Source organism: Myiozetetes cayanensis, unplaced genomic scaffold (assembly GCF_022539395.1).
Source record: "Myiozetetes cayanensis isolate MyiCay16 unplaced genomic scaffold, myiCay2020 scf18, whole genome shotgun sequence".
Lineage (NCBI taxonomy): Eukaryota > Metazoa > Chordata > Aves > Passeriformes > Tyrannidae > Myiozetetes > Myiozetetes cayanensis.
In genome coordinates, this window is record NW_026087389.1 from 10,212,655 (window position 1) to 10,284,015 (window position 71,361).

Consider the following 71,361-nt stretch of genomic DNA (forward strand, 5'->3'; position numbering starts at 1 on the left):
TGTTCCCTACCCTCCCTGCTCCAGTCCCTGCACAACTACAAGCCCTGGACGTTTCCTACTGCTTTGCTCACACTCCACCCCCAGGCTCCTGTTACTCCCTTCATTCCCACACCCCCAGTTTCCTCCCTCTCCATCAGGGCTGGATCCTGTTTCCTCCATGGGCTCACCAAGTCCGTCAGAGGTCTGGCAATCCTTGTTGAGATGTGTCCTGTGACGCTTTCCTGAGCACCAGTACTCCCATCTATACACGACATGCTCTGGCTTCCAGTGGACCAAGAGTGTATCCCTTAACCCCTTTTTCTTTTGCTGACCTCCCTGAGCGATAACTATTGTCATTTCCCACACCCTACTTGCACTGAATGAGGCACAGAATGAGCCTCAAATTTGGCTCCCAAAGACATTGCCAGAGAGAGATGAATTTAGGCAGGAGATCTGTGGAGGATTATGGGGCTGATTGAGATATTAAAGATTATCCCTGACTCATTTTCTTACAGGTCTGATGCAAGAAGTGAGTCAGAGTCCCTTCGACACAGTTTGACCTGACAGATGCAGCCACTCAGTGGCAGTGTGAGAGCTCATATTGTTTTGTAAATGGAATAAAGTTCATTTAACACAGCAGGCTTGCATTTGCTGTTAACTCAAAGGCCTCTCATCTGAAAAAAACCTGCAGATCACTTACCCCATCATCACTTGCAGGTGGAAATAGCTCCTGAGAGCACCGCCATTGCTGGAGGAGGTGGGTATTTCTGAGGGATGACCCCCTTTCCCAAGGCAGGGTAAAGGTCATTTTCCTGTGATACTGAATTTGTCACATTTGAAATATTCATGGTCCCCAGACCCTTTTTGAGTAGCCAGGACCCTGCCCAAAAAATATTCTCCCTTCCCTGGGCTGTTTCTCTCAGCAGTGCTGCCAATACTGATCTAATATAACTTTGCTTTTTTTGGCTGCTTTCTCTTCCTAGGTAGGAATGCTGTCATTACTAAACGACACCTGATTCCCATGGGTCCCTTTAGCCTGTAGGAAAATCGTTCTTTTCCCCTAGCTCAGCTGCAGGCAGGCATCTCCTGGGAGTGGTGGTTCAGGTAAGTACCTTCTCTGACTCAGTTCTTGTTGTGCTGAACTCTCAGTGCTTGTCTTCTTTCTGGATGTGTCTTGCTGACTACTGACAGCCACAATTGAGTGGCTCATGCACTCACTGATGGCTGATTTCTAGACATTTAGAGGTTAGGAGATGAAGTTAATGGAAACTTGTTTCCTAGTGTTTCCCTCCCATGTTCTGCCAGCATCTCCCTTTCTCAGCACCCACCCCAACTTTGCTGCCCTCCAAGCCTCTGCTGTGCTCTGCTGCCCATCCTGTTTTCCCTCTCAGGCAGGTTCTTGTTCAGACTCTGACCCCTTTCTTCCAACAGGAGACAAACTCCCACTACAGACTCCACAAACTGTGTCCCTGCAGCTCATCCCCACTTCTGCAGGGCTCTCCTCTGTGTTGGGTACAGCTCCCCACTGGAGCAGCCATTCCCTTGCGGTCTCCCAGAGCAGTGTTTGCAGCTGAGCTGTCTGCAGAGAGCATCAGCATTGCTACATTTGGGCTAGGGGCAGGTTTATGATTGCTCCTGGAGTTGTTCTTTGTGGCTGCCAACTCTGCCTTTATGCCCCAGAGATGTAAGGTGTGTCCTGACCCCAGACTTTTCTCTGTGGAAAATGGGTGAAACGGTGCTCAGAGGCTCTGGTAGGAGTTTCTTTTGGGCATGACAGCAGTTTCACCTGGCTGAATGCAGACTTTTTCCAGGTTAGGCACTACCCTTGAATGTTCTCTCTGTTCTTGTTCCACTGCAGATTCTAAATTAGAAACCCTACCACCTGCATATGATATGAGTGTGGATTTTGTAATACTGGGAGGCTGCTGTGAGGCTCAGATGCATTCAGGTGCCCACTGCAATGGTTTTCTCTCCTCATCCCATCTCCCCAGAGGTTGTGCAATATTGGCAAACCTGGTCAGCCCAGTCTTGTAGGAGCAGCTCAGGGGGGCCCTGGGCACTGGCTGACTCAGCAGGGACTCTGCTCCCTGCCTGCTCATGGCTTTTCCCCTGTCAGCAGCAGTGTGTCCAAGGCAAATTACCTGGTTTTGGGACAGCTTTGGTTCCAGCTGAGATTGGCAGTCTCTGTCTTACTATGAACCTTTTAGGTATAGCAGCAGGATACCATCTAGGTAGGGAAAACAGGCTGAAAATGCTTGCCATGCTGTACCCTCTCCAATAGTCTTCTTCATGTGTGTGTTACACGAGCTAAAATTTACTGATCTAAATTTCCCTAGACTGTACCCTGAAGGAAAGCATCTGGTTCCTGTCTTTCAGATCCAGCCCCTTTTGCCAGTTCCCACTTTTAAAGCTTCCCAGATAAAAATCTGATGGAGTTTGTTCAGGCTATTCAGATCAGCGGTGGCTGTGGGAAAGGGTCTTGTAAAATAAGGGTGTTTAAATTTGTTATCCACGTATTTAGTTTCCTGTAGACCTTTCAGTGCTTTCTTAGCCTGGCCTATGGCTAAAACATTCTCAAGGGACTAGTTAAAAGACTCTTGTTTATTTTCTTTTCTGGCATCGTGTAAATAATTTTCTGCCTTTGACACTGTTAAATGGTGAAGCAAGGAGTTCTACCACTACAATACGTCTAAGCTGTTTTAAGCTCCTCTGTTCGAATATACAGCATTGCAATGAACTAAGGCCAATGAAACCTCCAGCAGTTTGCCTGATTTACCTTCCACTCCCCATACACTGTGTTAGACCTGGGACTTAGGGCTGTGCTCATCCTGGGCCACAGCTTGATCTCTTTTCAGGAGGTAAATCCTGCAGCTCCCTTAAGGTGCGGCTGTTCAAGACGGCCCCTCAAAGCAGCTCATGTGGCTCCTCAGCAGGTCTGTGGGCCTGAAGGCAGCCAAAGAAGGCTCCTGGCATGTTTTCCTCTCGAAAGTGGGTGTGAGGGAGGAGGAGGCGGCAGTAATTGAGCTGAAAAATTTTTTTTTGTCTCCTGTCTGGGTCTCAGTGGGCTCCAAAATAGGGTTGAGAAGTGCCAACTCCTTAGGCTGGCCCTGTCCCACATAGAGGCTGCCTTCCAGTGTGGCTCAGGAACCTCTACTCAAGACAATTTTTTTCAACATTTTTATTCCTTTCTGCACCTCTTGTTCTGGGTTGCTGGAGCTTTTCTGTTGGCTTGTATTTTTACGAGGATTCATCTCACCCATTCGGCTCTGATGACTGGGCCACCTTCCCATTGCTGGTTTGCAGCAAAGCCATGGCACAGCTGAGCCTCCCCTGGGATGCCTGGACTTGGTCCGGCTCTGCCTCGACAGGCTGCAGATCCACCAGCAGCTCTGTTCAGCCCTTTATGGGAAAAGCAGAACTCATTCCTTTTCTGAAAAACATCCAACTCGTGATTCTTTGACCCACCTTTGAGCCCAGTGGTCCCTCCGTTGCTCATCTTCTATTGCCTGGACAAAAATGTTGGCCCTTCGTGTTCTCCTTGGAGGTGACATCCCACACATGAGTTTGGTATTGAAACATTTGCCCCAAGCATCCAGTCAAGTGGCCTGGGGTTTTCTGTGTTCCTGCCTGTGTCAAGTTCCTTTGGCTGCCTTGGAGTCTTTTTGTGTGCTCTGATTTCTCTCCCCTCCAACATCTCCAAAAGCATCACCATCTTCTGGCTTTCCCATGAATCTTCATTGATTCTTTTACCCAGAGAAGACCTAAACAACTCCACACACTCATGCTAATTGATATTTGATATCACAATATTTGTATCCTTTATTTCTCTTTCCAAAGCCCATTAGCACTAGGCAGTGCCCCCCCAAAAATTGAAAAAAGTCCAAGAAGCCCTTTCCTTCCTATACCCCATGCAAACAGCTCTGCTTGTGAAGGCAAACAGGGGTTTTTTCCACCATTTTGCTGCTGCACAGTGACATCTTCTCTATTTTAAAATGGTTTTGCCTGAAGGCAAATTATTAAACAGCTCTTTGAGCAGACTTTCATCAATTTGTTTGCCAAACTCTTGCCGTTTCTACCCACTCAAGGCTGATCCTGACGGCGCTGAGCTGCGTTGCTGTCAGGCACGGATGTGCCCAATTCCTCAGTAAAGTCTGTTTTGGCATTGCACAACGTGTCTGTTCTCTGGGGGGCCATGTGCAATCTCTGACTGGGACAGATGTCTGAGCTTGATCCCTCTGGAATGACGTCAAAGGCTGCAATACTGTCCCTCTTCCCTGGGCTGGCAGGGCCTGGGCTGGCCATGTGCCGCTGCTGCAGCTGCGCGGCTGCTGCCACTTCACCCCGCGCAGGGTGATTAATGGGCCACCAACTGACAGCACAGGTGGCCACTGCCACTTTGCCCAGTGGAGATCTGCTTACACAGCTGGTTCTTCTTCCTTGCAAAATCCTGCTGCTCCAGAAACCTCTTACTGAGAGCAAATGGGAGTTGATTTTTAGAAGGAGCATCCTCCGTTGTCGACCTGTAAGCAGATAAAATACCATCAGACTTGCAGCCTTTTTCCTGAGCTTGGAATACTGGCTGGCACAAGCAAATGCCATTTGTCATGGAGCTGCAGCAGGCAGCACAGCAGGTGGTGCCAGTAAATCCCTGATGTGGCTTGTCTTGCATCTCTGTGGCACTGGTTAGGAGGATAGGAGTAGTTACCTGTAAGCAGCTATTTTGGATGCTTGTGAGAAGGCAAAAGCAACAGCAGCCTCAGCTTGTACCCAACAAGCCATGGTGAAATAGGGTGACAACACACTGCTACACCTGACTGTTTGCCTCAGGGGAGGTTTACCAGTGCTGCAGGGAAGGAAGAGATTGGCACATCCTTGGGGCAGGACTTCCCTGAGGCACATCAGCCTCTGCACTCCCCAGGGGCTTCGGCAGGGCAGGCGGGTTGGGAAACACCGTGTGCTGCTCAGCAGGATGTGATTCACTGTGACCTCCTGGCACTGCTGCGAGCATTGCCTGCGCCCCGCCGGACCTACCCGCTGGTGAAGTGGCTGCTGACATTTCACATCTGCCAGACCCAGTCTGCAGTGGGCTGAATCCAGCCCAAGACTGGTGAAATGCTGTCTCTGATTCGCTGCAGAGTGTGCTGGCCCAAGCCACGGTCCATTTTGACAGCTCTGCACGTAGGTCAGGGGGAAGGAAGGAGTGTCTGACATTTTCAATTTTTCTATGAATGCCCTGACAGTTCTTAGGTTCTTCTTAAAAAGCTGATGACAGATTAAGAACAGCTCCCAAGTTTGGATTTTGGAAATACTGGGATTTTCCAAATTGTCAGTCCAGCAGGAGGAGTTTCAGCATGCCTGGGGCTGTGCACAGTGTCTTCTTCTTTAGGCAGCTCAGGGCTGCTGGTGGTAGCTGCTCCCAAAGATCTGCCCTGGGGAAAGTGAAAGAGAGTCTGTTACATTAACAGGAACATTTTTGATGGCTCACATCAAAATGGCTTTTGAAGTGAAAAGCTATAAGATGTAGAAAACTGTATTAAAAAAATGCTAGCCTTACAAAAATGGAAGAGATTGGGTTTTGGCATGTAGGTGAAGAGGTAAGATATTTCTCAAGAATCTGTAATTTTGGGCTGGAAATACGACTGAGACAAGTCTTGAAAGTAAATATTTAATTACCAAATCAATTTTGACAAAAAGATCCAGAGTTTGCAATTGATTTCTTTAGCCTCTACTGAGCCCACCAGTGAAACTCCTGGTTAGTACTGGTCCTGCTGTGTTGGTTTGCTGTGGGTCTCATCAGCAAATAACTTATACTCGTGATTATAGTAGATTTTGCATGCTATAAGTGAAGAATTTGACATCTCAGAACCAACATTCTTTCTGTCTTCTTTGGTAGGGATAACTAGTTTATTTCTAGGTGTAAAAGCAGAAGTAGTTTTCTTGACTGGTTGTCTTAAGAAGGCTGTGAGGAGAAGGGCTGGCATGGCAATGCTTCACACTTTGCAGAGCAGAAATTGGCCAGTATTTACCTCAGGGACTGTAATATTTAGACAAGAATTCAAAAGGAAATTACCACAATGAACTTCAGCTAACTCTGACAAGTTTACATGATCAATGCTTCATTATAATAAGAGAGATGATGCTTGTTGATTGACAAGATCCACAGTGCTTTCTAGAAAAGCCCTGCTGCTTGCATTAGTTCACAGGATGGTCACTGTTAAATGCAAGCCTAAACGAAACCATCTAAAATGTTGCCCAATCAGTGGGGTAAATTGGCTTGAGAGCTGAGGACTATTGCTGCACCAGCCTCTGCAGCAGATGGATCCCAGGTCCACTTGGACAAAGACTGGGTGATGTGCAAATGTTTACAGATAACGTTTCTCTAGGAAAAAATGCATTAGCATGTAATTGAGAAGAGGTTAGGGAGAACAAAATCTCTAAATAAGATGTGCTGTTCTCTTGCATTACAAGTTCTTCTCATAAGAGCTGCCATATTCCCTGTGCTGCTAGCACAACTCTGGTGTCCTGAAAAAACCAGTTTTATCATAATCTTTTTTCTATATATTCTTCACCAGGCAGTTGAAGTCTGTTCTGTGAACATCAGTTTGTTCAGGATTATACATTGTCATGATTTTTATCCTTAGGGAACACGTGGAGAAGCTGCAAAGCAAGGAGATGAGGTGAGTCTCTTCTGGCTGTATAGACATGTAAATAGTAGCACAATCGGGAAAGGACATGGTTTCCTCTCAAGCAGTGTTTGTGAGGAAAAAATATAAGCCAGTAATCTGAATTTAGCTCTCTGTTATTGCTTGTTACATCAGCAAGGGTGAATATTTTGCTCCCAAACACCAAGAGAATTAGAAAATGGATATTATTAGATCACAGAATGTATGACTAATTTTCCCCCCAATTTTTTGACAAGTCCAAGGTGGGTGTGAATGAAAACACTTACTATGATCACATCTGTGTTTTGAAGAAGAATAATCCAGGTCTGAATCAGTGGTTTTAGTTTGTTACTAAGGATGCATTAGATGAGAAAATAGAGGCTTGCATAGCAATGGATAATTTTTTATATGAGCAATCCAGTTGTTTGGGGGAAACCTTGTGTGTTTATTTATTATTAATTATTCTGCAGAAAGTATCTACCCTGTGACAAGCAAAGCAGTCAGCTCTCAACAGCAGCAAAACGAATCTCAGTTCAGAGCAACCCAAATTGGGAAGAAGCTCTGGAGAGTGGTGCTGTTTGAAATAAATTGAGGAATTATTTTAAAAGCTTGCATAGAGGAACAGAGTTTTGCCAGCTATTAAAATTGGACTTCAGAGTAACTGCTGAGTGGGTAATTAGTCCCTCAGGAAAACTGGAGTCTGGACAAATGTAAGAAAGTACAAGAGGGGGGGAAAAAAAGCGCATGAAGAATTAACTTCAGAAAACAAGCTAGAACATTAGTCACAGGAGGGATATAACTCAACTTGCATTTAACATCTATTTCTGTGTTGAACAGAAACATTGTTCTTAACCCCTGTACTGAAGCAGGAAGTACAAACCTTCTCGCTTTTTAAGGCAGCTGGAACTGGACTTTATTGAAGTTCATCTCTTTGATAAGAGGGTGAAGGAGAGGGTAAAGAAATGTGCTGAAAGTACCTCAAACCCAGAAAATGGGACTTATATTTGGGTGGAGCAGGGAAAGAAACCAGTTGTGGAACTGCCTAAGATGTTATGTAGTGCCTGTTTTGCTCTCAGAGACTCCCCCCATCATAAAGGCAGAGTAGTTAGTCAAGGTTTGAAAGATAATGTCCCCACCAGCATTTGCTCACAGCCTGTCTACAATGCACAGTCTCATTTTCCTCTTGGCTGGGGATACCCTAGCTGGACAGGAGTGATTTATCTACCAGATATGTTGGAGGATACCTGTTTACATAACTCTTTGCTGGGTTTAGAAAGACTTGGTGGAACACAAATGCAAAATAACCTGGAAGTATGTGAGACACTTGTGAGGTTATGTAGTGGACATGTTGTTGATCCTGTGCTTCCAGAGGTCCTGATCCATAGTCCTGTGCTGTAACTATTGAACCAAAGAGACTTATTTATAGTTTCTACACTTGGGTCTTGTGGTTCATTGCTCCCATTATTATCTCAACAGCAGCGATTTGCTAATCAGTCCTTTGTAGGACAGGACTAGTATTGCTTTGGCTGTTCAGTGTTTAGAAAAAAAAAGTAGTTCCTGTGACTGTGGAAAAGCAAGAAGCTTTGCAAAAGCTCCTAACATATCTGTGTGTGAATGTAGGTGAATGGGTCATATTCACTGGACTGTGTGTCTGGAGGGTCCACAGTAACATCACAGCAGAAGGTTCAGGACCTGACACCAGATCTGAATCTTCCTGATTTTGTGGACTTCGGTGTTGTCTCTGTTCTAGAACTTCCAAAGATATTGAGTCAACCTCCTTGGGCTCTCACCAATCCCCAGGCAATGGGGTTTGTTCCGCACTGGTGCTCACAGGAGCACGGTCTGTGGGTGCTGTGGCACTGCATTTCTGACCTGGCAATGCTCTGCTGTGACCTGAGCGAAGGTTACTGGAGTTTTCGTGTAGGCTTTGTGTTTCCTGCTCAAGGTGAGAGAGAGGCTCTGAATTCCATTGGTTGGGTCACCCTCTCTGTTTCCCAATCCAACGCAAATGGCCAGACAGGCAGGCAGCTCTTCCTTGAAAACATGGAAATTCACTAGAGGTGTGCCAGTTTCTGGCAGATGTGGTGTTGGCAGTGCATGATGGACACAATATGGTCATAGTTGTTTATTCCTGTAAACACTGTCTTCAAAATCACCATCTCCTCTCACCACCTTGAGTCACTTACCCGGAGTGCTCAGCCCAAATATCCTGTACAAAAGCACCCAGCTCTGGCATGTTCCTTCCAGGAGAGGGCAGGGGAATACAGTTTATTACAGATCCATTCCTGAACTGGAGCCAACATTCATCCTGGCCCAGTTCTTCCTGTACATCTTCCAGTCTATTTTGCTTTCCTAAACTTGGGTGAGCAGAAATAGGAGCTGAATTTCCTTGAGGTGAACCAATGGATTTCGTTACATTTACAGACCTCCTGTCCCTGAGTCATCTTCATGAGGGATAGCTTGGACTAGGCTCTTCCCCGTGCTCTTGAAGCTCTCACAATGAGCCTTGTGTGTCTCATCGAAGGCATCGACTTCTGTGCAGCTTCAGGACTGGGGTTTAAACAGCTGGGTCCCATCTCTTGTGCTTCATCTCTCCAGGGGAGGCAGTGATGGGACAACTTCTCTATCACACACTCAGCCCACCCCTATCCCTGCAGAAAGTGGTCTGATTCCCTCGGAGGTTCATGATGTCAGCAGGCACAGCTCTGCTTGTGGGTGCTTTGCCAGTAGATTAAAATGCAGAGCATGGAAACCCGAGGCTAGAGCTGGACGTGGTTAAAGATGGCCTAGAGAAATGCAGCCAGAAAGTCAGCTGACGTTTTCTCTCTCAGTATATTAATGAAGAGAAAGTTTGAGAGAAAATCAGAAATCCTCCCCAGATCCCCACTGTCTTTAATAGTCAAACGAGTATTAACATAAAAAAATCCTAAAATGAGTTTCTTCCAACTTCTCTCCCCCTAGGCCTATGATTCTGACTTGAAAAGACAACATAATTTCCAAACCCATGAAGGAAAGAAAAAGAAATCAATAAACAGTTGGCCCTGCAGCAGAGATGCCCTTGCAAAGCCAAAGAAATCAAGTCCTGAGATTACTGTTGTTGTTTCCATCTTGTCCTGCAGAGCCACAGCCAGGCATAAACATATTCTTTGTGTCAATATTTCTGTAGTACTGAGAAAACTTACAGTCCTTATCTGTGAGTGTCAAGGACTGCTGAGTTAAAGTGATCATAACATTACTGGAGGGTCTGACAGGCTTTTTTTGTTCCCTCTGTGTCCATGTAACTGTTCTGGTACTGAAGGCTGAAGCCCAGTGGAGCTCAGCCAGATGTGACTGTTGGCTTTGTGGCACATGGAAGGGATCCATCTGCAGGAGACTAATTTAAAAAAACACCCCCCCAAAAAAAAAAAAAAGAATTTGAACTTCCTTATAATATTTTTTCTCTGCTTGATTATTTTTGCTTCTTTCATTGGAAAAGAGCAACCTTGATTTGTAAATCACATGGAAATGTGTGAATAATCAATTCAGCCTGACTAACCCTTGTTTTGCCAGGTGTCTGGTTGCCTCATTGGATTACTAATAGTTTACTGCTGCAGTAAATGGGAAATAGCAAGGGCTGGGGCAGAAATACCACAGGTGACCTTTAAAGACAGCAAAGCACTCACCTGCTGCAACAAAATCCCTCTTTTTGCCCGTCCATGAAGTCCAAACACTTTTCCTTCCAGTGTCCTCAAAAATGAGAAGTAATTTGTAACACAGAACTGTGCAGGCAATGTACAAAGGATGGGAAAACTTGAGGCATGAAAAATTAGCCTCTGTACAGCACATATGGAAAGGCAATGTGTGGGCAGAGCCAGACAATTCTTAGGTGTAAACTGCTGAATGTGGAAAGGACGAGTCCTTTGCTGCCATTCCCACCTTTAATGAGTCTCTGCTACGTGGTACAAAACAACCTGGGAACAGCTTCAGCCTATGGTTCCTTTTTAACTTTATAAAGCAGTGTAATTATTATCTCCAGGGAAATTCTTAAGAGCTTGAATACTGAGGTTTATTTGCCTTTCATGACTAGATCTTTAACATGCAGCCATCAGACAAAAGCCAGTTAAAATGACCTTAACTTTACGTTATTCTCAGTGTTTGACTGGGCTGTGGGAATGCTAGAAAGCTTGTCTGAGTAGGGCAACCAGTTTGACTGAAGTTCTCTCCTGAAAGGTGGCAAAAGAGAGAATGGAAAATCCCCAAGTAATATCAAGGAGTGGAAGTAATAATAGATTTTCAAAGGACTTGTTGAAGAGATGAACAGAGGAAATGAAATCTCTTAGTGATGCACAAAAATGATGGGGCAAGGGAAAAGACAGATGTATTTTGTAGCAGGTAGTGGGGGCTCAGTTGTGCTGCATTACAAAATGAAAGATGCTGATGTGAGACATCAGTCACAGCTGCATAAAAACTCATTCCCAAAAGCCTGTCCCAGCCCAACAATCATTCCTGGTTCTCATGAAAAGTTGGCAGACAAAAGGATCAGAAATCATTATATTTGTCTAGATCTTTGCATTTCTCCTGCTGTTAATAAAGGCTTGTAGTTTTTCCAAAACCTTGAGCAAAACTTAGATGTGTGTCAGTTTGCTTTCACTGTCATGGGACTCTGAAGGATTAATCAGTAAATCAGTCCACAGCTTGAGAAGTGCATTCAGAGATCACAGAGGGATGGAGAAGTGGCTGAGTCAGCCCAGAGGCTGGCATCTGCCACTGTATTTTGTAATTCTCAGTTTTAGGTTTAAGCCCCAAATTGTGCCAGCAGACCCCAAACCAGGGCTGCAGTTCAGGGCCATCCCAGCAGAGTCGTGGGTAGAACAATGTGGTCATTCTAGGAAAGGAAATCTCTCTGATGAAATCTGCTCAGGAAAGATGCTGTACAGGATGAAACTGTGGGCAGGTTTCACCAAGCCCCCAGATCTTGGCTCAAGGTGGCAGTGACTTTTGTGTATTCTCTGTTGTACAGTGCCAGGTTTGTGCTGAAGTGAGGCATCAGAACTTGTGCTGTCATATATCCTGTTTGGTTGGTTGTAATATGTCCTTTTTCTCTGTCTAGAAATTTTGTCTGGGCAGAAAAAGAGGACTTTGAATATTTGTCCAGGGTGTACTGATGTCCAGTATCCTAGTCAGGGCAGCAATTTCCACAAAGTGCTGGACACCCAGGAATGCCTAAGACACAGTCACTGAAACAACATTGAAGAGCTGCTGAAGTTTCCCATGGATTCTGTGTGCATGGCAAAGGGGACCTGGACACATACAAAAAATTCAGTACATCCAGAACTTGTCACAGAGTGTGAGTGAGCTCAGGTCAGGGGTTCATCCTGGATGCTCTGGACTCACTTCCCAAGTGCTGTGTGCTGCCTGCCTGCATCATTAATACTTTTTTTTGTTCCCCCAGGGAAATTTCAGGGAGAAACACAGACTGCTTAGTTACACTTTCCTGATATTTTCCATTGCATTTCACCTCGCAGTGGTCACTGTTGCCTTATATTGAAAGGGTAAGATGCTCTGTAGGGTTTTTCAGATATGAAAAAGCATGAGATCCCTCCTACATCTCAGCGTGCAGCTACACAAGGGCAGATGCCTGAGTGGTGCTTTTAGGGAAGCAAAAAGCTTGTGGGCCCAGTAAAATGGATGAAACTTGAAAAGCAGAACACCCTTTTATTTACACATAAAGTAAATATGGAACCTCAGTACCTCTCCAGCAATTTAGAGGAAGTTGGGAACTACTGTAACTAAAATGTAAAGATATTGTCTACTGCAAGTGGAAAAACATAAGTTAGAGAAATGTCTAATGTGTCCCAATGCCTACATAGGTTGTAATAATGATAAAATCAAGATTGCAACTTTTGGTTGTTTTCATGGTTAGGGATTTCATATCTGTACAGCCAATTCAAATTCCATTTAAACTCAGTCTTGAGGGCTTGGATTTTAGCTGTATCTAAACCTTATGTCCTTTGCATCAAGCTAAACTTTACCAACTCAGGGAACAAGGGGTTTTAACTGAGAGAAAGCAGGAAAGCAAGGTTTGCCAAACATCTATTTTGGGTAAAAATATTTAAGGCCAACATTTTTACCAATGTAATGCATTTTACGTCAGTGGAGTTACACTAATGCAGAATTTGGCCCTGATGTACTTGTATAAATATAGTATCTAGGATTGTGATGAGTGTGTATTCATGCATTATTCATTGAGACAATGTGGAGAGGAAGAGAGAGATGTGCATGAGAGCAGAGCCCTCAGCATTCCCAGGTCCTTTGGCCATTCCCCTGGAGTGAGGCCACACCTGTGGGGTCACCCCTGTGCTGCTGCCAGGCCCTGTTGCAGTGAGTTTTTGAGGCTGAATGCCCTCTTGGAAAGTGACTGGTTTACATTTGGCAGGATGTGCAATGTGTTACTGGCAATTCGGAAGAAATGCAGATGGAGGATATTTTTGCCAATTTAAATTGAGCTGGAGTTGAAGAGAGATGAGACTGCACCTTGGTTTGCTTGTTTTGACCCTCTGTGCCTCAGTTTTACCACAAAATGAAAATAATATTTCATTTTTCTTACAGGACAGTAAGGTCCACAGTGAGAGATAGGAATGGTGTGCTGTCCCATGTGCCTTCAGAAGAGGGTGCACAGACCTGTTGTCACAAGACTGCATTCTGGTATCCTGCACTTCACCTTCCCAAGAATCTGAAAAAAGAAAAAACTGAATTTGAAAAAACACCAATTAAGCAGAAAAACTGACTTCTGCAGCAGCTGGCGCAACTGTGAGCTTCCTCAGGTGGGCTTCACATCTGCAGGGGTTGAATATGATCCTGATCCATGCCAAATATTGCATAACTATAGTGTGTGTGTATATATATATATATAAATTAGTGTATGTATTTATATTAAAAACTAGTAATGACTGTAATAACAATGTAGGGAGGGAGAGAAACATGTCCCATATCCCAATACTTTCTATCATGCTGCAAGTCCCCCATAAAGCTCCAGCAGGCAGGAAAGGGGCAGGTGTGAGGGTGTGGGGCGAGAGCAAGGGCATGCAGCAGGGAAAGGACATGGGACTCCTCGCAATCCTCCAGGGATTTGCACCTCCCCAGGGACTTGCTTGTCTCCTGGAGATGTCCAGAGACTTGTACACTTACAGAATCACGCAATGGTTGGGGATGGAAGGGATCTCTAAAGGCCATCTAGTGCTGTGAGTACTGACATCTTCAACCAGATCAAGTTGCCTCAGAGCCCTGTCCAACCTGACCTGGAATGTTCCCTGGGATGTGGCATCTACCACCTCTCCAAGCAATCTGTTCCAGTGTCCCATCGCCCTCATTATGAAGCATCCTCATTATACCCACTCTAAATCGACCCTCTTTCACTTCGAAAACCACTACCCCTTGTCCTATCGCTACAGGCCCCTCTAAACTCTCCCAGGACCGCGCATCCCCCGTGGGTTTCGCACGTCCCCGTGGTCCCTGTGGGCGGCCCAGCGCCGCCCCGGGGGCCGGTCCGGGCGGTGCCGCGGCTCCCATTGAGGCCGGTGCCGGGCCGGCCCCCGCCGCCGCGGGGCCAATGGTGGCGGCGGACGCGGTCGAGCCTCTCCCCGGCCTCCCCCGCCGCCGCCGGGCGCCCGTCATGTGAGGGGGATATAGTACTACGGGAGCGGGGCCGCGCTCCGCAGCCGCGCACCCGCCTCCCGGGGGAGCTGCGCCCGCCTCCCGCCGCTCCGCGTCCGCTCCTGCCTGCGCGGCATCGCGCTCTGCTCTTGTTTGCTTCTTGGGTTTTTGTTTGTTTGTTTTTAATTCTGCGTTTTTGTTGTGTGGGGGATTTTTTCCCCCCACCCTCCTTGTTTATTTATTTAATTTTTTTAAAAAAATCATTATTATTTCTATTTTTTTTTTTACTTGGTTTTGTTGTTTGGTTTCTGGTTTTCTTTTCCTCCTTTTTCGCTGTTGTTTTTGCAGTCTTCTGGTCGTTCCTGGCCTTTTCCCCCCAGCCCCGGCTCGCAGAGGAGTTCAGGTAAGGGTGAGTGGGGGGCGACCCGCTGGCGATGCCCCCGCACCCGCAGCATCGCACCGGCGGCCGGGGTGTTTGTGCCGCTGCTGCCCTCTCACGGGGTAGGTGGCAGATTAAATTCCACCCCCGGCAGTGCAGCGGGAGGGTGCCGGGCTGCGGCCAGGGCTGGGGGCTGTTCTGGGGTTGGACCGGTGCCGTGCCGTGGAGTGACAGGCGGGGAGAGGGGGTTTACTCCCGGTCATCGCGACCAGGGGACCACGCCGGGTGGGAGGGGGGAGGAGAAGAAAGGGGGAACTCGGGTCCCTAAAGCCTCCTGAAAAGGGATAGAGGGAAAGATAGAGGGAAAACCAATAAAATAAATAATAATTAACATCCCCCCCTCCCACACACACACAAATAAAACAGAATACCACAGTCAAAACCCCAAATAAGCAGATGTTTTGCAGCCGTGGAAACCTGGCTGTGCTTGTGCTGGGGTGGGAATATGTGTTTCCCCTGGCCCTCCCTTCCCTGCCCAGGCAGCTGGTGCCACGCGTTATTTTGGGGCACCCTTCACTGCCGGGGTGCAGGAGGCAGCAGGGTGCGCTCCGTGGGGAGGATGTGGCCAGTGCCTTCTGCAGGTGAAGTGCTTCCTCTTGTGGAAACCAAAGTTTGGGACTGGAGTGGGACAGTTTTCAGAAGAGGAAGTTTTGGGAACGTTTCTGCAGCTTCCCAGAAGTGCTGGGTTTGGAAAAAAACAAACAGGGAGACTCTAAACACCCCCCTGTGTCCAGGGAGCAGCACAGCCACTTAGCAGAAAAGAGGAGAGCAAATGGGTTTACTCATGGCTCGTGGTTCCTTTTTATTATTTTTTTAATTAGTTCCCCCCCCCCCCCTTCAACCCCCTCCATGCATTTCTATTTTAATTTCTTAGAAATGCTGGGCCTGGTTTACTGCCTGGTTTATGGCACGCTCTGTGGAGCAGGAGTCAGCCTGAACAGATTTAAAACCTTCTAGGGAACAAGAGAAAACCCTAAAGAGATTAGTCCTAAACTAGAAAAAGCTGTGGCAGTATACATAGGAAATGACTGTCAGCATCCCATATATGCTGTGTGATCAGTTGTGCTGGGCTGACTGTCCAGAAATGACAGATTAGGAAATAGGTCCCCGTGTTTCAGCAAGTTCCCAGGATTTAACATTTTAATGTTGCTCTGCATCAAAATACTCCTTCTCCATTGTGGGTTTTGTTTTTTAATTGTTTTTTGGTTTTTTTTTAGTCGGCAATTAGATAGACAGGTTTTAAACAGAACAACATGTTTCTGGCAGAAAGGACATCATAACAACCCAGGGAACTCTTAAAAGTTGGAGACGGTTGTGCTGTTGAACAGCTGCTGTGTTTCACTCCAGAACAGGCTGTTTTCAGTGGCTCAGGCACTGCGGTCTCACTATAGGTGCTTACATTTCTAACATGTTTTCAGGGCTCCAAGAGATGAAAGTGCTTTATGGAAACAGCATCATTAGTTTTCATAGCTTTCACAGCCCTGGCTTATTTTGGTTTTGTTTTCTAATCTTCTGGTTTTGGCTGAGTCTTCAGGCAAAGTAGGGATGAAAGCCTTTTGGTTGTTAGCCTGGCCTTTAGGAGAAAAATATAGCCAGGGCCTGATCCTGCATTCCAGGCATTCCCCAAAATCTTCTTGGCTGTTCTGCAAGCTTTGAGAGTGCACAGAAAGCAGAACTGGCCCTTAATGCGCCTGGATCTATTTGCCTCTGACAGTTCCCTCTTAAAAAGACTCTGGTTACACTGAGTAACAATGTTCCTTGTCAAAGGAGATGGGAAACAAGCATGCTGGCTCTTTTCTGCTGAGATAACTGGCCCACAGCAGTTGCTAGGGGTTGGTTCTAATTTTCCCCTCGTTTAAGCCCCTATTCAAATTACAGTTTAGCTCTATTCCCAATGAAAGATATGGATATTTTGATATGCTGCTTTCTAGTTTTTGCAGGCATTTTATGATTTTATTTTGGTTTTTTAAAGAACTTTGCTACTGCTTTTGGTGCATGCAGAGCACGCCAGCTTTTCTTAGAAAAACACACCTTGCAGCCCAGTTTTCTCTCACAGCCCCATTCTTCAGGAGTTTAAGTTAGAACAATGCAGACATAGAAGGAAGAATCAGAAACCATCTGAGGGCAAGTCCTTATTTCTGCCCCAAGTTTCACAAGACAGTCACCAGTTTTTGATGCAAGATAGAAACAATCTGCTTGGGTGAATTCTTACTGGATGCCAATACAAACTTGTCAGAAACAGATTGTATTTTCTGTTTCAAAACTGGAATAACTCAGCTCTGGGACTTCTGCTGGGGAAACTTTCCATCAACGCAGAGAGTTAAAAAAAAAAAAAAAGTGTGTTAGAAATAGTTCAGCTCTTTTGACTCTTCACTTTTACTATAAGCAATGATTATAGGCTAAGGTCACAAAACAGAGCCACTAACCTCTGTTTGAACTTCCTCGTGTCAGGCACATGTGGGTATTTCATTATCTGTTTGAGGCATAGCTGACTGACAGGACACACATACCAGGAAAACGTGCAATCTTACTTTTAAGCCTTTCTTTCAATCCTTCCCTGCTTCCTCCATGTGCGTTCGAATGAGGAAGCCGTATCTTTAAGAAATACGGGGTTTTTCCCCCCTGTTTCCTGTGAAATATTAATAGATGCTGCAAATGGAACAGAGCTTTTTAGGGGTGTTGTGTAAAATATCTCACCTTGTGTTTGCTGCAGCCCTGAGCACACAGGCACCTTTTGACTTTTTTTCTCCAGAGAAGGAAAGATAGGGCAAGTTTTGGAGATCAGGCAGCAAGGATGCTCTGCCACAGCAGTAGCAACCATCCCCTTCCCTGCACAAAACTGAGAGCTATTGACTATTCATGGCAAAGCGTCCAAAGCGCAGCAGCAGAGCCTGTGGAAAATGACAGCGTGTAACAAGATTGACTGGCATTTCCTTCGCGCTGGGTCACATGCCTCCTAATTCACACACACGCAAAACCTCATAGGCTGATCAAATGACTTCTATCTCTGCAGTCCACATACCTTCCACAGAAAGAGTTGTTTTATTATGCACATGTACAGCCCTGTTTTCAATCAGTCACCTTGAGCGAATGACTGAGGGCCAGTGTTCGCTCCACCGGCAGGTCTCTGCGTTTGCTCTCTAGGAGGCATAGTCTCCATCCGTAAGCAATTTTTTTTTTTTTTCTTCCTCGGGGAGGCGGTGGAGGGGGGGGGGGGAAATAAAAAAACACACAGATGTCCCTCCTGCCTTTCCCTCCCCAGAAACCTTTCTAGGAAGTTTTCTTGCCTTAAACGGGAAAGCGCAGGGCAATCGCCGCCGTCAGCAAGCGTTGTGGTGGGCTGCGCTGGGGAGGGTGAGCTTGCTGTTGTTGGCTCCGTGGGGTTGTAGCGGGATTACGGCTCACGTGAGTCGGGATTGCGGGATGCTCCGCTCGTCGCCTCGACACGGGGGAGGGGGAAACTAGCGGCGCAGCTGCCCACCGTGGCTCACAGCAGGTTGAGATGCCGGGGGTCCGTACAGTTCGTACAGCCCTCCCAGTTTAGCAACTGGCACGAGGTTCAGCTCACATCCACCTCCGTACCCGGAGAGAAAGGAGCATGGAGCAGCGAGGTGAAACCAGCCACCAGCTGGCTTGCAGGACATGGTAATTAGCTCAGTGCAGTGCCAGCCTTATTAAGGACAGTGCAGGTGATGATGACGTTGGCGCACTGATTCATTACATCTGGAGGGGAAAATCCGCCTAGTAAATGCTGAAGCACAGTAAATATTTTTGGCTCCTGGTAGATTGATCCTTGCATTATGCTGAACAGCCTATATTTGTAGAACTGAGGAAGTTAAAAATAAAGTGGTGGAAAGCTACAAGATAAGAAAAGGATTTGCATTTTATGGTCACCAGCAATAAACTATTTTTTTTTTTTTGGGGGGTGGTGGTAAAAATTTCAGCACTTTATTATTTTCCTCCCCATTCCCTTCTTTGGCTGTAGTTAGGCGAAAGCACATAATTTATTTTCTCTTGCCAGTAATATTCTGGAACGGAGATGTAAATCTAGAGCACACACAGTTGGGAAATGATTTCTGAAAGAATTCTTTTGCAAATACGTGGTGCAATTCTGCAAAACGCTTTGGCCCTGACAGTCCTTGGGGGTGGTACAGACGTATCAAAGCATGTAGCAGCATGTGTACTCAGTGAGGCTGCATGCTCTGACTTTCCTATGGGCTAGAGGGCTTTCCAAGCTTTAGTTCATGGAGATAAACAATTAAACCAACTTCTGACTGTTGCTGTTTTGTTTTCGTACACTCAGGCTCTCACCTGAACTTTGGCTGCCTGGTATATGCTGTTGGGATATCCTTAAGAGATCGCCCAGGAATGGTGGATCACTTGCTGCCTACTGATGAATCCTTTTCATCTACAAGATCTTCTCTTGGATACTTTGGGGACATGACAGCGGGGGTGAGGTCCTACCAAATGCTGCCCTCTCCCCTGTCAGAAGATGACAGTGACTCGTCCAGCTTTTGTTCTTGTTCCAGCCCTGACTCCCAGGTCCTCAGCTCCAGCTATGGAAGCACGTCCAGTGCAGAAAGTCAGGACAGTATCTTAGACTACTTATTGTCCCAGGCATCTTTGGGGAACACCAATACATCATGGTGGGACAAAAGGAGACTTCAGCCGATAGTGAAAGAGGAGTACTTTAGGTTGCCTGAATTTGCTGTGGATATGGAAGACTCAGGACCATTTCAGCCCACACTTGAGGAAATTGAGGAATTTTTGGAGGAGAACATGGACTTGGAGCTCAAAGAAAGACCTAAAAATGAGACCAAGGACTTGAGAGCTTGCAGCCAAGTTTCTGTTGCTTCGCTACAGCAAAAAGACCACATGCTACCCAGCACCAGTTTAAAAGAGAGTAAAAATGAACAGTTGAGCAGCACAACAGAAGGTGGCCATGCTTCAAATGGAGGAATGACTCTCGAGAATGGGATACCAGTTATGCTCCAAATTCAGCCTGTACAGATCAAACAGGAGTCCAACACAAGCCCCAGTTCCCAAGGACCAGCACAGGAAAATATTAAAATTGCACAGCTCCTAGTCAACATCCAAGGACAGACATTTGCCCTTGTGCCTCAGATAGTTCAGTCGTCCAATTTGAACTTGTCCTCTAAATTTGTCCGCATTGCTCCTGTCCCCATCGCTGCCAAGCCAATTGGGCCAGGAGGCATGATCCAGGGTCAGACGGGAATCATCATGGGTCAGAAATTTCAAAAGAACCCTGCAGCTGAACTCATTAAAATGCACAAATGTTCTTTTCCTGGTTGTACCAAGATGTACACGAAAAGCAGCCATTTGAAAGCCCACCTGAGGAGACATACAGGAGAAAAGCCCTTTGCGTGCACGTGGCCGGGCTGTGGATGGAGGTTAGTATTGGGGTGCAGCTCTGTCCAATCCCCCTGCCCCTTTCTGCTCACTTGACCTAACTTGCTGAGCAAGTAGGTTTGTACTCTGGTTCATAAACTGTTTCTATTCCCAGAACTTGTTTGGCTGGTTTGAGAACGAAGACCTTTTTCTTTCTGTTAGGTGATCCAGGGGCTTTGATAAATGAAATAGCAGAGCATCACCTGCTGGCAGCAGCTGTTTAAGTGTCTTAAAAAAATAGAAGGAGTAGCACTGCAATTTGTATTTAATTCTAGAGGGTCAGATTAAGCTTGTTACCACAGGTGTTTGCATCGGTCTGGTTGCAGCACACAGACCTGTGTTGGTACCAGCTGAAGCTGTGAGTGAACTGGGTGGTTTAGGGTAGAATTGCTGTGCATGGACGTGTGTGGCTCCAACTGTGTGGGACTAAACATGGTCAATGAAGGGCTGTGATAGGCAAGTGTGGTTAAAAGCAGTATTCTGTGCACTTTCACAGAAAATGCACTCCATCCCACTCCTTCTGGAAATGCTGGCAGTGACACTCTGGCATACTTGGGGTTTTATTCTCTGCCTGCATTCAGAAGAATGCGTGGGTGCCACTAAAAGTTGCAAAAAGCTGTCAGATGGAACAGCATAACCAGAAGGCTGAGGTGGAGTTAAGCATTGCTTGAATGAAAGATTGCAGGTTTGATTGAGCAAAACGTTTTGCAGAGGGCATCTCTTCATTTTTTTTATTTTACTTTATTTTTAATACTAGCTGAAAAATTGAATCTTTGTTAAAAATATTGAATTTTTATTTTAAGGAAACTTTGATGGGAGCCTTCCTCCCTCTTTCCAATTAGCTGTATTACTTGCCTACTGGCAAGTGTTAATATACAGCACCACAAATGATGATGGGAGAAAACATAATGTTAACTACCTTGTATTAAATTAAACTGAATTTCTTTCAAAGAATATGCGACAGAGCTACAGTGAACAGTGTCTAATGAGGAAATAGGTTGTGATCATGGGCAACAGATGAGGTAAAAAGTAACAGGAGAGTGTTGTGTAAAAATGCAAGTATGTGAGACGTGTAGCAGTTAGAGATGGCTGGGTTGGTTTGAGGGAAAAGGTCAGAATGGAGCTGAACCTTTTGATCCCCAAGCAGGCCAGTCTGACGTTTGCCTCTTGAAAGGACTGAGGAGATCAGTTTATGGTGGCTCTAGAAACTGGTGGTGATTTTCTTTCCTTTTGTCCTGGTGGCACGTCTCATGAGCTAGCTCAGTGCCTCGTTGCTCAGGATGCCCTGACGTCAAAGCCATGATGTTCAGTGGGTTGGTCCCAGAGGCTGCAGGCTGGCTGCCCCTCACCTGCAGGAGAGGCACTCGCTCCTTTTGGTTGAGTGCCAGAATACAAGCACACAGGCAGCAGATGTGCCTGTGGATGTCATATTGGCTTTCCTTGTGCTGGGATGTAAGCAAAACTCTGCTTTTTGTGACAATTACATGTGGCACATGAGGGTTTGTCTGATCCATGCTGAGATGTGTACCAATGCTCCCAGGGATTTTATGGCTCAAGATGCAGAGATTTAAGTGTTGCCTGTGGATAACCTTCTCCAGCTCCATGTTGTTAGAGAGCTGGTGTTCCCCAAGCTGCAAACCAAAGGGGAACGTTTAGGAAAAATATTAAGTGGTGAAGGATGATGGAGTTTACAACAGGTGCCTCCGTTGTCCCAGTATTGCAGTGAATGGTGTGGATCAAAAGTAGGATACTGCTGGGCCAAGAGAAGTGCAGGTCCTGCAACCTGGAACACCCCGAACTTCCAACCACCACAACTTTTTAAAGATGAGCCCAACAGGATTGAGAAATTACCTACATTATGAGGAACATATTACAAGAAACAATGGCTGGAAGGGTTTTCCAAACTCTTTCTCTGTTTGCCTTGTTGATTTTCACAGCCCAGGATGTGATTGCAAACCCCCAAACTTTGGAAGGGCTCTGCTCCCAAGAGAAGGCATTTACAGCCAACACAGAGGCTGCATTCAGGGAGCTGCCTCCTGTGCTCACCTAGCACCAGCCTCAGATTGCTGAACATCCCCTGTACCCTGCTCCCACATCAAAGGCCAGACCCAATTGAGCATTGAATTACGCAGTCCCCTTTCATCAATAAACCATGTTTACCTTTTCCAGAAGTTCAGTGAGAGCTGTGATCTCACATGACTTAAGTCAAATGCATCTGGACTCTCTGTTTGCTCACAGTTTTAGCTAATCTCAAATGAATTTAAGCACTAAAACACTGCTGGGCTCTGCTTTCCCCCTCCTTTCACTGCATTCTTGTACTTGTGTATTTATTTTTTCACTAAAAACACTTAAGATCTGACCTCACTGGAGATAGTAATTTCAAAACCAAAACAAAGTGTTGCCTAGCACAAAGTGCCTGAGCTTTGGGGGGTTAAAGGTTCCCCATCTCTCTGGGCAGCCCTGCTATGATGGGTTGCATGCTTTAAATGCAATGTAGGAGCGTGCACACAGCAAAACCTTTTGCTAACCCCTAGGACAGCTGGAGAACCCTAGCACCTCCTTGGAAGAAGCCGAACTCTGCTTGCTTATGCCCTTTCTTGGCACAGGGCAAGGGCTGTTTTCGGCAGGCTGCAGAGAGGCTCTTGTGTGTAAGTGGCCAGTGACCCGTGGCGTTCAATACCCCGCTGTCCCGGTCGATGCACCGATCCGTGTCGTGCCAGCTTCTACCTTTGGCACACCAGCCTCTGGTTAGCCCTGCTCCTCAGACAGCCCCAGCCAAAGAGCTGAGCTGCAGCGTGGGCCAGGCCCAGGAGCTATGTTGTGGCACAGAACTCCCACTTTCCCCCCCGGTGCAGCAGTGTGCAAAGCTGCAGTTGTCGCAAGGCGGGAGGATCAGGCAATTGCCCCACTGCATCTTCTGTCTGGAGGCTCCCCAGGTGACAGCGTGGGATATAAGCTCTGCCTGGTTTGGCAGGGAGTGTTTAAAGGCTTGTAATGCACGTGGCCAGGACAGTGCATGGGACTGTGCCAGCATGGGAAGTACCGCACGTAGGGTAGGGCAAGTGTCTTGCTTTGGCTTTTCTTGCTGGTGGTGTGTGCAAGGGGTTCCAGGCATATAGGAGGTGTGCTGGTTTATTGTAGCAGAACTTTCAGGATGGGCAGGATGAATTTAGAACATCCCCTCCACTACAGGGGAGAGGCACAGCCTGAGTTGGCCCCAACAGCTGTGGCCATGGTAGGGACCATGGAGTGCCAGGCTGAAGCTGTTGACTCTTCTTGCCCCGTGAACCACATAGCAATGTCCTTGTCAGGAGACACAGGACACATCAGGGAGATCTAGGATTTGTCTTCAAGGGAGATGTAATTGCAGGTCCTTTGGGATCGCACCAGATAGAAGGATGAAAGAGACTCTTCTTAGTTGCTGTGGGATTGCGCAGATCCCTCCACCTTTCTTGGGAAGGAGGAATCTGTCTGGAAATGGAAGTGACAGAATGATGAGGTGTTCCTTGGGGCTTCCTTTTTTTCAGTTGAATTTGGCATTCCACAGGGGATTATTTGCACTTTTTCTGGGTTGATCTCAGTGCCAGAAGGTGCTGCAAATATTTCACTGTAGACCAAGTCCACTAGATCCTCCCGGCTTCCTTGTCCTAACCTTTGCGTTGTTTTTTTGTAAACACACAGACAGCTCGAGGTTTATTTCTGTGGGCTCTGTAAGTTGATCTTTCCATCACTGCTGGAGAACAGTGTTGCAACATTCCTGCCTCTTCAGCTAAGGACATCGTTATGAGGCAGAGTGTATTTTTATCAGATGAACTCATCCGAGCTCGTTCCTGACAAGCGCCTCTTTCTCCGGCACCATCCATGCAATTCCCCTCGAAATGCACTTGTGAAGCTCTTGTGCGCAATTAGCCGTGTGCTACCGCACTTCTGTTGCAGGTGGTGACCTTAATGGCCAAGGACATGGGACAAGGTAACCTGGCCACATCTGGTTTTACTCCTTTGGAGTCTGTGTTTAAGAGGACAGCTCTTTGCAAAGGCACTTTTTCCTCTCTGCTCACTCTTTTCCCTGGATGTGGTAACTACCCCTGGCATCAGTGCTGTTCCTTGTCCAGCACTGAGTCCTGCTGAGGCAGTGTGCACAGGCAACATCCTGCCCTCTCCAGCCCCACTCACCTGTAGCTCTACAAGAGCATCCCTGTGAGGATGTGGCACTGGAACTAGTTCACTGCGAAGGACTTGGGAGAAATCCCTGACCCTGCTGCTCCCAGGTCCAGACTGTGGTTTTGGGAAGCTAAGACTGAAAAGAGCAGAGGTGCTAGAGAAAGGAAACATGCAAGCACAAGGGGTGAAGAGGAACCTCTGTCATAGCCTTTACAAAGAAAATTCATCCCAGACAAGGAGCAGATTGACAGCTCCATAAGGGCATCTGCCTGTTGTCCTTAATGGAGAATTTGAATCTTTCACCTTGGGGATACCAAAGCAAGGAAAGGAAGAAATGCAAAAAATGCAAGTGAATTTCTTTCCCCTAGAAATACCCCTGGGAGGGATGTGTCCACACCATATCTGACCCATGGCAAGTATCTGCATCTGCTTTGATCTGGCTGAGTGCTCTCTGAGGAACATGACCAGACTGAAGAGCTGCAGGAACTGAGGAAACCATTACCAGCTTTCCCAGTGCCTATGCCCTCTTCCTCAACTAGGGGCAGGAGATTAGAGCTAATTAAAACTTTTATGTGGAAACTTATTTTTCTTGCATGAAGGACTTATTCATAGGAGCCCAACGGTCCTGTTTTTCCCCTTTTATAAAAGTAGTGTATTTGCTCTGTTGGTGACGCGATATTTTGCGCCAGAAGGGCACATTTTTCTACACGTTCCTTCCCCCATTTGTTCAGCTAGTGCCCATGACTTCATTTATTTATTGTAAATAAACAGCTGATACCATTTCTTGCAAGCTCTCTTTCTGTGCCTCTCTTTGTTACTGTTCTGGCAACAAAACACTTAATTGCCCTTTGTCAGGCAGAAAATTTTTTGCACCCATCTGGACAGGGCTGTTTTAGTGTGACATTGTTAATTAACCCTCTGTCTCCCAGTCATGTCCAAACTCAGAATATAGCCAGCCCCCTGTTAAGACCAAAGGATTAGCTGATTTGAGTTCAGTAAAGCCTATAGGATTCACAGTGGCTATTTGGGGATTTTTCTATGGAGATGGAATGTGGGAAATATCTAAAATTCAAAAGACTACAGAAGACAGTTTTGGTAATTAAAGGTTCAACCTTGATTTCAGTTTACCCATGTAGTAACTATGCTAATGGCCATTTGGGCCCACCTGAACTTCAGCTGTCAAAATGTTGAGCATTTTTGGTATTGGGATGTTAATGACTCTTTATTTAGTCTGCAGGAGGATGTACAGAAGCCAATTTTTCATCTGAATTGAAGTTGTCATATTGCTTTGGGTAGCTGTTATCTGGAGTCCCTCTCAAACTAGGTGCAATTAGTGGGTATCCATTGTGCTTGTGTCAGTGGGAGCTTGAAGCAGACTTCTGCTCCTAAAAGACGGTGGTTGGTGTCTCTGCTTAAGAGGAGTCCATGCTTGTATTTGCAAGAGAGAGGTTGTGGGAGAAGCTTTGAGGGGGAGTGGCAGAGGGATCAAGAGCAGAGCTGTTTTTGTGTAGCTGTACCCATGTTATTGGGTCTAGGGCGAGATTGGTACAAACATTTCCTCCAGATATTGCTCCGAGGCCAGAGCTGACATGACATGAGGTTGATAGTTGTGTGTTTCCATCACTGCTGCTGATTGATGGCTGAGACCAAACCAGCCCTTTTTTGTGTTCCTTTCAGTTTATGGAGTCTCCCAGTGGCCCGACACGACTTTTTTTTACCTGCTGTGATAGACTCAGCAATATAAAACCCCATTTATCTGAAAAGGCTTCTCTTCTCTTGCAGGTTCTCCAGGTCAGATGAGCTGTCCCGGCACAGGCGCTCCCACTCGGGGGTGAAACCCTATCAGTGTCCCGTCTGTGAGAAGAAGTTTGCTAGAAGTGACCACTTGTCCAAACATGTCAAGGTGCATCGATTCCCACGAAGCAACCGCTCCGTCCGCTCCGTGAACTGATTGTTCCCGCTTTCCCCTTCCCACCCAGCCATCTTACAACAGCCGATTACAGCACTTTGCTCACTGTATTTCTAGTGATAATTTATTTGTCGCCACAGAACAGTCAATGCTGTTACTTCATACCACCATGTTTGAGTGCCCCACGTTCCTTCAAAGATGATTTGAGAGTGAAGTTCCTTTTGGGTCAAGGGAGCAGGGTGCTTCTTCCCTTTTTTTTTTTTTTTCTTTTAAGGATATTATTTTCCTTTCCTTCTATCTCTCCCTCCTTTGCTGCTGCTTCTTTTGGAAATTACAGTGTTTTATTTTTAGCTGTTTTCTGCTGCACAGGAAAATGTAAAAGTTGCTTGCTGCTAGTTAATTATAGCCCTGGCATTCCTGAGGGCTTTGCTCATGTACAGGCCATTCATTGTGAGTTTTTATTAAGCTGCTCTATTTGTCCAGTTTGGAAACAGCAAATTCCTTTTGAAATGAAAACAACTCCTTTGTTTTTGGGTTGCCTGAGCCAAGGATTTGTAGGGGCTGGCCATAGGAGGAGGAATAGTGGGAGTTGGGGACAGGGGGAGAGAAGGCTTGAGAGCACTGGAATGTGCCTTCATGCACATCTCTATGCAGCTCTGATTTCCCCAGCTCACATTTACCTTTCCCTTGGCTAGGGCTATATATAAATATTTATGTATATATATTCATACATACATATATATATATATATTTAAGCAAAGGCACATCCCAGGAAACTGGGAAGCTCAGGCTGGATGAAATGGCTTGGAGTGGAGCCTTTCAGTACTGTGTGCTTGCTTTTGTCCTGTGCTGCCACAGGGTGAGGGGATGCCCAGCTGTCGAAGGACACACTGCTTTCCTTTGAGTCTGGTTTGCAGCATCCATTGTCTTTAGCAGAAGAGCTGTTGTCTGCATGTAAGGCAGCAGGAAGACATCTCCTAGAGCGTCTGAGCTCTGTTCCTATCTCTGCTCCCGTCCTCTTGTGTGATCTTGGGGAGAAACCAGAGCCCCAGCCTCAAAGGTGCCTGGTGGTCCTGACGAGCACTGGGCATCCCCACATCCACCGTGAATCAAAGCCTCGCTGGTTGGAGCTAAGTCTCCATTTGCCTGCTGCCTGGCAGGGTCTGTAGGATGTGCCTGTGCCCAGGGAGGATGGGAGGCATCATGGCCTGGTGGGACAGCACTGTGAGATCAGGGTCTAGGGTTGATCTTCAGTGCTAATCCTCTCCTTCCCGACAGCCATGTCAGAGCTCCATGCAGCTGGGGTGGGCGAAGGGGTGAGAACAGTAGCCAAAAGAAACAAATTTGTCTGATAGCTGGCTAAGAAGGGAATTTAAACAAATAATAAGACGGTAGCAGGCAAATGATTTTGGTTTTGTTTCTTCTTGTTTTGTTTCTCCTTTTGAACTCTGGTGATTGTAAGAAGCTTTAGAAGAAAATAGAATTCAGTAATTAGAAATGATTTTTAATGGATGTTGCATTTCCTTTCCATCTGTTTGTCCTTTTTGTTGGCAAAATGGGAAACAGGAAAGTGAGATCCTAGCGCTAGGCAGAGCAGGAGCCCGCGCTGTGAGAGAACAGCAGGTCTAGCTAAAGTGAATGCATTCCTTTTGTCCTCTAGAAATTAATATAAATGAACTATCACCTATTGACTGGTTTATATCACATCCTATGAATGTATGTAAATAAAACTGTACATAGATGCATATCTATATAAAATATCTTTTAATAACGTATCAAATTTGTGTAAATTGGAAACAAAAATACCTATAAAGCCAGTGTACATAAGTTACAATTCTGTATATTTTCTTTTGTTCTTCATAAAAATATATTTACTTTGACAATAAAATGAAAATGGAAATTTTAAATCCCTCCTTGAAATTATTATTCATTAATTTTCTTTGCAGCCAGCTCTGTAATCAAGACAATAGCACTTCAAATTTTGATTCACCTGGACGTAACTTTTCAGGTGCTTTGTAATAGGGAGATGGTGGAAGAGATCTGAAGTTATCTTCAGTTTTTCTCATCTCAGAAAGTTCTTGGGAGGCGCAAGATGTTTCAGCTCTCCCTTCGCCAGAGCCCTCACGCCTCGCCTGGCAGCCACGCTGGGACCCAAATGCCTTCCTTGGCTCCTGACTGCTGTGGAACAGGTCTGTAGATGCAGTAAAACTGTGGTTAATGGATTAGAGCAGGCAGAGTTTTAAGGAATTCAAGCTTTAGTGGTTAGTGTGAATGAGGAAGGGCTTCAAGTCTGCTTCAGAGTGTGACCGTGATTCACTGTGTGAGCCAAGATGAAGGACTCGATGGCCATGTGCTGCAGTTCCCTTTCTTGTAAAATGGGGATAATAATGCATCACAGTGATACTGTGGGACTTAATTTACATTTGTATGATCCTTGGATGGAAGAAGCAAGGAATAAGACCAGTAGTCACAGGATTAGATTGGTAAAGGCTTGGCATGATAGAGGTCTTGGTGCCAAGGCACTTCAGTTGGCTCTTCTGTAAACCCACGCCTAAAAGAGTGATGTGAAGGATCTGTGGTATGAAACTTGCCTCAGGCCTGAGGAGAAGACACCCTGTTCTGCAACAGCCATTGCTTCCCATTTGTAACGACAAGGGCATGAACATGATGATCTCATGATCTGCAAGCCGGGACATCTCTTGCACTTTGCTTTTGGTTGCTTGGCCTCCACTGGAAGAAGAAACCAGCAACATTACTGGTGTTAAAGTCACTTCTGAGTCTCCATGGGAGCAATGGGGCAGTGGGTCCAGATCTTCTCCTCCCAGCAAGAACCACTCTGAGACTACCTGGCACTGAGGGATTTAAGTGTCTCCCTGAAGAACAGACACCAAAAAGTGCCAGCTGATGAGCCAGGGCTCTCCAGACCCCTGATTATTTTTCCCTGAGAATCCCTATCATTCTGGCAAGAGGACTGAGGGATGAGGCAGACTAAGTTCTGGGCACTCCAGGTTGTTGTTACCTTCTGAGGTGTAGCCTGAAGAGCAGAGTGCTAAGCACAGCTGTTTCAAGGGCTACTGATGTACTTACTTTAATTAGCAAGCCTGCACCAAGAGGATCTGCGATTCCCTTCTGTTCTCACCCTATCCACTTCATGCATTAAACCAGCTGCTTTATTTTAACCAGCATCTCAGTCTCCTCCCCATCTCACCTGGAGTTCTGATATTGCTGTAAAGTTGGGCAATTCACCCTGCAAGACACTTGGGGCAGAAGTTTTTATTTTTCTGCAAGAGGCAATACTTAAAATTGAAGTGGAGTAATGCAAAATCTCTGCTGCTGGAACACAGCAGGACAGAAATCTAAGATTTTAACCTGGAATATTTTCCATGAAATGCTTATTCTCTCTTCTTTTTTTCCCTCTTTTCTGTTTTAAGTATGGTTTTCAAGTGTAGATTGTGTGGGTTATCTAGTTAATACCTGTAAGGAAATGTAAGTTTATGTATCAGTTGCAATGTTTTGCTGTGAAAGGAGAATTAGTTCTGCATGAAGATAATGACATTTTTAGATATTTTTCACAAAAAACCTAGAGATTTCCAAAAGAGATTTCAGTGTTTATGTGAAATTGCTAGCCTGCTTGGGCTTTGCCGATTCATCAGAAAAATGTTGCCTTGCTTTAAGCCTGACTTTACCCACCTGAAGATGATAAATATATATTTAAATGCTTTGATACCACAACTCTAGATAAGTTTATTATGTTCCTGCTTCAGCAATTCTGCATGACAAAGCACAGCATGGCATAGTCTCATTGACTTCAAACTATTATAGATTGGTTTCTGAGGTGTGAATGGACACGTGCAGTGTTAAAGCCTTCACAAAATGATTGTGATCTGGTTCCTAACACTTGCAAGAACTCTATGCTTTTAAAAGGCTTATAGTCCCTTCATCAGAGCTGGTGGTGAAGAAGAAGTTATGAGAGGTAAGGAGCTGTCAGCTGCAATCGTTGTACTTGAGGTAAGGGCTAAGCATCAGGAATATCAGTAAAGGAATGTTCTGTAAGGTAACCTGACTTCTGTGACCTGTGGCTAAACATAGTGCAGTGGAGTGATGTGGCCAAGACCACAGACCAACACAGAGGGGAAATGGGAGCAGAACCAAAAAGTCCCAAATCTCCTTTGCCCCAGACAGTGGCACAAAGCACATGTCAATAACGCACGGGGTGTTACAGAAGGCAAAGAGTAATAGGACACGTGAGATAAGCAAAGAAAGGCAAAGATGGGGCATAGATAAAGTCAGGCTGTACCAATAATGTCTGCTTTTGGAAAGTGTGCCAAGGAGAGAGGAATGAGAGCTCACTTGCTGGTGTGCAGCACATGGCAGTCATCGAGGCAAAACTCCCTAAGAAGAGTCCTGATCCCCTGATCACTGTTATGTGGGGGCTTTTTTCCCTGGCAGTTTCGTGGTTGGGGGTGCATCAGGGAGCTTCACCCTTATGGAAAGCAAACCATCCCACTGAGCAGGGTGGTGTGATGAAAGGTGGCGAATCTGGCTCCCTGGAGGAGTGCTTGAGTTTAAACTCTGCAATGTTTGCAACAGTCTTTGCTTCCTACCCTCCCTGGAGGTTGTTTTCACTTAATTCCTTGTGCCATGAGCCCTCTCCTTGTCTAAATGGCCACTATACATTTAATCCAAACAACCAGGTGACTCCAGCACAAAGCCAGTGGCAATAATCCAGTGTTAATGATTACCCTGGGCCCCTTGGGTTATGTAAGCCTGGATGTGCTGTACTTGGGCTCTTGGCTTGGACTTGCCCTCCCAGTCTGGGAGAAATACCAAGGACCTGCCAACACACATAGAAAGCTGTTTGGAGCCAGCTGGGATTTTCCTTCTCCCCTTTTGACAGCACCTATGAAACCTGTTATTCACTTGGTTCAGCGACTGCCATGCTTTGCTTGCTTGTTATGCAGAGACATTGCTCTTAAAGAATGAGTTGTGCTAAGCTCCCACTGGCTTCATCACAAGCCAAAGACAGTGACTGCCACGGCTTATCCAGGGGAAACAATTCCTAGCTAAGGCAGGGACTGCAAATCCCGACAGGTCCTTGGCTTCCCTTGCTCATTCCTTCCGGGACATTTGTGGTTTGTTCTTGCTTTTTTTGGAGGGGGAGGGGGGTGTTTGATGGTGTGTGAAAAACGGATATTATGAAGAATCTTCTAGCCTCAACATCTTGTGTGTGTTTGCATACAGCTTGAGGGATGGGACTTAATGACTCTTCTGGCTGAAATGATCTGTATCATTAAGTTTGTAGCTCCTCAGTGCTCAGTGTTTCACAGGGTCTAAGCTTTGATTTGCTCTGCCAGCTTAGTGCAGGTCTTCCTCCAGCTGGAGCTGGAGCACATCCTTCATCTCTTGCCATGTTCTCTACCCAAATATCACTTTTGTGATGGTTTTGTGGTTAGGCTGACTCAAAGACCATTTAAGTATTTGATCTCCTAAAGAGATAAGACTAGAGGAATCTCTTAGCTCTTGGACAAGTCCATTGCAGAGAGCTTCCATCAGCTCAGCCATTCTGCCCTATGGAGCGTGTATGCCTTGGCCAGCATCTCACTGAGCCCCAAATCTCTAGTCAAACATCCTACAGTTTAGAGCAATGTCTGACAAGGGTCTGGTCATCATGAGAAGAGGGCAGCGTTTGCATCTCTGTCCAGTGCAGCATGCCAAGGCATTAGGTAAAATGGAAATTAAATACATGAATGGCAAGTTACTCTTGGGAAAGGCAGCTCTCCTGTTGCTCACACTGGTGCACATCTGGTAACCCATCCCCTGCTCGTGTTCGATTCATAACCATCCTGAAAAGGAGAGAAAATTGAGGTGAATATGGCCTTTAGTTTTCTGTAAGGGAGCAGAGGAAGGAAAACAGAAATAGGAGCAAGTTATGGCATAACATGTTCTGTCTTTTCCAGTAAGAAGAGAGTGAGGGGTTCTTTTTGCAGGAAGGGCTTTGCTGGTCACGCATGAGGAAGGCCTGAGCCAGCATCTAGCATCAGAGCAGCTGGTGTGTGCTGCTCTGGGGCAAAAGTAGCTTTATGTCAGGGGATTTAGTGAATAATAGTCAGAGGGTTGTTCCTCTGACAGCTGGCAGTCACAAAGAGAAGGGTTTGGGAGGGCTTGCTGTCAGTCCCTCAGGTCCCTTCCTTGTATAATTCTACTTTTCTCCTGAATCTGTAGCTGATTCTTGGATTGGACTCAGGGGATGCTTAGCACTTCCCAAAGCAGAAATTTTATTTTTTCATTTGAACCAGGTACCAGGAACCTCAATAGGTAGTATGAGGTATTTAATGGAAAAATCTATCCATGAATTGTTTTACATGTGACTGAGGGTAGAGTCCAGTAGCCCACAAAAAGAGAGGTATGAAGAATCACTGTTATGTATCTAAAAAAGTTTCTGGCATCTGCCTTTTCTGTTGAGTCCAGTGGGCACCAGTTTAAGCCCTGCTACTTGTTCCAGTATTATGGTTGCAAATACAGGAACTGGGCTATTGGGCTGAAAAGCATCCAGGCATTTAGCAAACTCACCTTCCATAAGTGAAGGAGTGATGTGAACGTTCGAGTTTGGCTCTGGACTGTTGACTTTTTCTGAGAAGTCTATAAACAGCAGCCAGGTAGTTTTTGTTTCTCTAGTGTGCGTTGTTTTTCCATGGACAACATGTTCTGGACCTTAGAGAGTTGGCTGGAGCTAGATTCATTCAGATCGTGTGTCTCTAGTGGCAGATAATGCCTCAGGGAGGGCAAAGGGCTTGGAAATTTTGGCACGTCAGAGCAGTGATCCTGCGGCCAGCACGGCTGGAAAAACACCCGGGCTGTGCTGACAGTGGCAGCGCTGGAGCAAGTGGTCTCATGGACTCCTGCCTGTGCTGGACCTCGGCTCCCCTGTGCTGGTTCTTGGGTCTGACTGGGACACTGTGACACCATGGAACTGAGAAACTTACGTGGCTGTCCAGGGACAGGGCTGATGTGGGAAGCCCCTTGCTCTGAGACCTCTCTGCCTTGGCTGATGAGGAAATGGCCTCTGATATGGGCTCTGCACTTCTGGAAGTGGCAGATGCTCCTGAGGAAGGTCTGCTTTGGCTGGGAGGGGAGCACAGGGTGATGAGCAATCTGTTCTCACTCAGAAAATCAAGTTAGTTACAGCCGACAAGTTTGGTGGAAAACTCTCCCACTTGTTCCCTAGGAATTAATGTCCCAACTGGAGGGTGTTCATTTACCTATCACTTGGGACCTTTAGTCTCCTCACAGGATACTGGTATTTCAACAGCTGATAAATAAACACACATTAGTAAGACATTTTTCTTCAAGAGAGTGTGGATTTTCTTTGGCACCAAAACTCTCAACAGCCCTTCTCAAGCACTTCCTGGCTGCCTGAGCACCCAACCCTCACTCAGTACCACTGGCACTGCTTGGTAGATAATCAAGGCTTGTGCATGAGATCAGTGATACCCATGAAAGTGTAACGTGAATCAATCTCTGGAGTAATTAGCAAATTAGAATTGTTTCTGATGACTTCATGCAAGTTACCTGATACCCTGTGACTGATCCCTGGTGGGTGGGTAGGGGACCATGAATCCAGGGGGAGCTGGAGCCACCTTCCTAGCTTTGCTCCTGCATTTTCATGTTAATCTCATTGAAACAAATTAGCTGTTCTAAATTAATAATAGTATTTGTCAGCTCTCTAGCATCTTCCAGCTGAGGAGCAGAACATAATTCCCAGTGGGGAGTTAAGCCTTTCCAGTCCCCTGAAGAGTAGTTGTCATCTTCATTGTGCAAAGTCAGAAAAAGGATTTAAGTTATTTGACCAATAGTACTTGGGGAGCCTGTGGGAGAGCTGTAGAGGAAGCCAGTTCCTCCTCAGACTCAGGTGATAATCACAGCTTAATCATTTGGTGTGATTTTGAGACGTGTGCACACTGATGTATAGATGCACACCGGGGAAGAAGTGGGGATGCTTTTTAGCCTCTGGATAGGCTTAAGACCTACACGAGGTCATGTGCAAGGAATGACAAACATGTTCATTCTGTTGATGTAGCAGGGGTGATGTTGGTGCAGGTGTTCTGTGGCCTGTGAGGCTGCTGCAGGACCCGGAGAGCAGTAGGGGAACAACTTGGCTGCATCTGCTTGTGACTTTTTGAGTCCTTGCAATGGCCCTCAGTTACCTCTGCTATATGGATTCATGTTCATCATCTTCTGGGGGGACATGTTAGCCCCCACAGTAAGTAGCAAGAAGTTCAGATCAGTGTTTTCTCTTGCCTTAATCACCCCATAAAGCACTTCCATGCTGCTGAATACATCACCTCTTAGGTGTGACAGAAAGGAGGCTGATTAGCACCCTCAGAGGTTTCCTTGCACTAAAATCTAACTTGCACTTTGCAGTACCTTCCTACACATCTACCTACAGTATTTCCTCCTTGACTTTGATACTTTCTGCTTACTCTTCTCAAACACATTTGTTTTAAAGAAAATGACCTGCTACTGATGCACTAGCTGTTATCTATTAACACAAACATTTTAGATTGCATAAGACCCTCAGTTTTCAAAGTTAGTACAGAAGAACTAGTCCAATGTAATCTCTGCTGTTTATCCTGATCTTTTATTCAACCTTCTGGAACTAGATAATTTTGTGTGGTAATTAATAAACTCTACTCTTTGTTGTGATAAGTTCTAGTTATTAGTTTCAAGGGAGTTTATTGGATCAACAAATAACTAGTCACTAGCTAGAGTGATGTGCTGTGTAGAGAGGTTTCTACCTACCTCATAGTGACTAACTAGGTATGTGTAAGGCATAAAGAAACTTTTGGTCAAACGTGAATGTCAAGAATTACATGTTCAATTGTTCAAATCTCGGCAATTCTCTTTGAAGTTAACTTTTTCTTCCCTTTTCAGAAACCCTAGAAATGTGATTTTTATGACCAAAGCAAGAACAACTCACTGGAATAGACTTCTTTCATGTTCATAGACATTTTCATGGGATATTGTCCACTGTTTTCTGCTTGTTTTGGGAAAATATCCATCTCAGAGTCCCATGGCTGCCACCTCTAAATACAACATGATAAAAGTTTTTTGCTGTTCCCCTTGCCCGGCATCAGCACACACACTCCCTGCAAACCATCTCAAAACCATTCTCATACTTCAGTACAACACTGAAGAGAAGTCTTTAGGACCTTCAAGTGGAGGGAGCAACAACAGAATCATATCTCTGATGCAGTATGATAGTAACCATCACGAGGGAAGAGAAAAACTCTGGCAGAGAGAAGATGTTTAGATCTTCAAGGCCATATTCTCAGCCATTCTCTACCACACTTTGCAGCCTTCTCTCTCAGTGCTGACGACTGCTTGCTGGGCTGATCTGGGAGGGGACTGGGGAGTCCCACCTGGGTCTGGGTCTAATCAGAGGTCTCAGCTGAGGGCATGTTCAGGCTCCCAGGCACTCGGGTAGCTGGGTGGGATGGTGATGGGGTGGTTATGTCTGGCCAGGGAGGTAGTTTGGGTGCAGACACCTTTAGGGAGTGATCAAGGAGGGCAACTACAGCAAGGAGCAGCTGGCCTGTGTGGTGAGATGCTTTGAGGAATGAGCCTTCAGCAGGTACTGTGTTGGGGAGGCTGTGGTTGACATGGTTGAACCTTTTGGGTTTTTTTGAGGAGATGGGGTCCATTCAGGGGTGAAAGAGCTTGAGGCTAAAACCTGCTTGCTGGTGTTTAAGCCCAGGTAATGTCGAATAGTGCTAGGCTGGCAGGAAGTCAGGGTGTTCCCAAGCTGAGGTGTTTGACTTTAATTTGAGCTGGTTTTGTTTGGTTCTGCTCAGAGGGATGTAGAATAGGTTCCTGGTTCAGTCCAGGTGGCTGAGCCTGGGTTGTGCCACAAATTGTGATTCAGGGCATCATGCTCCTTTCTGGACCTGTTCTTCTGTTTCTTATTTTAGCACAGAAGAGAGGGCTTCCTCCTGCTCCAGTGTTCTAGTGTAAAAATAATCCTATTTTTGATTCTTTGTTTTCCTCTTCTCTGGATAAAAGAAGCTGTGCTCTGAACCATAAAGGCAAGCATACAAGTCTGTTTTATGTGAGGCAAGGAGGAGCAAACAGTTTTGCCTCTGAGCTACTGAGTTTGCTAGTACAGGGCACAGTCCAGATTTTTCCACGTGTGGGCTTGAGCCCAGACATCACCCTGACAACATGTGGGAACATAAATACAAACAAAATTAATTTCCAGATGAGGGATGTATGCAATGTTTTCTTTTACTGGCATTTATGCTTGCTTATTTGGCTGAAGTTGACAATCAACTCTGCTTATTGCAACAGGGTAGCAGGAGGATGCTAGAACAGTGAAAGTGCCTGTTCAGCTGTGTGTTCATCCCCAGAGGGATGCAAAATCCGTGGCAGACACCTTGGGGAGGCCCTGTGCAAATATCAGATGGAGGCAGGGCCCAGGGACAAGCAAGAATGGTCTTGCCAGTGGAAACCCCTTTGGGGTTTTGACTGACCCATAACCATGTAGGAGTTCTTGCTTTGTGGCACATCTCATCAGCTGCCTCTTATCTGGCTGTGCTGTGTTAGGCCCTCTCCTTGTGGTGTGTCCTCATGGATCTGGATAGGACTGCATCCTCAGGAAGCAAAAGCAGTCCCCCAGGGAAGGAGGTTTTGCATTTTATATTTTTCCTCTTGCAAATGACACTAGTGGTTTTTTTAAGGTGATTTTTGACTGGGAGAATCCCCAGCTGGATCTCAGTGGGCTAAGGGTTGGTTTGGGTTGAATGCTCAGCATCTCTCAGATTTCTTGTGAGGTAAGAAGGGGAGATAACAGATACTAGCAGCTGTAGCCTCCTGTTTTACACTGGCATCAACTTCCCATTCTCTTCTGCATAGTGTGCCTTACTCAGGCTACACAGTCTGCTTCTGATCTCCCCTGACACTGGGGGTATGAACACAGTATCTCAAACTCCTTTTTTTATATGTATGTGCATATATTCCCTTAGTACAAAAAGGTGCCGCTCCAAGCAATGCTATCAGAATGCTTAGGTATGATTCTGTACTGCAGCCCTTAGAGAGAGGGTCCTGGTCTACCTGAGCACTGAATTTATTGCCACCTTACCCCCAGGGCACCATTACAAAAGACAATAATGACACCAGCTCAAAATTGGTGAAAGGAAAAGAAAGGTTGATTGGTTCTGGGTGCCCTTATAGTTATGAACCATTTTTAATTTTTCTTCTTTTCTCTCTCTGGAAAAATCAGTCCCTGAAAGTAGCTTCAGTATACTACAATAGCTAGCCCTTGATGTTGCTGCTTTGAGTCTGTACGTCTAACAGGTCTAAAAATAACTAAATAAATCACACAAATGAGGCAGTAAGTAAATAGATTCCCCCCCCCCCCGTTTATTAATAAACACATGAGCATGAACCTATATTTCTATATTAGAACATGGCTCTGCATCTCCTGTGAGTATAAAAAGAAAAACACCTGGCAAAGAGCAAGGGCAGTAAGGCAAGTACAAAGTTTCCACAGTAAACATATTTGTGTTTGCTGAGCAAGTGTTGCCTTAGGAAGGCAGGCAAGGCGAGCAGCTACTGCTGGCTTGCAGAGCCTCAGATTACCGAGCACAGAGAGATGACTCTGACAGCTGCAGATGTGCAGGTTGCAGATGGATCACACAGTGGAGAGTATTTAAGAGAAGGGATATACAGGAATCCTTGACAACCTCTCTCCATGCTGATCGTACCTGTGTAAAGTCCCAATGCACTTCCTCCTTGGAGCTTGCAGCTTGGAGAAAGCAGCCAGGAGATAGCACAGCAGCAGAGCTGAGCTTTGGCAGTCATTTGTTTTGTGAAGGGTTTATTTTTTTTTTTCCCCCTGGGTTTTACTGCTTGGAGGGTTTTTCCTTGGGATAGCTCAGACCATGCTCTAATCCTTACCCTTGCAGAAATAGCTCTGATGACTTGCAGAGCAATCTTTTCACAGCATCAGAGTAGAGGTGATTCAAGCAAGTCTCTTTTGGTTGGATTCATGGTCATTTATGGCAAAGCTGAATATGGGGGTAAAGGACGAAAGAGGAACCTGGGGGAAAAGTGTGCCCAGGGCATGCCAGGCCCTGGCATAGGATCTCTGGGAAGGGAAGATCAGGGTCTCACTATGACGAGTGTCACTCATGTGCTGTGATCTGAGGATAGCTAAAAAAACCCCAGGTGGATGCATCCATCACAGTGGCTCCTTTTCTTGTCTTCCTATTCCTGTCTGCAGCCTGTGCTGTACCGCCCTCCCAGCCACACTGCTATTTCTGCTCCCTCACAGGGTCAGCTGAAACATGCTGAGCAAGGGGCAAAAGGATAACAAAAAAACCTGAAGCACGGTCCTCCTAACTGGGACACATCAAGATGTGTGGGTGGGTGTCTCAGGTCTTTCTACACTGCCTTCTAGCTCTGCAAGGGACCCATCAGCTTAGTTAAGGATGATGCCTCTTTAGAATGAAACAAACAGTCTTGCACTGGATTAATTCAAAGCCTCCCACCTAACTGCCTCCAGCTCTAGTGGTGCAAAGGAGATATCAGGTTCATGCTAAAAATGGTGTGAGCCCAAGACAGGCGCTTGTATCTGGGCTGGGCTCCTTTAACGTATTTATAAAGTTTTGGGTCCTCCCATTCCATCAGCCTTGGCAATACTGTTTTTGTGAAGCTATTGAATAACATAATCAGCTTCACAGATTTATTTTACGTGGTGATTTTGCTGACCATAAATGTGCAAAACCTGAATATCGGAATTACTGGTGTGGTCCTCACTCTGGATTTGATATCTAGGGGAAAGAAGATGAGAAGTATTAGAAAGTGCTATGAGTAGTCAGTGATACATACGTATGCCACTGCACTTGGTTGCATGACCTGCATTTTTCTGCCTGGGATCTGCTCTTGTTTAATCAGAATCACAAAATTATGTTTAGTTAGGTCACAGATGGTAGTGAACTGTCATTTCTTCTGTGTATGAAAAACCTTGAAGTAGCTTGGAGAAATCCTATTAAATAGACTTGCCATGCCCTATCCCTCCTGGAGAAACTCTGCCTTTGCATTAGGACAGGGATGACTTCAATATTACTGTCCTACTGTTTTCTGATGGCATGTAAATGTTCTGTGTCAGCTGATACTACCTGCAACGAGATCTCCCAAAAAGAAAACTGCAGGCAGAAGAATACTCCCAGGGCTGACAGAACCCTCCCTTGAGTCAGGACTGCTAGTATGAACCAGAGAGGCATTTTTTTCTCCCAGTATTTTCATTAAAAGCTATGTTCAGTTGGGATGGGTGTTGTCAGAGATTCGTGGGACCTTGTCTGGCCATATGGCCACAAGAAATTACTGAAAGCAATGGTTTGTTAAGGTTGTTTGGCATCCATGTAGTAAAGAAGATGTGTTGCTTTATGTTACTAAATTAGGAGCTGACCAAGGTAGGGCCATTCTTAGTGTGTCCTTGTTCTGCTGGTGGACAAGCCTAAAGCAATCCCAGTTAATAGGTCCCTCCTGGCTGTCCAAAGATGTTATTTCATTGATGAAAACCAGCAGTTAGCATTGCAAGCAGTGGAAAGAGTGGCCTGCCAGACACTTGAAACAGCAGTGAGGGTGGCTAGACATGTTTAAGCAATAGTAGGGGACGGGTCATATAATTTTGCTGCAGCAATCTATTTCCATTTGGTTCTGCCTGTTGGGGCCCAAGGCAAAGCATAACTCGCCCATGGAACAATTGTCCAAAGGACAGAATCTAATGAAGCTAAAAATGGATTGTGCTCGTTCTCCTTAGCACTTAAAATAATGTATAATGTCATTAGATTGTGGAAATAATTAAAAACACATGCTTAGACACTTGTATATTAAGGGACTGTCAGACACAAAAGATCAGAGGAAACAGGTCTCTACCTAAGCATGTTGTTGCGTGATTTCTGGTAGCAGCTGTCAGAGCCAGCCCCACTGAGGAACTGGGCATTTTTTGGGGACATTCATGAAAATTTTGGTTGTCTCATGGTTCTACAGCTATTTTTGAAGAAGGTCCCATGAGGCAGCTGCTAATACAAGCGAGCTGCATGTTTTTAAACAAATAAGAGGATTTAGGTTGAATATTAACTTTTGGTCATTCCAGCTCTGATAGCTTTGGCCTTCAGGTTGATCATTTAATGGGCTCCTTTCTGTTGCTACAGCAACTGCAGCCCTGGAAGACCTTGATGTTCAAGTTGGGGGTGGGGAGAGGGGGAATAAAATAAAGCTTGTCCTGAAATTTGCTTAGGCTTCTATTGATGAGTGTCTGTGCTCAGAGTCAATTGTTCAGACAAACAAGGCTTGGAAATGTACCACAGAGTTTAATGCAATCCTTGCACAACCCCATTCCAAACCATCGGCTCTTGCGCACTGCTAAAAAAATAAAAAACTCAACCAACCTTAAATTTTGTGCCCTCTTCTGACAAGCACTAAGACATTCAGTGATGTTGTTTTAAGAAAGCAAACAGACTGGTTTGTTCTTCTTGCAGAGTTATCACTGTACAAGATGTAATTCTGGCCCATGAGTGTGCATGCCCTCAATGTGTCGTGTACCAGCAGAGTGTCTGAGGTGTGATATAAGCTGATTTTTGGAAGGACAATGTTCATCTGTGCCCCCCTTTCAGCATGTGTTTGTACACAGCACCGTGCCAGATCTGAGCTGCTTCTTTTCTGTCCCTTTCAAGTACAACTTCCGGCTAGAAGGCCCTTTCTTCTTGGACTTCCCCCAGACTTAAAGCATTCAAAATTTCCCCTGAATGCTAGTTCTATTTTACAAACTCTTTTTGTGATGACTTCTCAGTAGGTGTAAATCAATATCACCTTCTTGAATTCACAGCAAGTGTGCCACTTAATGTCAGATGAGATTTTTGCCACTTGTTTTTGCAGCAGTAGAAACCTCCTTAGTTCTGTTTACTTCTCTGAATGTTAATCTTAGCACTGTTGTTTGAGTTGTCTCTAATTTTCAAGGTCAATTTTTTCTATGTCTAGGCAATTGCATCTCTGATATGAGCAGAGGTCCACAATGAGATTGTGTGCACTACACACATTTTTCTTTCTTAGGTAGAATGCTTCCTCTGTCTTTTACAAAGGTATAAATATTTTAATGAAATGTGGGGCTACAAATGTACAACTGAGTGCTCATCAAAGCTGATGGCAGAGCTGCTGTTGTCTTTAGTGTGCAGCCCCAAGGGCGTCTTGTTTGAGTCATGTTTCACAGTTGTTTTTAAATGTAAAGTTTTATGTCCCAATTTAAAGTACAGCTGGCAGGAAATGTTTTTTCCTATCCTGAAGAGCACTTGAAACCTTCAAAAAATAGTCCTGCCCCATGCTGAGATGGACTGACAGCTCCCAAACTGGAGAGCAGGAGCAGCCCATTGAAACTAGTTAAAGCCCCAGTAATTTGGATTCTCTTGGAGAAGCTGTGTTTGAATTCAGAGTCTGAACCCAACTCTGTGTCTTCTGCATTAGAGTGGATGGCCTGGCCAAGAGCACTTTGCTACTTCATGTTTTCCCTTCCTGCTCTGATTCTGCAAAGTACATTGTGGACCTGAGATAACAACAGCGTTTTTACTGAGCTGTCACTGTGAAAGCTTTCCCAGGAACTGTTTCAATTTCAGTGAGTCTGCATTTTCTGTCAAAATAATGTTTTGTCAAAAACCTCCAGACTGCTTCTCATCCAAAGGCTGCTGAAGTCAATGAAAAACATTCTTCTTCAAGAGAATTTTAATTACGACTAAGAATACCAGAATAAAAGCATAACCACATTGGGAATTTGCTCTCTTGATGGAAGTTTTTATTGATCTTTGTTTTTCTGGACTACTGACAGTTAGGAATGGGGCTAATGAATAACCATCTGGACTTTCCCTCGGTTTGAAAAATGGGGTATCAGACTGGTCCATGCCTGCCAGAAAACGTGTTTCTTGATTGCTGCAATAGTCTAGCAAGTGACAGGCTGTCATAATGGGCAGCCAGACCACGCTACAATACCCTGGTCAGATGTGCGTTAACAAAAATTCACTCCCATACTTTTATTTAAAAAAACAAAACAAAACAAAACAGAGTCCTCAACCAGTAACGCAGCCCTTTCCTCCCTTGAAACTTTGGGCTGATATAGCTTCAGGGATTTTAAATATAACTGAAGGAAATTCAAGAAGCAACAGTTGCAACATCATGGGGGGGAGGGAGAGGGAGTTGAGAGTATCTAGTTAAGAATGCATGACAGTAAAAGACAAATGAAATCACCTCTCTGCCTAAATTCTTCCATAGGAATGCACGTGTGCGCACACATACACACAAATATCTTGGTGAGCTATTAGCCTGGAAGTTACTCAAGTCTTAGAGCAATCCAATTCTCTCGGGAAGAAGAAGAAAGTTAAGCTGCCAACTTCATGCTTCAAGTGGAACAATAATCCTGAACTAAGGGAACAGCTTCCAAGTCTTCAGATGGCAAATTATTTATCTGCTGACATAGAACAATGTGCACTTTGTAGCTGATGTACGAGGTTCCCTGTGAGCGTTGCATTAGAAAGGAAGGGGGTGTGGAGTTAGACAATTATACTCTCTTTTAGTGGGGGAAACACCCGCTCCATCCACAACTTTAAAATCTATAATTAGCCACAAGGGAATCCAAATGCCTTCAGCAGCCCCTTTTGAGGTGTTTGACTATTATGTTACTAGGGCCAAAGGATGCTGCTGGCAAAAGTTTTCAGAGTCAAAGCCTTGAGATTTTCTGCCAGTCCCCAGGACAGCTCCAGCAGAGTATCCCAAAGGACTCCAATCAGTGCGCTCCAGTTGCTTTATAATTTTTTCCTTTTTTCTCCATTTCTGTTCTCTAATTTCTTTGGCTTTTTATTTTGACTGCAATGCTTCATTGCCGGGAATCTTGTCTCCAAGATTGTCTGTAAAACACCTTTTTACCACTGTGCTGTTGGGAGGATAGCAGAAACATGGTTTGTTTCTGGAAAAGGGAAGAGCCATCTTTGAAAGCAAGTCTTTGTGCTAGGATTGCCAAGCCTTGGCCCTGAAACTGAGATAACAAGCCAGGGGCCTGCCTAAAGGCAACTGTTTTTGGGCTTTCTTTGCCTGAAGTTCTGTCTAAGGAGAACTGGGCTTATTTCACCCATGAACTACCTGAGCTATCATGACTTCACAGCATCATAACAAAATAAAATCTAAATAGTTAGCACCACTTATCTAGAGGCAAAAAGACTTTATACCTCATCACTGAACCTTTGAGTTAGCTTTTAATTGCTTTAACCTTTATTAAAGATAAAGTTTGTTTGTGGACTAGTTGCATCCTTGCCTATGATCAGAAAACAGGTATTGCTCTCCCCAGCATCCCCGGAGCGGCAAGATGCTGCTGTGTGAATTGCCAGAGGCAGACCCTATAAAATGCCTTTTTATGCCTTCCATAAAAAGCACCCACCGTGCAGATTTCCTCTGTAGTTTGCAACGCCAGGTTATGAGCCATAAGAAGTACTCTGGAGATGTTTAGCGGTGTTAAACAAAGCTATCTCCTGATGGGAATAAGTTCTCATACCCAGTAGATAAACATCCTCTGCCTGGTCATCAGACTGGTGACATTACCTGCCCTCTGTGCTAGTTTTCTCAATGGAGGGGCCCAGTGCTCTGGCCAGAGTGGCTGCCCCTGCAGCTGGGTCAGGGCCAGGGCACGTTGCATTGCTGTTGCCCATTAGGGAGATCAATATGGGACTTCAGTCTCCGCCGCTTCAGCACCTTTCATTGGAACAATCCTCACGTGCATTTTGACATGTGGAAAAAAAATCCAGGTTCATCCCAAGTTCCCTTTCAGGACAGCAGGTATGTTTTGCCAGGTTGCTTGCATGTAGTGATAACTGTCTGGATGCATTGCCTCTGCTCCTGGAAACTGTTGCTTTTGGTGTACATCCCTCAAATTAGAAAGGCAGCATGAAAGAACACCCCACCACTCATGGGGGAATGAAAGCAATATTGAGGTTGCAAAGACCCCATCACACATTCTAGTGTGAACTAACTTAATGTATCCATTTCCAGAGAGCAAAGTGAGGTGTTTGTTAACCCAATTCCTGTGGACAGGAGGAAGCCCTTGTCAGCTCTTGCAGTGTCATTCAGAACAAGAGAAAGCTTTGTGGAAGTGCAAGACAAGTGTGATTTGGTGTCAGCGGTTTGTTGTTGGGGTTTTTTTTCCCCTCCCTAATCTAATGTAAAGACTGGTTCTTGTGATCAGTCTGGGGGTTTACTGGTGGTGCCTTGACAAGCCTTCCTTTCATTTAATAAGATAGAAGACCAGTTCTGGTTATACTAATCAGGCTGAATGTCAATGAAACTGATTAAATCCATTCTCTCAGGCTCAGCTCCCTTCCTTGGCTGTTCTTTTGCAAAGGCGCTTTGATTACAATTAGTGCTAATTACCATTTTTTTTGATAAAGGTATTACAAACCACAATTTTATCTTGGGGTATCAGCTTCAGCAAAGAGAGAAACCACAGACACAAAACTTTACACAGTTTGCTGCATTCAGTCAATCAGCTTGATGCAATAAAAGAGCTTACATATATCTTTCTACAGAGCATTTGCTTCCTTGCTTCAGCACTGCAAGCACCTGCAAAACCTTTGGCAAATATCTAATCATCACCTGTAATGTAACTGAACGGCGGACCATTCTCAGCCTTCACCACCTTCCCTGGCCTGGGTAGGGATTGCCAAAGTTGCTCTTTGCCTTCACTTTCTTTGAGTTTACACAACTCTGCTGTTAAGCACATTGCAGAACAGCCTGGTGACTGATGAAATACCTTGCAGAGATGACAGGACACAGTGTAGGTCTTCACACTGCATTCTCACAGGGGAGAGCTGCACATTGCAATGGGCCAGAGTTTTTCAGAAAGCTGCAGAATTTTTGACCAACATATTCATGCTACAAATTATGTAATGATCTGATATTTTGAACAGGGAAAACTCTGACCTTGTGCTGAATTCAGGTTTGCATCCAGAACGGTTGTTCATTTGAGCCCTAAAATTATTTGTCTTAGGCTCCTTCCATGCAATACAATTGGGATTCCAGGACAGCAGAGGCATTTTGTTGCATATGATCAGAGTAATGGTCAGTGTGCCAAGCCTATGATAGAAGTGAAGGTAATGTCAGAGCATTTGGTTTGCTGGCACCATGGAAGATCTCTTGCCCCCGTACAACTCTGTAAAGATAGATCTCCTTTTCTCAGAATGGGGATGTTGGCACTGCCCATGCTGGTGTTATGCTGGTAGGACCAGCTCTGCTGCAGGCTGTCAGTGGGAGAGGAGTATGCAGGAGCTCAGCTCACTGGCTCTGTGGCATTCTGGATTATACTACTTCTTACACTTCTCTGAATATGGAGGAGAGCGTGTGCTTTCCTGGGCTCGGATCTGGTAAGACTCTGGTTCCCAGCTGGTATAAAAGCAAACTTATTTTGTGCCTTCAATACCCTGAACTTTGGAAATCTCAGCCTGTAATTCTCGTTGGTGTATGTGGATGGCAAGTCTGTGGTCCCAAGTGAGGCAGTGCCCTGGGACAGCTGACAGGGTTCACTGAACTGGAAACTTGACCCTCTGTAACTCATTTTGGACCCTGTAACTGCTTAGCAAGTCCTCCATTTTAACCAGCGCACTCATGTGGCACAGTTTTAATCCTTCATTGCTTCTGGAGAAGGGTCATTTAAAGTGAAATCCTGGCCTCAGAGGAGTCGGTGGGAATTTTGAAGTGACTTCAGCAGGGGCCCACGGCTCCACCTCTCATGTCCCCACAAGGGCACCGAGCGAGCAGAGGGGCGAGCGCTCGCGTGCGTCAAGTGCAGAATAAAGGAGGGGGATCAGGAGGAGGAAGTCAGGGCTCTGAACTGTGCATTAAGCTGCTGCTGCCAAGGGACTCCTGCCAAGGAGAGGAATATGCACTTTACATGCCCCATGCACACAGTCTCTCCTTGCTCAGCGTCAAGGCCACAGCGTACCGAGTGGTTTTGCGAGAAAGCAAAATACGCAAATAAACAGCAGCTGCCTTTAGCTCCAAACAGGTCTCGGTTGGCTGCTCCTGTTTTCTTGTCAGAGGAGCAGTTCAGCTAAGGGAAAGGTGATTGAACCATTACCAGGGGGGGAAAAACATCTATTAAAAGAGAAATAATTCAAAATACTACAAGTGGCTCTCTTGTGTTAGAGCGACTGTTTGTCTTGGCCACTGACTTGTCCTTAGGAATCTTTTCTTTTCTCTGCTGCTGGCATGTTCAAGAGCTGTAGGGTGATTGCTGGCCTGGAGGGAAGCAGATCTGGAGAAGTGTCCTTGTCTCTACTAGTACACAGGTTAGCTGGGAGAAACAGTGAACAACGACAGGACACAGGTGAATCAGCTGCAAGTATCTAGAGGCTGAGAACACTGAAGGAAGTGAGAGTGGGAAGGGAATGGGATGCTAAAAGCAGTAAAAAGCTTAAATTGAGCAATGGAAACCGTAGATTTAAATGTCAGGGTATATTTCTTAACAGTGATTTCTGTCGAGTTGTTGGCTAATCCCAAAGGGAAGTGGTGGAAATCTCGTACATGAAGATATTTCTCAAATTAGGTTTTGATGAAGGCAGCAGAAAATACATACTTGCAAAAAAACCAGTTGAACTAGATATTCTCAGAGTATTTTCCCATCTCTAAAGTGTGATTTATACTATAAACACTGCCAGACCCTGCAAACTAATCTGTTGTACTAAAAGTGACTCAAACACAATTGCTTATATTTTTATACCCCTCATGATGTTAAACATTTGGTTTGCCAGGATGAGCTGGAGTGTCCAGGACTCACTTTACTGCGAACGTATTTCATGAAGTATAATTGCTAGGCAATAAATCCATACAAATGGGAAACATCTCAGGTCTTGTGCTGGATAGTAGGAAAGGATAGGAACTGATTGTTGTGAGGGATAACATTTTTGTGTGAACTTGGAAGGAGTTAAAACACCAATGCTGCTTTTGAAGGGCCAGTTGGGGCAGGGGCCACAAAATTGTTCTTTACATTAACAGTAAAAAATGCATTTGCACAGCTATTTCTTGGATGGGAGCTCACACAGAGACAGCTGGTTTTAATTAGGCAAACAGATGCAATAGCTGAGCAATTACAACTTGATCATGAGCCCATGCAAGGCGAGGGGGTCTTTAGCAGTCTGTGCTTAAACTGCTGGTGTTGGGCAGGATTAGACCTGCACATGAGAAATGTTGCAGTCAACACAGCAGTCCTTGGAAGCTGCTGGGAGTAAAACTTCTTTCTGTGGCAGACTCCACTAGTGCAACAGCATTCCTCCTTCTGATTTGCTGGTGGGTACAGGTCTTGGGGAACAACCAACTCATTGGCTTTGCTGTAATTTCTTCCTGCTCCCAATAGGGTAAAGGATGGCAGAATACTACTAGGTGTATCTCTGAGAAATTCCCTGCCACCATTTCAGGGCAGGGTGAAGGTATTTTTTGTGGGTTGGTGGAGGAGATTGCTGCAGTACCAAAGCACAACCCAGGCTTATCACCACACTGAAAGCAAAAGTACTCCTATTGTAAGTAACAACGTGAGTAGAGTTCAGGCCCGTCAATCTGTGACTCTTTCTTCAGTGTCTTTAAGTATTATTTTCCTCTCCCTGTTTGTTGAAGAGGATGTACAGGGTATTAATAGGTGAGCAACAACTTCACCTGCATATACACACACATATATGAGTGTGTACATATATATAGGGTGTGTCTGCACATATATATGAGTATATACTGCACAGACTTTCAAAAGAAGTAATTATAAGCTCCCAGCAGTCCAAACTCAAAGTTATCTTCTTATCATCAGTCACTGGAGCAATTGCAGTGGAACAATGATCCAGCACTGCTGAGAAGGGCAAACACAAACTCAGCAGAGGAAAGACATGCACTTGTTCCTTCAAGGAATTGTGGGAAAACCTCAGCCTTTAACTGCTTGCCATAAAAAGCCATGGCTTCTGCAGGGGTCTCCTGTCACCAACCCCTCATCCCCATGTTTTCTGCCCCAGGGCAGAGCCTGTTCACTCTGTCCAACAGAGTTGAGAGAAAAGTCTTCTCCTAAGTCAGAGTCCAGCCTTCAGGTTCTCAATATGACCCTGAAAATAGCAGCTCTGGCCCATATGAGGTTGGGCCTTCTTGCCTTCTCACTCTGTTTAATATCACTGACAACTCTGTGTAGGAGGATTGTTTCTGGCATGTATAAGAGCACTCATGAAGCATTGCTCTGCTGATTAAAACATGTGCAAAACAAACAGTGTCAGATACTTTCCTCCTCCCTTGGGACAGCCAGGACAGCCAGCTAAGATCCTCTGTGAGCCTTTATTAGAGAGAAGAGAGAGTGTAAGCCACTGTCCCATGGCTTCTAAAGCCACTTTATAAAAGACTGACTCAAACTGCTGTTCCACCAGCTTGATTGTGACTGTGTGGCCATCCTGAAGCTCTCTGATCTGGCAGTGTCTGGCTTGTTTTCCCTGTGCCTCCGTGACAGTAAATCATGCTGAAGTGGAGCTTGTCGGCACAGGGTGAGAAATGAAAAGGTGACCTAGCTGCTGGAGGAAAACATACAGGCTCCTGCCCCTCAGGCAGGCATTGAGCTGCCATCTGATTGTTAAAATTACAGCTGTGCTCCAGGTTGGCCAGGGTTCCCTCCTTCCCCCTGCTGGACCTCACTCCAGGGGCCAGTGCTGCCCACAGCTGCCTTGCATCTCTTTTTCTTCCTCCTTCTCCTATTCCCTTTAGTTCAGATCCCCAAATCCCTCCCTGTGGTAAAGAAGGGTATGTAGGGATTTCCCAAGCCTCCCCTCCAGAGATGGCTGATGCTGTTTCGACAACCCTGCTCATTCCAATCTTGTCTCGTTCTGCACCCGCAGCCCCACACTTATCTTAGGCTGCTCTCGCTACTTCTGCCATGATGAAAATATAGCAGTCTCATTTTTCTTCTTATTGCTGTTTAAAACCTTCCCCTTATCACAGGTTCTTCCTCTCCTGGTGTCTTCACAAATTGCGTTTGTCCTACTGTTCTAAGCAGAGAGAAAGTACATGGTGAAAGGAAATGGCACCACATGCAGGAATCACTGGGCTCCTCATTAGGATGGGCTCTGTCATATGATGTTGGGTAGACCCTTAACCTTCGTTCCTACCTTTGTGATGGAACTAATTAGAGTGAGGATCCCTTAATTCCTTCCAGAACTACACCCTTGCTATTCAAAATTTGAGTTTCATTACAGATCATAGACCAACCTTTATGCCATAGCACTTGATTATTGAATTTTATCCTTTGGCTAGTTGCTTTTTCATTGCAACTCCTGCTGTGACTTTCCCAATAATAGCCTTTCGTCAGTCTATATATTTTTCTGGTTGGAACTGTAGATCTCTGGATAAAGAGTATCAAGTATTGTTTTTAATATTGAGAAATTACATGATAAAAAGCTCTTCCACAAAGCCAATGAAATGGTCTCTGGTGCACATACAGTTATCAGCAGTGCTTTGGTGCTCTGTTCCCTTTTACTTTATTAACCCTGTCCCTGTGGGCATTGAGCAATGATCCAAATCATATCTGTGCTGCACGTACAGTGCATTCTGCTGGCCACTTTTACACATCAAGACAACACAACAGATTTCTGAAGCTGAGTACTTGTAAACACATTTTCAACGTTAACATAAATTACTTCATGCTTCCAAACATCCATGGTTCATGCATGATTATCTAGCCAAGAAATGGGCATGCTCTCACACTAACCAAAACAGGGAATATTTGCCTCTCTACAGTGGCTGTAGCCTCAGCAGGAATATTCTGCACCCTCTCTAACAATTTGTATCTGCAATTAAGTTTTAATCACTCATAAAATGGCTCCGAGTGAGATGTTTTGCTTCCTCCAAGTAAAATCTAGGGGATTTGTACTTTCTCTTTGTGCAAAAGAACAAGATGTTTTCTAAAGAGGAATTGAGAGAATCATTCTGAAAAGAACTGTCTGATGGCCTAGGGCACACACTCATGCAGAAAAGCTGATTTCAGTATCATACAATGGGCTTTTTTTTGGCATTTGATGGAATCTTTGGGGCTTTTTAGGCCACATGAGAGCAACATGTGAACATGAACAGTATGTTACTCATCAAAAGCTACCTGGCATGACTGCCTCAAAAAAGAATAGAGCAGTGAACAAACACAGCACAGAGAGAAGTGATGAGAGCGCCTACATTTCAAATAAGTTAACTTTGTCTACATGCTGTTTTGATAAAGAAAAATTAAATGATGTGCTGGAATGAGTGCGGTCTGACTAATGAGAGAATCCACAGTTACATGTGATAGGAGAGTAAAATACCAGAAGGGATATAAACTATCAGGCATCTGCACACTTGTGGATTGTCAGGAAAAAAATTACTGATTGGCCAATGATATTGCTGTTGGCGGCTTTTTTTTCCTCTTCCTCTGAGATGTTTCAGCCCATTAGAAATATGTCCAGAGGATCCAGAGATGAAAATCTGGAACCAGAACTGCCTTGCAGCAGCTCCAGGCGATGGCTCCACGAGCAAGATAAATTTGGGCTGATTTCTGGCTTGTCTTTTCCTGCCCAGTAAGAGCCCAGTTGCCCTCTATGACACTGCAGAGAGTAGAAAGCAGCTTGCCGTGTTTTCATGGCCAAGGAAGCACACTGATATTTATCCAAGGGTGTATCTAACTGTGGACAAGCAGCTTCTTGCAGAATGACAAAGTTGTGGTGAGTTGTTTGTGTAGCTCTAGTCAGGCAGGAGGGAACAACAGGATCTTCATAGACCCATTGATTTTTCTGAGGGAGCTAAATTTTTCAATGTTATGGTTAATATTAACATTGTATTCCAAGTCTATTTCCTCATGAATTTTCCTCTACTCTTTAGGCCTCTTAGGATGAGTACAAGTCATATTAGTGCCATCTAATAATTAGTTCTATTTTTACAGAAAGTAACATTGCAGCAGAAAAATGATCTGGTAGGTGCTTAGCTCAGGGCTAGAACAAAATAGGTCCCCAGCAGCTGTCTAACCAAGAAGCTGTACTACCACAGACCTTGAGATAGGAAGGTTTTTCTTTCCAGTATTTTCAGATTTACGCCACTCCACTATTTTGGTCTTGGTGCTTTGTGGGCTAAACCAGTGTATAACAATGGAGAGGACTGGGGAAAGATTCTGTGGATGGCTCTGATGATGGTTCCACATGCAACATAAGAAAACAGTTTTGTTATCAGAAGCTGTTCAGCTAAATACTCCAGAGGTTACTGTCCACCCCAACCAGCTCATCCTGTTTCAGTGGGATGTGGTAAAACTGACAGTAAGGCTCCTTCCTTACTGTGCAGTGCTGTTAGTCAGAGCCTCGTTGGTATTGCAAGACCTTGGAGATACCACAGCACCAGGAAGATGGAGAGACATCACCTGGCAGCTCGAACCAAGCCCCAGCACCAGTGCAGAAGGGACCACACACAAAATAAACCACCTTTTCTTTCCGGTCATTCGTCCTGATGGCATTTGACATGCAAAGGATCCAAATAGCAGGAAAAATCCAGCAAGAGAGGGGAGAGGGCTCTGCACTTATCAGTTCAATTTTTGTATTTGAAGCCTTATCCAAAATCTAATGGATCAATGGGAATCCTTCCAGTAACTTCAGCTGGGGTTTTATAAAGCTTTACTTAATGGCCTGGATGCTATGATTGTGCATGTTCCTCTCACAGTACCACTCCGAGTTATACCTCTAAAACAGACTTAAGCAAACAGGGCTCCTTGATTAACAGTTTGTGATGGCAAGAAATTAACTCTCCTGGGAAGGACTTGATAGCAAACGTTTGTCTCCAACTGTCTAAAAGTTTTCTATTATTAATGGAGGGAGAAGAAGCCATTTTTGACCCTGTTTATGGCTGAGTTTCTGCTATATTAAATTTAATTTTCTGATAAGGGGTAAATGTTTAATGTTAAGACTAAAAATGTTTTAGGATTAAGGAGCTCTCTGCAGTTAATGTGAGCATTTGTCACAGGATTGTAAATTGCATCTGACTTGGAGAAGAAAGAACATGCTCTAGTGTAAAAGTTCAGCTTCTCCTGTGTTAACATTTTCCCGCTGGGCAAGGGTTTCAGTGGTGTGTTATACTAATCCAGCTGCTATCCTGATTCTCCCAGTTACTTTTTTCTCCTTCTGCATTTTGAAGAGTCTGTCCTATCTTTTTTTTTTTTTAAATCATGCTGCTTATTTGCCAAGAAGATCATCTGTTTGCCCTTCAGCACCCACCCCATGTCTTATTGCCAGCAGCCACAAAGTCAGCTATGATCCTTAAAAGCCAGACTAGTTTTTAATAACCAACTAGCCAAGAGAAGCTGCTAATAAGTGAGAGCTTGTGGGTGCTCATGTACCTGCTTGCACCCCCAAACAAGGCTCTGCAATCTCTGCCTTATGCTAGAAAATAACTTGGTTTGAAACCACAGAGCTGCAGACAGAAGGGGAGGGCTGTGATAGGGACTGGGCTGAAAGAGCAGTGCCTGCCCTGGAGAACACCACTTTGTTTATGACTGACTCTTTCTGCTTTCAGAGATGTGGGAGAAAAAATGATAGTATGTACTCTGTAAGACTGTATATAGATGTGTGTGTACACTCAGAGACAGGTACATTTATAAACAACTCACAGAACACATTGCAGTGCTTGAAAACACTCCAGTGTGTCTATGGACATCTTGTTCTCTCCTCCTGTCCTTGAGGTGTCGGGTTTCCTTGTTTACAGTCTGCCTCATTCAGGATCTGGAATTCCTAAAGAGCAGTAAAACCCTATCATGTGACTGAAGACTGATTTCCAGGAAAAGCGGAAGAGGTTTTAGGAAAGGTCAGTCCTCATAGTTTCACTTGTTCCCTTCAAGAATGCAGAACGAAGGAGATGAAGCAACAGTAAGTCCCTGATCCTTTGTCTCTCTGTTGAGCCTGGAATGAGATTTAAAGGAAAATCCAACGTTTGATGCAGAGTTCCTTACACTCCACGTACTTTCTCCCCTCTTTAATGGTTTCTTGACATGGGACATTTCGCACAGAAGTGGGATTCCTGCCTCCTGGCATGTCAGTCCTTCCAGTGGCTTCCTTATCTTCTGGAGGGTTATTTTTGCATGTGCTGTCACAAGTGGTCATAACCCTGCTTGTGACATCGTTAACAAGATCCTGGGGCAGATCCAGACAATAGTAAGTGTAGGGAGGACTACATTAACATAGTGGAAGAAAATAAATAGAGAGGAAAATGCAAACAAAACCAATCAGGTCATATATGCCAAAAGCATCAATGAGAGCATTTCTAAAGCTCATCAGTAAGAATAGTGAACATTGATTATATGAGGTTACCTGTATGAGTAGCATCTGGGACTCTGGCCCTGGGCTGTAGCTTTCAAAGACTCTGCACTATAGAAAGTCTGTAGTGCCTCTTCTGGCTGTGCCCCAGAGGTCCCAAGAGACTAGAATATTTCTGTTTGTGATAGGGACACGTCTCCCTTACTGTACTGTGTCAGAGTTTGTTCTGCATGAAGTCTTGGACCATGCAGTCTGTTTGCTAACCAGAAGGCTTATGTGCTGCCTGGCTGCAATTCCACGTCAGTCTGAACCAACAAATCTGGTTTTTTCCCCCCCCTGAGATCTCATTGGATCTGCTATCAGCTTGGATCCAGCCTGGTGGATCAATGGAAGTTATGACACTGTACAGATTTGTTTTTCAGTGACATTGATAAACCAGTGTTGCAAGATGCTCAGCTCAGACTCAGAGTCTGGCTAACTGTAGGTTATGAAACTTCCAAAGGCGACAAGGGGGGAAAAAGCAAAAAACCACTCTCCCCTGTGTTGCAACTCTAAGTGCAATCAGTTGCAAACAATAATTCTCTCATTGGACACTCAGATTCATTTGAGTTGTGTCCACAGAAAATTATTTCTATATATATCAGCTAGATGTCTGACCTGAGAGTTAAACCAAAAAAATATGCTTGCAGAAAAGTTGCAAATGCAAAATTCTGGCATGGCAGTCCAAGTTCTGCCCTTGACAACACAGCTTGTCTCAGAATTGTGACCATGTTGAGCAATTGTATAGGGGAAGGGAAGATCTTGACCATTCTGAAGAACCTCAGTAGGCTAAAACACCATCAATGAGAACCACCAAGAAATGGAAATATTTGAGTAAAGACAAACACTATAATGAAGATATTTGCTGTGAAACAGCTCCCAGGGCTGCACTGACGCTTCAAAGCATTCTTCCTCGTTTTATTGAGCAGCTATGGTTTGAGTTGATCTGTGCCATAGATAAATGAGAGGACTCCATTCCCCTTGATCAGCATTTCAGTTGCTTGCTTTGACTCAAAGTGTGGGGTACTGGATGAAACATGAAGGTACAGAGTCTAATTGGATCTGATTCCCCCACTGAAGCATCTCTGGTATTAGTGAGCACTTCAACATTTGAACGTGACACAAAGTCAGAAAGATTCTAATGAATATTCAGAGATGTTGATTGGATTATGGCAGAGCAGAGAAGTCCCGGTCTTGGGCTGTGAAGGTGACATAAAGGCAGGGGACTCACAGGCAGTCCCTACCTCAATAAGCCTGGCCAGAGCTCAGCAGGACTTTCTCTAAACACTCACTTAAAATTCGGAGGGGGCTAAAAGGGGAAGAATCAACACAATTTGCACCTGGGAATTAAAGAAACAGCAGAAAATCTCTAGGAAATTCTGCTCCATTTCTTTCCACTTCAAAGGATGGATTCACAATGTGAATCCATCTAATCTAATTTCATTTCTCACTACTTTGAAATGTCCATAAAAGCATTTAAGATGTTTTTAGTTCTTTTAAATGCTGACCATCTGCAGGATCAGGTCATACATACCATTGCTTTATGGACACTGGTTCTTAGTGGAATTATCATTTAACTGAACTGAAATAAATTGCAAGAGGAAATGCTTATTAATGACAGCTACACCCAAGAGAAGCCTCATGAAGATTTTTTTATTAGGATCATCATAACAACAATAGAAGTATGCCATGTTATGATGATCTAATGATCATCACTTTACTCATCGTGGAGTTGCCATTGTGGGTTGACCTTTCTTTCAGCAAGGGTGAAATGTAGCACAGAACAAGCTTCTGATTCAGCTTACCCACACCTCAGTGGGCCTGTCTTCAGGGACCTTTCACATGAGTGCAAGGAGAAGCCAAACCCTCATCTGAATCTGAAAGACCAAGTGTAAGAGCAGCCTAGAGCCCTTCATCTCTTTTAATGCAGTAAGTAATGTTGCATATGCAGTGTCTCAACCACTGAGAGCAGTGCTTAACACCTCAGGTAGTTCTCCATTTTCTCTTGACTAGTACCTTGATCTTCAGATTTCTGGGGTTTTTTTATGGTGTTACATTGGACTCTGAATATCAAGGCTAGTGGCAAGAGAAAGTGGCAATAATTTCTGACTCAGTGTTTTCATCCATAAAAAACAATCCTAAATTGACTGACACTGCATCAGCTAGGGCAGGAGTCTGATCTCTTTGTACTTCAGATATACTGCTTTGAACCATAAAATCAAATGAGGTCATGTGTCAGATAGCCATGTGCATGAGTAAAAGCATCACAATCTGACACGTCTTTGGTGAAGCGCGTTGAAGTCCTCCAAAAGGGAGGTGCAATAGAAGGGTGAAGTGTTAATAGTTCCTTTGACTTTTGAATGACTCCTGTTTTGCAAAGAGTGGTCATGTGCTCTTGTTTTGAACTTCACTCATGTTTGTTCTGTTTCCTAGATCTGCCTTTGTGATGGCCACTCCCAGAGAAATCAACCCTGAGGAAATTCGTGTCTGAACTGAGGAAGCTCAGTTGTATTCTCACCTCCTCACTAGAAATTTGAAAGTTTTTGTTCTACCTTCATTTTTTCTGTAGTGTTCCTAATTAAGATCTGTGGATTAATTCTTCCTGCTTTGGTGTCAGCTCTTCCATGTCATCAGCACATATTCTGTTACTTCTAGGATCCTAAAACCACAGGTGAAATGTGCCAGGTAGATCTTCTGTTGCTACACAGCTCTTGTATTTAAATTCTGAGCCAGATATGATTTCAGTGAACCAAGAAGTTGAATGATACAATAGATGTGGACTGTAAAAACCCCATATTTTAACCAGTAAGACCTGAATCTGCAGCACCTGGTGCTGGTTGAGATCACGTACTAATTCCTGACACTGGATTTGCTTTATTAAGTATGTACAATACTAGGTCAGTGTTGAGCTACTGCTGATGGCCTTGTGTTCACAGAGAGTGAGTACCTCTGTATTGTATCTTCCCACATTTTCCATGTTTTGTGTGCAAAATCGTCTTGGGACATTCCTCTGCTTGTTGATGGATACCCAAAGGATACTGATCAGTTCAGCCTGGTTCCTCTTTTCTCTTCCTTAATGAATGGTAACAGAATGATATTTTAGTTCCGGAAAGAGAATCTTTTAAACTTCACACATCAACTATAGACTCTACCCTGCACAGAGTAAACAGTGTCAGGCAGACAGGAGGAGGTCTAGGGTTATGAAAGTGGACATTCAACACCATGGACCTCAGGAAAGATCCGTGTTCATACCGAGACAGAGCTCACGTGCCTCTCCACCAAAGCATAGAAGACTGGCAAGGGCAGGAGAGGCACATGTTTGGTTGCACGAAGACTCCACATTATGAAAACCTTCCCAAAACAATACAGAGGAAAAAAAATAAAGTGTTTCAAAATTTGAGCCCAAAGGAAAAGCAAATTGACGTCTAACAAAAGACTTATTTTCTTCTCCCACAGAGAGGTATCTGCCACTTACTAGAGCTGGCAAGGCAGCGTCTCAAAAGGCAATTTAACCAAGTTGCATAAGGCCTTGGCTGGGTGGCTGTAGAAATATATGGCCTCTTATCTGAATGCTGGCCACAGCTGTTGCAGATCTTGAAGGAATTATTTCTGTGCCTGTCAAACATCTGCTTTGTAAGCAAACAAAGAGGCTAAAACACTAGTGGTGCACATGACATGCTGCAACTCATGAGGCAGAGCCAGGAGGCAGTAAATGGGAACTCTTTCTCCCTGGCATCAGAATCCTGATGTCTCATGAGTGTCTTCAATGGATGGATAGGCCCTAATCCCTCTGCGTTATATAGACCTGTGCCTTGTCATAGAAAAAGAGCCAGTGTGGTCCAAGCGCTGATCTCAGTGTCTTTTGTAAGTTATAAATCATCTACAACTGTCCTGAATATTCTGGCATATAGCCTACAGAACTACATTTACTTTCTCTCTCACCACACAGGAATTATTCCATACAAATGCGGGTAAACCCAAAAGGGCTGATGCTAAAAATCAGGATGTGCATTGGAGCCCTTTGACATTAAGCATCTTTTTCCTTTTGTGTTTTCCCTCCCTTAGAAATCCCTAAATTTTTCCTTTACAACAGTCACAGTGTTAACCAAAGCAGCTGCCCTTCTGTATCTCTGGTAGTCTCCCCATTACCAACACTCCCACAGTACACAATAAATATCCTCTGGGAGCCTGGCCACAGGGAGTGTGGGGTGCCTGTACACTGGGTAACAAGAATACTTTGTGTTCTCATGTGTGTGTTTTTATGCTACCACCAGCCACATGAAAACCCTTGACAGCTGCCCATTGCTGTGCTTCTGTGCATGTGGGTCTGCAACATGAACTTCACTCTCCCAAAACGTAGATGCTGTGGGAGAATCCAGTCCAAATATGAGGACTGGCCACCATATGTGGATACTGATTTTGTGTTTTGTCCATTCAAAACTTTCCTTCATTGTGCTTTATCAAAAACCACTAGCACTGAAGACGAGGATGGTGACAGTATGGATGGATGAACAACCAGATAAATTAACGTAAAAGGGTGACCTGAGATCTCTCTCATCTGTTGTTCCCTTGGCAGAGACCTCTAGGTGTTCCTGCAGTGTGTTCCTGAGCCGTTTATCCACGTCTTTTTGAAATTATCTTAGTTCAATGTGACACAGCTCCACATTTTCTTTATATGTATAATCAAATGCAAACAATTAAGATTGCCTAACTGAGCTCTGTGCCAACAGGTAACTACAGTTCAAAGGACCTTTTACGCAGTTAACAGGTTGGACAGCATTTCCTTCCACACCCTTCAAACAAAGCTATGGTGTAACATCTAACAGAATTTTCCTGTCAAAATCTGCAGTTCTAGGGTGAGCTCTAAGGCCAACTGGTTGAGGCCCCAGGTAATGAAGGACACTTCTAGGCTGAGTAGAAATCAATGCAAGACATTCAGTTTTTAACTGAAGAAGTGGGAATGCATCCATTTCGGGCTCCATGCAATACCACAAAGCTATTGCCAGTTCTCTGTGTGTCAGCTGGAAACTAACAAAGCACAATCACCTTGCAATGAAGACAATCTTATCAAGGACTTCCAACTAATTTCCATTCCTGCTATGTTGCTGCAGTTTTAATCTCATTATTCTCAATGACACGGGGAAGAGGAGGTGTTAATATAAAGGAAGATTGTGTTTCTAGTTACTGCTTAATACTATAGGCAGAGAGAGTGGGTTTTGTCCTAAGCCTTGCCATAAATCTGGGTTGATTAACGTACCTTTGCCTCATGGCTTTAAATCCGCAAAGCATTGTGAGCAGTTACACTTAGCTGAGAATTTAAAATCATTACTATATTTACAGTGCTTTTTCTGGAAGATAGTGCAGGTGGTTTGGCTATTTGTGCCATAGGAGACATCACCCCCAAGTGTCTGCTCAGATAATGTATTTTGGAGATTTGCGTAGTTAAGTTTGTGCTCATCATACACGTGGGTAGCTGGATTTAGTTTAGCTAGGGCTGGAGGTGGTATTTGGCTAGACATGTGTCTTGTTGTGTGAATGGAATCCGAATGTTCAAAGAAAGGAGGGCAGCAGGGAACTGACTCAGCCAAGACTGGCTGTGAGATACAGGGCTCTTCAGCTCCCGGCTTCAAATCCAATAAAGTTAATAGAAATCAGATGGCTTTCTTACCATCTGGCAGCCAGTTGGGAGCTTTGTGTGCATTGTATAGGTGAATTTTACCATCAGGTTATGGGGTAAGTGACTTCATCAGCTCTAAGGGCAAGCTGGGAACAGGGAAGAAAACTGGATAAAGTTTTCTTCAACCTAGAGTAATGGCGTGGTACTTTTAAGGAGTGATGTGTAGGAGGAATGAACTAAGTCTTAGTCTTATAGCTTGCTTTTCTTACAGAGAAGGACAGACTTCACAGCTCACAAATACCAAGGTTTCTTCCTGGGAAATCAAGTAGGTCAGAGTCTTCTATAAGCTCTGTGGTCCTTCCCATGAAGTTGGATGATGGTTCTGATGCATCAGGAAAACTCACAGCTCCAACCACACGTTTTATTTTGTTTGTTTTAGAAGGCAGAACCCTGCTGAAAAAAGTTTCTTTTGTCTTCATACTCACTGTAAAGATGGATGTGAACACAAAGGAGAGATAAAGGGATAGTTTGCTGGGATGGCCAGAGCAGGATGTTAAATCATACAGTGACTCATGGGTCTACAGTGATATTATAAAACCTGCACTAACTGTGTGCTATGGCCTTGTGTCACCTCATGGTTTTCAAAGCAATATTATGCCTCAGCTGGTGGCCATTTCACAGCAGCCCATGGCTTCATGTGTGCTACAAGAACACAAGCGTTATGATTCCTGAAATACTCTGCTAATTTGAAAACAGATCCCAAGACACTTTGCAGTCTACCAGGAGGAGAAAGGAGTTTCCAAATTTCTGCCCAGCCCAGTCTCAGCCCTGGTCGAAGCTCTCATTTCTCCACAGATGCTTGTGAAAAGTAATGAGGGATGGGTGTACTTCTCTCAGTAGGGGTTTAGTTAACAGCCCTGGGCAGGGCACTGGGAGGAAGGTGGTTATTTCTTAACAATTTCTCACTTTGTTTCTTCCCTCCACAGAGCTGAGGGCTCCCTGGGGGATGGCAGCTGCAGCTGTCAGGGGCTGTGACTGCCTGAAAGCACCCCATGTGCCCAGGGACATCAGTTTTGTCGATGGGGTTTGGGGTTGGGCAGGAGGTTTGTGGGCCCTGTGGTGGGTGGGCTCAGTTTGCAGGGGTGTATGTTAAAAGCAGCTGTGTTAAATTGTATTTACTGTAGGAGTAAGTGGTCTGGCTGCTCTGGAGGTGGGAGAGGTGCTGGAGCAGAGCCCTGCCTAGATGGAGCTGGCAGGGCCTGGTGGGGAAGGTCCAGGGCAGCAGGTAAGGCTCTGTGTGCCTTCTGGATTAATTTATTTCATAGTGTTGACTGCTGGTGCAGACACTGATCACAACATGTGTGTGGAAGCAGATGCTTCTTTCACCCTCTGGGTGTATTTGGAGAGCTGGTTTGGCCCAGCTGTTTGTGGAGCTCCTGGCATGTATTTCTGTGATGTTTGGTTGTTTTCTTTTGTTTATTTGTTGTTTTATCCATCTTAGTTTCCTATTTGTCTTGTCTTACCTGGAAACTTGTAGCACCTCTTTTTGTTGTGACAATTAATTTTACGGAGGATAATGTTCACATTGTTGTCTGACTGGAACTGAAGTGCCAAGAGGTCTTGCTGGTATAACTGATGTCAAGAGAAAGGCTTAGCTACCACATATATGTGCTTCCTAATCCCTCAGCACAGTACTGGAAGAGCTTTTCTTTCTCCACGTAGGTTTATGCATCTCTTCACATTTCACAGTGGTTATAGAAGCAGAACTTGGCCAATGCAGCTGGCTTGCTTCTTCCACATGAAATTTCACGGTGGAGAGAGAATTTCTGGCTATTTTCTATTGGAATTGGATGTGCTGGAGCTTCTGGAGTTGTAAAGAAAAACAACAACAACAACAACAAACACAACAAAAAAACCCAAAACCAAACAAAAAAAAACCAAAAACCCAACCCAAACAAACAAAAACCTAAAACAAAAACCAAAAACCAAACAAAACAAACACAAACAAACAAACAAACCCCACCAAAACTCCAAAAAGTTAGAGCTTTTGCATGAGGCCAAGCAGTGAATCATGGGCAGTATGGGCAGTGTGCCAGATTAAATGGAGAAAACAAGACCCCCCAAACTGTTATCCACATTCTGTCAGCATTAGCAAATAGGAATTAAACTCATGATTGTGTAACTGAGGAAACTGAGGCAGGGAGTGACCAAGAAATTGTTGAAAGAGCTTAGGGTGTCATCTAAGGATTCTGGGTGTGACTTTTGGTTAGGACTGGTGATTTTGGCAAGACCTTTGACAGAACCCAGCGTGGGTTTTTGTTTGGTTTGATTTTTTTGTTTGTTGGTTTGGTTTTTGGTTCATTTTGGGGTTTTTTTTGTTGTTTGGTTGGTTGGTTGATTTGGTTTTTTTTTTCTGTCATCCCTGTCTGTGTCTGTCCCTCCCACCCATCCTGTTCCATCTCTTCACTCCAGATGTTCTCTCCTATCTGTGAGATATACAGTGCCTTTTCAGTGCACAGTTCTGGGTGCTGTAGAAGTGAATTGTCTGAATTTATTTTGCAAAAATTCGTACCTTGCATCCACCTTCTTCCTTGAGTGAGAAAGACTGCCTGTGCGAAATAATTCCACCTACACGTACCCTGAAGCTAGAGCCTGATTCAGAGAAACCTACTTAGCTTTTGTCTGCTGTAGTACACAGGTGAGAATGGGCTGCCAAGGACGTGACTTGCCATTTCTAAAATGCATATAAGGCTTATGCAAGGAGCAGCAGATGTAGCTACAAACCTGCCAGAATGTATCTTTCCGTGTGTGAGTGGTGTGTGTTGTTGAAACAGGGTCTCACTTTAAGGAAATAGCAGATGGGACTGTGAGAGAGACAAAGAGAAGTAAACCTTAGCGTGTTCGGCATGTTAATGTGGGCTCTGAGAGCTTTAAAGGGACTATCCCAGAGGCGTGTATTGCTTAGCATTTTTGGCTTGCCACAGGTAATAAAAGTCTGCACTCGTGAAGAACTGAATGTACAAGTTTATATTAAACACCAGTAGACTGTTGTCTTTCTCGAGGAAAATTTCTTGTCTTCTTTCATCACACTTTATAGAGCATGTTGAGACACAATTGAGAACAGTCTGCTGTTCTTGTTCGGAAGCAGGGAGTGTTCCTGTGAATAGGAAAGCTCCACTTGAATTAATCACGGGTGATTAGGCATCTAATGGCCTCTGTAGCTCTTTAGATCTGAGGTCCACAGCAACAGCTGATGCAAAAGTAGTGTGACAGTGAGTAATGACTGTCATGCAAGAGCACGAGTACGGCCCTGTCTATAGGCATGTACATGAATTTTCTGTTTTCGTGGCCTTGCAATTTCGTACTTTGCCCAGGTTGTGTCTTGCAGCTGTCTGCATCATTGCTTATTCTTATCCTCAAAACCAGGGTTAGTTCACATTTTCTGAGCTTTTTTGGGAGTTGCAATAAACTAAAGAGTTGTCAGGAATGCATGTGTGTAGAAATAATAACAGTAAAATCATCACCCCACAGGGAAGATTGAAATTCACAGGGTTTTTTTTGGGGGCGTGTGCTTGGTTTTATGAGCAAAAAAATTAACCAGACAGTGATGGGGATATGACAAATGAAAGCTGCATTTGCTCTGTGTGTGTATGTATTTATCTGGGTGATTTTAAGTGATGGGAGAAGAAAACATACAGAACCAACCCTTTTTAGAATCATCCCAAAGCCAGTTTCAGATCTATGCCTGTTTACTGATTTCTTCAATCCTTCCTCTGGGGAGTTTCCTGAAAGAACTTTATGCTGGCCATTTCTCTTTATACTGCTCCATGTACATATTGTGAGGGAGAAAGATTTTGTCATCACATGTCTAAATATCTATTTCAAAGTGAAGTAAAAAGCATGAGATGTCTTTTTGTTCAGCATTTGTGCAGCTCCTGCTCAGCAGGACTGCTTATGATTGAGGTCCTTTATCTCTCTATCAATACAGAAAGCAAGGCAAATAAGCTGCTACCTGGGGCAGGCCAAATTCCCAAATCTGACCAATGCAAAAAAACCAAGGCTCTTCAAATGCCAGGTGGACCATCTGTCAACATGCTATGCCAAGTTTCTGGAAGACCAGCAATGCAACTCAGATTGTGAAACTATCTAAAACATTGCATAGATCATTGTTTGTGATAGGAAACTTTTAAGTTGTTATTGAAGCCGCAAAAAATCCTGCTCTGTAAGTCTCTGTAAGACTCCCCAAACCAGCCTACTGATGACACTGGACATATTGCAGGGCCAGGCACTCGAGGTGAGGCAGCTGCATTTCAAAAGCCTGTGTAGGGTAATATGTTCCAGTCAACTGTTCTATTCATGTTCTTGGAGGGTAACTCACATGAAAGTATTTTTACTGAGACTGGCTTTCACATGGTGAGTACCTGTTGTAATGATTCATATAAAGGAAGGCATAGATCCTTGATCCCCCTGAGTACTTGCTTGCATCCTGATGGATTTCAAGAATGAATAGACTATGAGGTGCTAAAAAACTTAGCCCAGGCTGAGTGGGTGGAGGAAAAGGGATATTGCTAAATGAGTGCTGTGCTATTAATTGCTGAGCAGATGCCTCCCAGATCGTAAAAACAGTCTTTTTGCAAGGCTGCCTCTGTGAGGTAAGATGCAGCAGAATAACTTCCAGCTTGACAACAGTGAGAAGGTGGCTGCAGCATTTGCTTAAAATTACTGCTCCAGCACTTGAGCTAAGATTAGGAATGCTCTAGACTTGTATTCTCCATCTCAAAACTTGTGCTTCCCTAGTTCCCATTAGTGAGATTATGGGCTTAATCCCTTGGCGTTTTTTTTGCTGTAATAAGTACTACTTTACACCAACACTTGTTTAAGTGGCCCAGGTGGACACAGGTAGAAATGGAAAGCTCTTCAGTCTGCAGCTTTTCCCCTGAATTAAAGAACCAAATCAAACTAGTGTTTCAGGTCTGTCCACTGTGGTTTTGCCCTTTACCAGCAGGTTTTTTTTTTCTCCAGTTTCTATTCCAATTGTGTGACCTTAATTTGCTGATTCTGTCTTGTGGATGGAGATACTTCTCAGCCTACACTCCAGTAACAGGCCATGGCCTTGGGCCCTGATTCTGCAGATGGGAGTGCCCTTACCCTAGTTTCCACGAGTGTACTACAAAACCCACTGGTTTCTGTACTGAAATTAAGTACAGATCTGTGTGTTTGTATAATTGGGACCTGAAAGAACTGAAGCAGAATGTCCCAGAGACTACACTTTTCAACTTGTAGCCCTGTGATGTGTATGTGCATTGAATCTGTTCTTGAAATGCATCCACTTTGCTGTGTCTATGTGGGAGTCCTTTTTCGAGGAAGAAAGGAAGGAGAACAGAAATATTTTAAGTTGTGATAGTTGCTTTTAACGGAGGATGGGATCAGTTTCTAATTTGACAAGGTAATCATCCCTGTCTTACAAGGTCTTGTTCAAGCATCTCTTGGTGTGCAGTGGATTTGGTGGGCACAGATTTTCAATGTCAGCAAAACAGTGGGTCTCTTAAGGTCACCTTGGATGGCTAGTGAAGGGGCCTCCCAAGTGTTGTCTGAAGGGAATTTAGCAAGGCACAGAACCCGTGTCATTCTGCAGTGAGAGGCTCTGAAAAATGTGTGGCAGTCTTGTGTAGGTGACAAGTGAATTTCATGGGTATAGAGAGAGGTTGTGTTCTCAGGATCTACAACTCAAAATGTTCCTGGAACCATAAAGAGGACTGAAAGAAAGCTTAGGGATCTGGGATGAAGCTCTGAAATGGAAGACTGGCTGCAGGCACAGTTTTGTAGATTGGGAAGTGTATAGAGTTGTGCGGTTTGTGCCCTGGTTTTTAGTGCCTTTTAAAAAAACAAACAACGCCCTCTTCCAAAAAAACTACTGCATGTGGAGTTCTAAATCACAGTGAAATTCACACCTAAAAAAACCAGAAAATTAAAAATGGTTTTCCTTTATTTTTGTGCATTCTCATATTTTCCTTTGATTTCATGATTTCAAAGTGACTGAAGTCTGCTTTGCTGCTGTTGTGAGGATGACAGTCATCACCTCTAGCTACAGCAACTGGGTATCTGCTACTCATCAGGTCTTCCTTGACACATTGATGAAGGCTAACTGTGTACCTGAAGGATGATTTAGCCTCTACTAAGACCTTTGGTGAAATAACACCTGAATGTGTCTGGCTGTCTCTGTAGCCAACAGTTAAACATTTCCTGAGTCAGGAGCATGTGGCAGCCATCTGACCACACTCCACAAAGCTCTGTCTTCTTGTGCCTGTTGCCAGTGGCCATACCAGAAGCATTCACTGCTCCTCCTTGAAGCCTGTCAGGAAGCAGCACTCCCACTTTAGGACTGAGAGCATGGAAACAAATACCAAGAAGGGAGTGAGCTTTCAGTTACTTTCCTGTTAAATTGTTTTCTGTGAGGTTTTTAACGTATGTTTGTTATGGCAGAAACCTGTGACTGAGAGATAGGAGACACTGAATTTGGAACCCACATTGTGTCTCTGCCGTTCAGGATGCAGCAAGGTCGTCTGACTGGCCAAGATCATGTGCTGAGCCCTTCTCCCCATCTCCTGCAGTTGTGGGCATTTGTGCCTGTGTGCACTCATGCTCCAGAAGCCTTCTCACTGCAAAGCATCTGACATCATGTGTTCAAAATAATCCGAAGCTAAAATGGGAGCATTCACTTTCCCTTTCCCTACAGCCAGAGCCCAGAACAGGCAGCAGAGTCTGTCTCAGACTTGCAAGTAAATTGTGCAAGATCTTGGCACTGAAAGCATGTGGCACATGCTGCCAAATCTGGGGAGCTGTTGAAGGAAAGGATCAGGGGACCCTATGAAGGACTATGAAAGATGCCAGCATAGAAGACCAGCCTGTGGTGCCAAAGTACTCTCCCCAGTAACTCCTGGGGGGATGGAAGGGTCTACTTATAGGAGCGCTGACCTTTGGATCTGCTTTCCTTACAGTGTCTTATGTCCAGCCACAAGTCTTCAAATTATGCAGAGGAGTAATTTGCCCAAAATGCATGGTTCTGTTTTCCAGTGACACTTAAAGTCGAGATAAATGGGGATGACAGCAAGACAGATGGCTGGTGGTGGATCACTTAGTGCAGGCCTGAGAATGCCAGTTTCTGGGTGGAGAGGAGCACTGAGAAAGTGCTCAATTAATCTTGCTGGAGGCATGAGCTGCTTGTGCTCATGTTCATGTGAGCTGCTGTGGGAACACCACTGTGGTTGTGAATGTGTGTTGTCTCTGAAGATGCCTGTACAAGAGTGATCATTCTTCATACTAACACCTTCCCTTTCAGGCAAACAAAGCAATCTGTGCTCAGACAAGTATTTTCAATTCTCCCATTTTGTAATTAATTTTTCAAACCGTATTGCCATTCAGCTGTGGAGAAGAAATAATGCCATCCACCCACAAAGAAAGGGCAGCAAACAGTCCGTGATCTCTTCAGGCTAAAAACTGTTTGTTCAAAAGGTTTGCCAGCTACATTCAGCTAACAAAGATCTTCACAAAAGCATGGATGAATGGTGTGAGGTGTTTGGTTGGTTTTTTTTTCAGCCTCTTTCCCTTGTACCCCTTAACCTGTCTCCATGCTGTACCCTGCTCTTTTTGAGCACGTCTCTGAAAGGCAGGGCTATTGCAAATGCACAGCATGTGCTTAATGGGACACGTAAAAAGAATGTTTTCTTTTAAGGCAGAGAGAGAGCTGGTAGGAGTTCCCCTTGATCTGTTCCCCTTATACCACTGGGGATGAAATTTTCTGATTTCTCTTGGATATGGCACTGGATAAAGGACTCATCAGACACCTGTATTAGTTTACTTGGGCTATGTATAGCACAAGGCAGCAACACCACTGGGATAAGATAGTTCAAGAAATCTGATCAGAGCTCAGCAAGGGGATAGCACAGACTGTCACCTACATGCTGCCATTGCAGCCAGCACATCTCATGTGAATTCCTGTGTACTGGTCTGCAGGTGAAGTACCTCCCAGCATGGTCTGGCTTTCCAGTGCACCAATTCCTTTTTGCCACCTCATGCATATATTCAAATAGCTTGTCCTTTGCGGTTTCCCCCCCTAAAGAAAAGGAACAAATTTTCTGCTAATTGTAGCAAAGTCCAGCAAGATCTTCCAGAAAACTCTTTCTCCTTGGCTTTTATTTATGGAATTTCTAGTTCATCCACAAGAAATTGTTAAATGAGTTGGACCTGATTCATTAGGTGCAACCCTTTATTTTGCTACTCCCTATTGAAATCTTTGCACTGCTTGAAAGTGTAGGTCTGTTTTGAATTATGGAAGATGTTGAGCTGGTTTTAGTATAGGAGCAAAATTCAAATAAAGATGGGAGAGGAATATATTGTGGGGCTTTGGTGGGTTGGTTTGTGTGTTTGTTTGGTACTTCAGAAGCAATATGGCCACATAGAACTTGAAGGTAATTTAACCTGGGTTTGCAAAAACTGTACTGTCTTTGGTAGGAGCCAGGATTTCTGCAGGAAGTTCAGTAGACTATAGATGTTCATCTCTGCTGAGAGCTGTTGTAGGAAAGTGGCTTTTGTTGGCAAAGCTGGTCCAAGCTTCTCTCTCATAGCTCTCTCTTGCTGGGTTCTGCCAACACGATGGTTTGTAGGGCCTCAGTGTAAATCTGTGTATTGAAATGAAGCAGACTAAGAAAGCCCAACTGGGGGGGAAAAGCAGGCATCAGTCATGAAGAGCAAGGCTATCCTCAGCAGCAAAGACAGTTTATGGAAGTATTTGCAGAACTTAGTGACACCTGGAGTGGTAGTACTCCACCTCATTCTGAAAATTTAGGGTACTTTGTTCCATACAGAGATGTAATAAAACAAATTTTTTTAGTAAAGTCCAGGAAATTGATGAAAACACCTCAGGGTTTGGCAGTACCAATGACTCCAGCCTTTTGTTTGAAGGCCCTGCATTATTTTATTTCATAGCATTTACTCTGTGTTGTATCCTGCTGCAAGGGACAGATTGTTAGCCAAAGAGTTATGAGACTTGAAGCTGGGAGTGGATTCAACCCAGATTGGTTCCTTCTTAAAAGTGACAGATACCAACTGACAATCTCTTCTGGAAGGACTCATGGTCTCTCCCAGGGAAGAAGTGCATGTGATACCTACTGCCTGCTTAGCACAACTGGAAATCCAGGGATTTCTGCTAATTTAACTTTGATAAAGACGTTTTTGCTCCACTAAAAAGGAAGAGTAGGTAGGTGGCAAGAGCACTGCCTTCTTTACTGTGTAAGTCTCCTTGATGCATCTCAGTCAGAGATGAGAAATAGCTGTTCCATGGCGAGGTGAGGGACAGGATTCGTCCTGGTGCTGGAACTCTGCTCACAGCAAAGGATTTCCATTAGAGCTGTGGCAAGAAGATAAGCTTATGCAGAACTTGAGCATGCATCAGAAAGTATAGATCTATTTCAGGGAATCTGCTTTCGTAGTGAATTCTTCTGGGCTCTTGCTTATGCTGTTGCAGTCACTGGCTTTGGGTAAAGAACATGTTTCAGGCTAATATCCACAAAATAGCCACAGCTATAGTAAAGCTTTGGTGTGTTTGAAGCACTGGAATGCTGATTTCTTCCACCTTAGTACAAGGAATCAGCCAAGGGGGGAATGAGGTACTTTCAAACACCAAAAAAAAGGCAGCTCAATCAAGAAGAATTGTGGCTGATGCATCTTTTCCCTATCTCTCCCCTACTTCTTAAATTTAAACTGGGACCTCCTTGAAGGCAAAAAGGTTTTAACACCAGAACTGGATTCTTGATCTGAGGAGAGTTACATTCTGAGTAAAACGTAGTGTACACAATTACAAGCCCAAATCTTTGCTGGTATAAATTAGCATAAGTCCACTCACTGATGGTGACCCAATTCAGGCTTGCGCACATTTTCCCTCTGCTCCTTTTACACACTGCTTTACCTCAGTTTTATCAGATCTGTGACTGCCCAGTGACAAAGAAGTCAAATGATAGAGGGATGATTCTGCAGTGGTTATTTAAATGCTGAAAATCAGAAGCTTCTCTGTTTCAAAATCAGAGTAACTTACTTTGTAGCATCTGTCATTATGCAATGCATCCTTTGCAGCCTTATAAACATTTAAGGGCTTATAGATTACCGTACAGAACACAGTAATTTATTACCTGCACCAGAAATTACATAGCAAACTGCTGCTGGAATTAGAGTGGAGTTCTCTGTACTGTGTGTTCTATGGAATACTGTGTACTATATAATAAATTACTTAACTCTCCTGTTTAGCAACACCTGATTGAGCAATAAGATGCAAAGCAGCTCATGATGAGATCACTTTATGTATGGTTTAAAAACCTCTAAAACTACAAGACAAAGTGGGTATCTTATATTTAGAGTGACCTGAGTCATTCTAAGTAAGGCTGACTACCCACATACCAGAGCTTTAGTCATGTTATAGAGGTTACTGAATCAGGACTTCTCTGTGGATACCTTTGTCTGCGTGAGTAATTGTGCTGAAGTTAATAACACTTGTTAATAACGTACAGCTTCTGGGAATTGGGTCAGATCAGGCCTTGTAAGATGTTTTGTATCATAACACATCGTTCCATTAAGCGTGAACTTGTACTGATACCTTTCAGTGCTGTAATAGCTGTAATTAGTGGCAGCTCTTCTGTCATATAAACATCTGTCTTTCCCATGCAGATTTTCTGGTTAATTCTCCTGTTGACTCTTCCCAGTATGTCTCATGGGAGAGGTGTTCTGCCAATTCTGAGCCAGGCAGATGTGTGAAAACATGCTAGAGAAGCACCTTTATGTTAACACAGTAGGGAAGTGTCTCTGCATGTGACACAACAGTCAAAACTTTAAATCATGAGATTTAATCAACTGAGGTGTTTGTAAGCAACCAAAATGTGGTAAAACCTGAGAGGAGAAAGAATAGTACAGATGGGGTTAGAAGCGTTTAAAACATTTGTTCATATGCGTAAAGCTCTGCTCTTAAGCTTTTAACGTTGCAAGTGCCAGCAGCAGAACGGCGGTGCAGAACTAGTCCTGTCCTGCTCAGGTGTGCACGCCTTGGATGAGGTACCAACCACCCTGATGTTCCACCGACTTCTGGGTGTCCTGGCTCAGTACCCTCCGTCCCTCATTCTGTTTGGTGAAAGCTCAGCCCTGAAAAGGAGGTGACAAAAATGCCTCTTCAGTACAAAGAAGTTTGGAGCCCTTCTCAAACTCTAAAGAAATGTTTGCGTTAGCGGGTGAAGCAGGAAAGTTTGTTTTGAAGTGTCGTTGGTTAACTTGGGACAGCAGTTACACAACTGTAAGCCTGCTGGATTTCTGGTGAAATGTGTGGTTGGGTCTCAGTTTGCCTCATGTGTCTCTGCATGTTCCAGCTTCCCTTGGTGATAGGAGGCTCCAACAGTGCTCATTGCCGGGTTCTTGTTCAGTCTGATGCAGGTGTATTCCAAAAGCCTGAGGCCAGGTTCTGCTTCCATATAGAAGCTCCGTAGCTCAGGTAGCTGAGCTGATTATCACAGTGGCTGAGACCAAGGCTGTTGTGCACAGTGTAGTGAGCAAAGGTGTTAGAGAAGCAACCAGCCTCTCTGAGAGGGCCAGGTGTCATCGTGACCTTGCTTGATAACCATTTTATGTAAGTGGCTTTTGTCAGGCAAATGAATTCAAACCCTAACATACAACCAACAGCTGAGAAATCATACCCAGTGTTTGCTTAACCTGTTGGTTTTGGGGGTCTGCCTCAAACAGAGTTGTCTCATTCCTCTGAAATGAATACTGTTAAGGTCAAATTGTTTAGCTTCTGGTTTCTGTTCCATAATTTTGATCTGTTTGCAGTTGCCATGAGGTTTGCTTCTTTGAATTTCTTGATAATCAGAGCAAGACGTATGCATCACAGACAGAAGAGGCAGGGGAAACTGAGGACTATAGAAATTGATATGAGAGCATATTAAGGGAGGGAGAGGGTGATTTTCTGTTGCATATGGAACTTCCTGGGGTTACCCTGCCTAGGGCAGTACAAGGGGGCGGGGGTGGGGGAGTGCTGAACTGGGTCATAAAGGCTGCCTTGGTTATGAACCTGCATTATGATGACTTAATTCACCAGTGTATTAATTCACTTAGGTTCTTACAGT

At 44.5% G+C, this 71,361-nt stretch overlaps 1 protein-coding gene and 1 long non-coding RNA gene across 3 annotated transcripts; both read left to right on the plus strand.

The window, feature by feature from the left end:
• The first annotated feature begins 600 nt into the window (after positions 1 to 600).
• LOC126638729 (uncharacterized) lies at positions 601 to 13,666 on the plus strand. The gene is made up of 5 exons (XR_007628666.1): positions 601 to 736; positions 963 to 1,083; positions 6,621 to 6,656; positions 12,073 to 12,172; positions 13,230 to 13,666. It is a non-coding gene; the product is annotated as an uncharacterized LOC126638729 (long non-coding RNA).
• Positions 13,667 to 14,280: 614 nt separating this feature from the next.
• On the plus strand, positions 14,281 to 28,098 carry KLF15 (KLF transcription factor 15). 2 transcript variants are annotated; one of them, XM_050312858.1, is made up of 3 exons: positions 14,281 to 14,676; positions 19,016 to 20,123; positions 26,065 to 28,098. In XM_050312858.1, exons 2-3 carry the CDS (start codon positions 19,081 to 19,083, stop codon positions 26,231 to 26,233), a joined length of 1,212 nt encoding a protein of 403 aa, XP_050168815.1. In that variant the 5' UTR covers positions 14,281 to 14,676; positions 19,016 to 19,080; the 3' UTR covers positions 26,234 to 28,098. The 2 variants fall into 2 exon arrangements, with proteins under 2 accessions (XP_050168815.1, XP_050168816.1); XM_050312859.1 differs by lacking the exon at positions 14,281 to 14,676 and adding an exon at positions 17,545 to 17,874.
• The last annotated feature ends 43,263 nt before the right edge of the window (positions 28,099 to 71,361 follow it).

Bases quoted from the DNA above. Each gene is read 5' to 3' on its own strand.
- KLF15 (XM_050312858.1), top strand. From the start codon at position 19,081: ATGGTGGATCACTTGCTGCCTACTGATGAATCCTTTTCATCTACAAGA. The intron at 20,124-26,064 runs GTTAGTATTGGG...CTTCTCTTGCAG, and splicing joins TGGCCGGGCTGTGGATGGAG to GTTCTCCAGGTCAGATGAGC.